This window comes from Phyllostomus hastatus, unplaced genomic scaffold, assembly GCF_019186645.2.
Source record: "Phyllostomus hastatus isolate PE091 unplaced genomic scaffold, TTU_PhHast_1.1 phas_contig_210, whole genome shotgun sequence".
NCBI lineage: Eukaryota > Metazoa > Chordata > Mammalia > Chiroptera > Phyllostomidae > Phyllostomus > Phyllostomus hastatus.
This window is the reverse complement of record NW_025333737.1, coordinates 31,480,469-31,549,891: the sequence shown is the minus strand read 5'-3', so window position 1 is coordinate 31,549,891 and position 69,423 is coordinate 31,480,469. Positions and strand designations below refer to the sequence as shown.

Below are 69,423 nucleotides of genomic sequence, written 5' to 3'. Positions count from 1 at the left end.
TTGTCTTGTTTGATCCTGAAAACAGCGTTGTCAGGAGACATAATTGGCCTTCGTTTTACGGAAGAGTCTGGGGCTCAGAGAGGTGATGTGACTTGGCCAAAGTCACACAGCGAGAAAGAGATTAGCCTGAAACGCAGAGTTCAGTGAACTCCAGAGCGCAGCCGTCCTCCTCGGAAAGGAGTGGTTGATTTTTCTCAGCTGTTTCAGGCCCCGTTTTCAGAGGCCTCTTAAATTGTGGGGGCGGGGGGTGGTCACTGAGTTGAAGGAGAAGAGAAAGAGGTCTCTAAGACAGCTCTGCCCTGCTCCTGGGACGGGGGCAGATGGGCCCTCACCCAAGGTTTGGGGCTCACCGTGCAGACTTGGGACACATCAGAAGCTTTCAGAATGTTCCCTGAAATACCAAAGAGACACCTGCAGGTCCTGGAGGTGACATGAACCCGTAATTCACAGAAACCAGGAACTCGACCCCTGTGTCTGTGGCCTGTTCGTCAATTTGTTGTCACCGCCAGCAGGAACCTCCCCAGCACCTCCCAGAGGCCGTGACCAACCTGAGGTGGGGAATGAAGACAGAGTCCCACGTGGTTCTCTTACGCTCAGGAAAAGCGACTCTCTTCCTGATGCGTTCCTGCGCCTCGGGGACGGGATGAGCCCCACTGCGCAAATCACATTTTCATAGGGTTGCTGGTCGGTTACCTGCTCAGACGCACTAGGGCATCCCTCACCATCGCCAGCAAATGTAACCACCTCCACCGCAGAATGGCTGCCCCCACAGCCAGGTGGGCCTCATCAGGAGAGACGCAAGAAGGGACTGCGAGGACGACCTTTGCTCCTAGTCTGGGGATTGTCTCATCCGGTAATCTCATCTTCTTCTTGTGGGCTTTGGACTCTTAGAGAATAGACATCCACCCATGGGCCCAGGAAACAGAACGAGACACTATCGATATCTCCGCCGATTCCGGGTGGCATACATACTATGGCTTATGACCCTACGTCTTCCAAAAGAAGACCGTAAAACTCAAACTTTAAACAATAGCGGTAACAGTAATAATAACATACAAAGGATGCGTGTAGTCACTGGACTCGGAGTTCACCAGCAAACGGCCCTGTCTAAAGGCAAAGGAGTGGAGGCCGAGAACAGCCACGGTGTGACTCCCTGCCACCCTCCACTCTGGGCAGCCCACGCCCAGTTCACCCCAGTCTACGTGAACACGCCCCCTTTAAACTTCAATGCTTACACATGTATTCGTGATTCGTCAGCACATCCAAACGTTCTTTACCTAAGGCACTGAAGCTGTTGAGTATACTATGAGGGAGACATCCTGGACCAGCCCGGCAGAGACATGCACACACAGGGACGATACGAGGGCCTCGCCCTGGTGGTGACGACAGTGTGGGGCAAGGACCTGGGGTGAGCTGGGTGGCACCCCCAGGACCAGCACACACACACTCCTGCCCACATGCACCCATATTTTCCTGGGTTCAGCACAGCTTTACCCTGAAACCCGCCAGCCCGCCACAGTGGCCCCCGCCCCCCCCCCACCTCCTTGATCACAGAGAGCTTGAGGAGCTGCTGAAGCGGTGTGCAGGCCAGGCCAGTTTCTTGGGGACGGCTTTCGGTTCCTCGTAAACTCCACAGGAGTGACTCCCTGCTGATGGGCAGGGTGGTGTCCACAGGCCCGGCCCTGTTTCAGGCACTGCCCTCTGGCTCCCACACCCAGGTCAGGGCGCTGTTGTAATTCAGGGAGAAGCGACCCCCGGCTCTTTTATTTGTGGTCCAGGGAGGCATCATCTCTAAAGGCGGCGCCCACACAGAGCCTCAGACCTGCTGACCAGCTAGCAGAGAGCACACACACCCGACAGGACAGGCCGGGCTTGAAGGGGCAAGCAGCCCGGAGCTCAGCACAGCACTGGGCTCCTGCACACCATTTGGGGAGGCCTGGGCCCGGGGAGGCCTGGGCCCGGCGAGGCCGCGGGAGCTGCCGTCTCCGCTGCCGCCTGAGCTGGAGCTGGGCGGCTCCGGTCTTGAGAGGGTTAAAAACCCACTCTCACTCCGTGGCTTCGTTCCAAAGGGTCTCCGTTAACACCAGAGGTCTCCTGATATCTCACTCACTTTAATAGATTTTTCCCATTGACGTTTCAGTTTATTGACTATCATTTCCTTTTCTACAGGGGAGCGATTTTCTGGGTCACTGATCCAACCAACTTAAAAGGGGTTGCATCGATTGGGTTTCACCGCGGCGACTTGCACAGGGATGAGCCGGCTCGCTCAGACCTGCTAACAGCCCCTTTGTTTCCCCCTCCCGCCCCCCCCCGCCTCCCCCCACAGCGCTCTGTTGACTTGTGGGAGGGACGAAGTTGGAGCACTTGGATGGTGGGCGTTGTGGGGTGAGGGGGGACTTCTGGTTGCGCTGCCTCCAGCCTCAGGGGAAAGGCCATTGAAACACACGCACGCAGGAGAGTTCACGTCAGCACAGCTGGAGGGAAGATGGAAGCGAATCCAGAAAGTCACCCATTTACTGGGCATTGACTGAGCACCTCCTGTGTGGGACGATCATAGATCATGCCTTAGTAATCTTTACAGCTTGCAAAGCTCTTTTTTTTTTAAAACAAAGATGTTCTTTATTTATTTTTAGAGAGAGGAGAAGGGAAGGAAAAAGAGAGGGAGAGAAACATCAATGTGTGGTTGCCTCTCACATGCCCCCTATTGGGGACCTGGCCCACAACCCAGGCGTGTGCCCTGACTGGGAATCGAACCGGCAACTCTTTGGTTCGCAGGCAGGCGCTCAGCCCACTGACCCACACCAGCCAGGGCTGCAAAACTCTTTTGAACTCATTATCTTACTTGATGCTCACAACTCTGAGTCATAAGTAAGATGATTGTTATCCCTCCTTCAAGGATAAAGGACTGGAGACCACTAACAGGACCTGCCTGAAATCATCTGATCGGCCAGTGGAAAACTCAAACCTTAAACCTTTGGTTATCTGACTCCAGAGTCTCCGTCCCCCTATGGGAAAAGCCCGGATACCAAGAGGTATAAGGCAAAGTTAATATTTGATGTGAGAATAAGATTATTTACGCATGTGCAGTGCATGTCTCACTAACAGACAAAGTGGGGAGCGGGGCAGGAGCAGGACTGGAAAGGCTTCGGGAACCGTCTGATTCAACACCGCCACCGCCACCTCCCCCCCACTTACAGGTGAGAAAAAGTGAGTCCAGGGATGCCAAATCTTGTGCCCAATTCATACAATGAATTCTTCCATCCTTTCATTCATTCACTCATTCACTCATTCATTGTTCTGTGCCAGGTGGCGTGTACGTGTTCTCACTGGAGTGCAGACCTCGGAGCGCAGAGCGACGAGTGCTTGCCGGTCGCCTGCGGGGACACTCGTGCACGTAGAGGGAGCATCTGTCCGGGCTGCCTCCTGCGACCCTTCCCTCTTCTGGGCCACTGATCGAGCCCGTTCCCGTCCCAGCCCGTGACCACAGGCAGAGCAGCCGCCTCTGCCAGGACCCCAAAGCACCAAGATCCCCGACTCGGTCCTGCCCCATGTCGGAACGCCCCTCCACCTCCACCACTCGCCCTCATTTCGTGCTGCTCTAGACGCAGGTAGACGCCGTCCGAATGCCCGGCGCTGCTGCCCGGAGCCCTCCTGAAAGCGAAGTGCCGATTGTGCAAAATAAGAATTGACTTTAATAGCCCTGGCTGGCATAGCTCAGTGGATTGAGCGCGGGCTGCAAACCAAAGCATCGCAGGTTCGATTCCCAGTCAGGGCACATGCCTCGGTTGCAGGCCACAGCCCCCAGCAACCGCACGTTGATGTCTCTCTCTCTCTCTTTCTCTCCCTTCCTTCCCTCTCTAAAAATAAATAAGTAAAATCTTTAAAAAAAAGAATTAACTTTAATAGAGCAGCCTCGAGTTGGGGGTGGGGAGCATGCGTTTTCATGGGTGCGTATTTTCCTGGCGACTTTAGCACCGGAGAGGTAGCGCAGTGAGAGGCTGTGTACGTGCCTGCAGCCGAGGCCCGGGCGGTCAGCCTGTCTGCTCCCCTGCTTGTGGGCTCTTTCGTTCACGCAGGAAGCATCTCGTCCATGGCAAGCATTGCCCCGGGATCCGGTGAGTCATAGACAAACAAGACACAGACTCTACCCAGGAAGGACTTGTGGCCGAATGTGGGAGAAGGACCCATGTGTAAAGAATTACGGCTGCGTGTGGTGAGCATGCAGCCAAGATATTTGCGAGGGAGAGGAGTCAGGAACGCATCTCGTAAAACACAACGTCTGAGCAGAGTCAGGGACGAATAAGGGTTCACCAGGTAGGCCACGGCTGAAGGAGAGCATTGCAGATAGTAGAGAGAAACAGGCAGCAGCATGGTGTGCTGTCGGAACTACAGGAGTCAAGTTCAAGGGAGGGAGGGAGAAGTGGGCAGGGCTGGACCGCGGTGGGAGGGGTCTGCTGCTGAAGGCTGGGAGTGGAGGAGCTCAGTGGGCAGGGCGTCCAAGGGGGTGACATTGGGTGGAAAGACAGGAATACCCTTTCTCAAATTCAGCCAACGAGATCCGCTCTTTTTGACAGAAAGGCCAGGAGGACAAGCCCTTATCCTTTGGGTCCAAGCATGAAACTCCTTCCAGTGGAGAGAAGTTCTCTGGGAGCTCCCACTGAACTCATCCTGTTTCCGCCTCCTTTATCCCTCCTTCTCCCCATCTCTCTCCTGCGGGCTCCTGTGACGCAAAATCTGTGTTTTGCTCCCTGTGAATGAGAGAATGAAATCATCTGATTTAAATAAATTTCTTCTCCCGAGCAGAAAGCTTGGCACATGGCAGAGAGGATTCCTGCAAGCCCTCCAGACACAAATAGAGCGCCTGAGACCCACCCACATGAGCCACGGTTAAAAGGGGTCTGTCGGTTACCAGAACCCATTTTCTCTGCATAAATCTGCAGCAGTCAAGGACTGCTTGTTTTAAAAACATAGACGGGCGGTTCCGGGGGAGCGGCAGGTTGTGCACCAGGCACTCACGCCAGAGGGATGAGTCCCAGCACCTTTACATGTGGTCCACGCTACACTCGTGTGTACATACAGGTCACTGTTAGGTCCCAAATCTCAACTCCAGAGAAAGAGGACAGGCCCTGGCTAGAGAGAGCCGTCCCCATAGTCAGAGGTGGCGGGTTCAATCCCCAGTCAGGGTACATGCAAGAGTCAACCAATAACCCTGGCTGGTGTGGATCAGTGGATTGAGCACTGGCCTGCGAACCAAAGGGTTGCTGGTTCGATTCCTAGTCAGGGCTCATGCCTGGGTTGCAGGCCAGATCACCAGTTAGGGGTGAGTGAGAGGCAGCCACACATTGATGTTTCTCTCTCTCTCTTTTTCTCTCTCCCTTCCCCTCTCTAAAAATAAATAAGTAAAATCTTTTAAAAAAAAAGAATCAACCAATAAATGCATCAATAAGTGGAATAACAAATTGAGGTTTCTCTCTTTCTCTCTCCCTTCCTCTCTCTCTCTCAAATAAATTTAAACTCAAAGGGAGAGAAGAGCTTCTGGGCCCTGTGTAAGGTAGTGCTCACACACTCACGCACACCCCAACATCTCATATCGACACTCACAATCAGACTCCCTTGTGTGTTCATACACACGCTACATTACACACCCTCACAATCACACCCATGCGTACACATACGCATTCACACACTCTCACCACGTAACACAGATGCTCATGTACACGCACTCATACACAGTCACACCCACTCACACATGTTCACACGGCCACTCACACACAGAGGCTCACACATTTCCTGTGCCCCGGAGAAGCAAGACCAGCACCTTCTGTGTGCAGGGGAGGGACAGGGACGGGCCAGCGAACCTTGTCTCGCCCTCACAGCTCTTGCAGTCTTGCTCTTTGCTGCCCAGCAAAGCCATGGGGCTTGGGCAATGTCAGCATTGTTCCCGCAACCAGGCTCCCCGAAAGCTCCTCGTTTTGCCCAAGTGCCTTTGCAGCTACTTTACATGCAGTTCACTGGAGCCGAACATCCACCCAGAAACGTGCTCAGATCGTGAGTGTAGGTCTGATGCCTTTTCCCAAAGATCGCTCTTAGATCAAGAGGCAGAACGCTTCCTGAACCCCAGAGGCCCCGCGTGCCTCCTTCCCGGGGTAGCCACTCTCCTGGCTCCCAGGAGAGCTCAGCACAGGTGAGCTCTGCCTGGTTTGAATGTCACACAAATGCAGCCAGAAGTTCCCTCGGACACCCCATAATAACACCTGCATCGAGAACTTCATACCATCCACACTGCAGGACACAAGAAGACTAGGAAGCAAGAGTGTGCAGGAGCAGAGGGGGGGCCGCTGAAGAGTGAAAACAGGCTTACATCCACGGATGCAAGGGGTTCTCGGATCCACCAGGCGAAACTAGCCACCGGAGTGAAGCCAGACTTCTTGACACAAGATGTGAGCCCCGGGGAAAGGGTACACAAGGTACAACCTGACCCTCCTCATTTGGGGCATTTGTTTTAAGATTATTTATTTATTTATTTTCAGAAAAAAGGGAAGGGAGGGAGAAAGAGAGGGAGAGAAACATCACTGTGTGGTTGCCTCTCACATGCCCCCCACCAGGGACCCAGACCACAACCCAGGAATGTACCCCAACTGGGAATCAAACCCGCGACCCTTCGGTTCAAAGGCCAGCACTCAATCCACTGAGCCACAGCCAGGACTCATTTGGGGCATTTTTAAAGTCGGGTAAAACCGCCACACTGGACACAGATTCAGGAGAGTCCCGGCTCTGCCACTAACTCCCCGCTGGCCCCGGGTGAGCCATCTCGCCTCTCTGAGCCTCTGCGTTCTCACCTGTACAGTGGGCGTGAGAGTAATAACATCGTTCCATTTTCTTGAGCACTTACTATGTGCCAAGCATTGCTCCAACTCACTGAATCCTCTAGCCAGGGGTCAGCAATCTATGGCCCTTGGGCCAGTCCAGACGCCACCCTTGTTTGTGCATACCCTGCAAGCTGTGAGTCACTTTCATAGTTTTAAATGGTTCGGGGCGAAAAAGACTTTTTGTGACATGTAAATTATGACATTCGAATTTCAGTGTTCACAAATAAAGTTTTATTGGGACACAGCCATGCTCACTCATTTACATCACGACTGCTTCCAGAGGAGCTGCAACTAAGACCTGATGGGCCACGAAGCTGAAAATACTTATTATCTGGCTCTTCATGTTAAACGTTTGCCCTGGCTGATGTAGCTCAGTAGACTGAGCAACAGCCAGTGAATCAAAAGGTGGCAGGTTTGATTCCCAGTCAGGGCACACACCTAGGTTGAGGTCCAGGTCTCCAGCTGGGGGCGTGTGAGAGGCAACCAATCAGAGTTTCTCTCCACGTTGATGTTTCTCTCCCTCTCTTTCTCCCTCCCTTCCCCTCTCTCTAAAAGTAAATAAATAAAATCTTAAAAAAAAAAAAAAGTTTGCTGCCCTGGCTGGTGTGACTCGGTGCATTGCATCCCAGCCTACGAATCAGACGGCTGCCGGTTCGATTCTAGTCTAGGGCATAACCCTGTATAACGGGCCAGGTCCGCAGTCAGGAGCACTCGAGAGGCAACCACACATTGATGTTTCTCTCCCTCTCTTTCTCCCTCCTTTCCCCTCTCTAAAATAAATAAATAAAATCTTAAAAAAACACACAAAAGTTTGCTGACCCCCACTCCAAAGTACCCTCCCTGTGGGCACCCTTTTTATCATCCCCACGTAACAGATAAGGAAGCTGAGGCCCAGGGAAGTTAAGAAAGCTGCCAGGGGGCCCAGGAGTAGGAGTCTGGGCTCAGCGTAGCGGGCAACTCCAGTCTCCCCACTGCACTCGAGGCCCCCTCGGGAGGTAGGTCTGCAAACTGCAGACAAACAGCGAGAAGTGGGGTAGGTGCCCCCTGTGCCTCTGGGCAGGCATCAGCCCCCGAGTCTCCTCCACCCACCCCTCAGGTCAAAATACCCCCATACCCCACACAAAGCACATCCAGCCCAAAGGCCTCCTGGTTCGTCAACTAGGGGTTTTCCGCACACTTCTAACTCAGAGGTGGAGGGTGGAGTTGTTGACCAATACTCGGTTTACGGCCTGTTAGCATCATTAGTCTTGGCAGGGCCCTGCTCTCGGCTTTTATTCATTCATTCATTCTCTTTTATCCCCGTCACCTAAGTCCCTGTGATTGCATCTGTCTTTCTGTTTGCTGAGTTCTTGCAGAATGCCACGCGGTATTTCATAGCCATGTGTTTTTTTATTTACATAAATGGTTTTGTGTCTCATCTCCTCGTTTCCTACTGTTCCCCCCGCCCCTCACCAGCACTTTCTTTCTGTGCTCGCCTGTTGACAGATAACGTGCTTACAGTAAAGTGTGTGATTGCGGTGTCTTAAGTGTAAACTCGGTTTTCTTCCCCCCACCTAGATCAAAATCTAACACATTCCCAGCACCCCAGAAGCTTCCCTTGGGCCTCTTCCCAGTCAATAAACTATCCCTTCCCCCTTCCGCTGTTAGAGCACTATGCCAGCTTCTGTCTCCCCCCACCTTTAGTTCAGCTTGGTCTTGAACTTCAGCTAAATGAAATCTTGCAGTGGGTCCTCTTCCACGTCTTGCTTCCCTCACTCCCCGTGTCTGGGAGATCCCTCCTTTTGGGTGCAGTTTACCTTTTTATTTTTTCTTGCTACAAAGCACTCGGTGTTTAAGATCAAGCCATGGTACACCTGAAGCTAATACAAAATAACACTGAATGTAAACTGTAATTGAAATTTTTTAATTAAAAAAATAATAATAATATGAAAAAATATGCAGCCACGTGGCTCTGTGTGCGTCAGATCCACTAGTGCTACGTGGCATGGCCACCCCATTTTTTAACCTTTCCAGTCCCCTAGCAAGGGACGCTTAAGGTGCCTCGGCGATCACCCTTACCCACGTCCCCTTATGTGAACGTTTCCCCCGATGAATCCCTAGGAGCGGAACTGCTGGGGAAAGGGCTGGAGATTCGGAAACGGGCAATTCTACCCAAGCAGAAGGAGCCTGGATGGAGAGGAGCTGTCTGCCCATTCTCTCCATCCGTCCCTGACCCCGCTCTCCCCTCCCCCTCCCCCTCCCCCTCCAGGAAAACCTTTCAGCTCCTCCTCCGTGTCCCCTTGCAAGACCCAGCTGGGCACCTGGCTTCCTGAGCATCTTCGCTGCCTCCGCGGCAGCCCGCTCCATCCTGCTGCATTATAACAAGACGAGAATCAATGAACTGCTAACTCTATTGCAATAAAGGAGCGAGCCCAACCTTATATAATTCTTTTTAATTGTTTTCTCACATTACAAGGGTTTTTTTTTTTTTTTGCTAAACTTATGCCACCATAAGTTATGTCGTTTAATTTCTCAAAGTGCTAATAATTTAATTGCTTCCTTCCTGCGCACAAAGTGCCTGCACCGCCCTCCCTCCCCGGCGCGGAGATTATAAAACGGAGTTGGCAGGAATACCTAAGAGGGGAGTCTTTTTGGCGGCAGGATTTGATGGGAAGCCGCTTTCTCAGAAGTCAGTGTGTGTGGGGCTGGGAACCTGGCGGAGGACTTCAAAGGACCGTGGGAGGAGGGGCCAAGCCCGCCGCCGCAGGGGGGTTATGATAATCACGGGGTGGAGGGAGGGAAGGGCCTGGGATGAGAGGGGCTGGATGAGGTAGGGAGCAGAGAACACGGAGGGCGAGCGTGCGCCTGTCCTGGAAGGCTGTCAGAGGGCTGGGATCCATCCGCAACAGGAGGCCTTTAGATCAGACTGGAAAATTCCTGAGAGTCAGGGCTGAGGTGCTGAGGGGACCCAGGGCGGGGAGGGGAGGGGAGGTGGCAGCTGGTTACGAGAACTAAGTTTATTGGACCCTTCCTGACACTGTGCTCCTCCCCAGTGTCTCCCCCACCTCTCTGAGGTCGGCGCTGTTATCCCTGCTGTTTCACCGACGAGGAAACTGGGGCAAAGAGGTTAACTTGCCCGAGTCCCTGTGGCTGCTTGGTGGCAGAGCAAGAAGAGTTGGTCTCATTTTTTAGAGAGAGGGGATGGGAAGAAGAAAGAGGAAAGAAACATGTGCAAGAGAAACATCAATCGGTTGCCTCTCACACACCCTCAACTGGGGACCTGGCTTGCAACCCAGGCATGTGCCCTGACTGGGAATCAAACCTGCGACCTTCCAGTTCACAGGCCATTGCTCGATCCACTGAGCCACACCAGCGAGAGCCGGAGCACATGCTTTTATCTGCCACTTGGTAACCCTCTGCCATTGGTCCAGGCTGAATGATGGCTTCATGTCTTATGCCTTGTGTGGCAAGAAGGGGGAAGGTATAAATAAGCCTTGGGACAGGACCAGGGATGAGCTACTCTTTCTTTATGCAAATTTTTTTTCCTGACTTAAACCGCAGTTTCCTTGTATGGCCTGGCAGGGGCAGGGGTGCAGGACAGGCTGCTGGACCGCGGGTCACAACAGCAGGGAGGTTGGACAGGAGTCGCCAGACACTACTCTGTCTCAGTGCCCATCACGTGACTCCCCGGGGAACGTCACGCAGCCCACGCACACAGTGCTGGAGACGCAAGGGCCAAGGCAAGCGCGGTGGCCGTTTCTCGTGGTGAAGAATGCGCCCCGCACAGCGTACAGCTCAGTGACGCCTCCAGGCCTGCTCTGAACTGCGCAGGCCGGCCGTGCACCTGGGGCCCGTCTGCCTCAAGGCTCCTCCCCCTTCCCCTTCCTGGGGAAGATGCTGCCGTTCCCAGCCCCTTCCCCGGATCAGAGTCTGACCCAATGGAGGGAGCTGGAGGGGCCTGGCTTCCTCCGGTTCCAGGGGGTCCTGACACTTGTCCTCCTAGTGTTCAGACACTGACCGCTGGGAGCCACCTCTGCGGCTCCGCTCTGTGCGTCGGCCAGTGGATCGCTGGTCTCTGGGATCTCAGCGGGCTGGAGGGAGTGGCCCGGGGGTCTCTGCCTCGGGGGCCTCTTCCCGGGCAGCCTCCTCAAGGCTTCCGCCACTCGGGGGTCCCCTGCCCACTCCCAGAAGACCTGTGCCCCTTCCCATGCCAGCTGGTCCCCGCGGTGCTGAAACAGTCCCCGGGTCTGCAGCAGCTCCGCATCCTGGAAGGCGTTGGCCGAGGCCTGCTTGCAGTCCAGACCCTCCGAGGGGGTCTGCCAAGGGAGCGACTCGCCCACCAGGGGCTGGAGTGCCCATCCTGGGTGCTCGCGCCGAAGGGCAGCACCCGACAGACCTCAGATCGGATGGGACGGAGTACGATGTGCCTACCCCAACCGCCGCCCGGCCTTTCACAAGGGCAAGAGGGAGGGCGCAGCTCTGGGCCTTTGCCATGACGGGTGTTCACCAGGACCAGGTGGCGTTGGCCGACAGGAGCTTGGGAGGAGGTGTCCTGGCTGATCATATGGGGACATCGCCAGCACAGGTCGGACCCCCAGGGCCTGGGGGGCTCAGATGCGGCACTTTGCACAACACGGGCCCTACGTGGATCTGGGGGTACGGGTCCTGGCGGCACCCAGCTCTGAAGCTCGCCCTCCTGCCTGCTCCCAGCGCTGCACGAGCAGGGCCACGCACCTGCCTTCTGTACCTGGTACCTGGTACCTGGTACCTGGCTGCGTGAGGCCGGCCACCAGGGATGAGCTACTCCTGAAGGTTTCAAGCCAGTGCCTTTCCTCCTTCCCTCCCTCCGCCCGAGGTCTAATGCGTCAGAACTGCCCCGCACCCCACCCCACGCCACCCCTGACTCCCCACAACCCAAGCTCTTAAACGTGGTCTCCAAAGAGTCCACGGTCCCCAGACCCACCCTCAGTACCCAAACTCACCACCACCCTGGGACACTGTTTCCTATGGGGCTTCCACACCTTTGCAAATGCGACTTTTTGAACCTGGAAACTTTTTCTCTCCCCCACGGATGAAATCTCACTCGTCCTAACAAGCCCCCTCCGTGAGGGCTTCCTCCCCACTCGTGCTAGCAGAGACCCCCTCTAAAGCCCCCCCAGACACTCAGAGCACACCCCTTCAGGAGGGAGACCTGCTCTATACTGAGATTACTCAGCTGTCTCCCCTCACCGCTTACGAGCTCTGTGGCTTTGGGAAAGTTACTTAACTTCTCTGAACCCCACGTGTGTGTGATGTGCAATGAGTGAGTAATATGTGGTGAGTTTGGAAACATTCGCTGTTATTTTTGGCTGCCATTGACCATGCATTCCTATCTCCTGGCACAGTGCCTAGCGTGGAACTCAATAAATGAATAAAATAACTAATTAATACATTACCTTCCAACTCCTACCCCCACCCCAGCTCTGAACAGAAATGTTGCCATTTGCTCAAGTTTGAGACCCCAGACGGGGCACCACCTACTGGCTGTCTCCGCTGGCCTGGTGTTTTCTCTGGAAGATGGGGCTCCAGGGGTCCCACGCAAATGAACACCTCGGCCCCACCTGCACTCCGCCCCAGCAGGCGGCAGAGGGCATCCTGGACCAGCAGCCACCGGGCTGGAGCCTTGGCCAGAATGCCCCGCCTCCAGGTGGGGAGAACACAAAGCTTTGTCCCCAGAAGTCCCCTTCCTTTCCACTTTCCTTTCTCCGGCTCTGGTTCCCATGTCCATTATCTGGAAGCAGGAGGCCTCGGTGAGGACTCCCCACCTCCTGCCCCTGCTCTCTGGGATGGGGGTGTCTGGGACAGGCTTCAGGTCTCCAGGGTTCGGTCTACTGAGTCCACCAATGCGACGGAAAATACACCGGGCAGGCGATCAGAGCGGTTCCTGCTCCGACTGCCATTCCTGGCTGTGCAACCTGGGGCAGGTCACCTAACCTCTCTGAGCCCCCAGGTTGTCATATGACAGTACAGAGAGATGTGAGACTCAGCCGTGGGACAGCTGCCTGCCCTGGGAGAGGGGAGAGGGGAGAGGGAGTAGGGCAGGGTCAGGGCCGAATGCCTTTCAGGCCTCCAGGGTCTGAGATCCTGAGCGGACCCAGGAAGGGGCAGGGGTGGGGGATCAGAGCCACCACAGTTACCCTGGCTGCGGAAAGGTGACTGACTTGGAGGGCATGAGCAGACCCCTCCCACCAGGGAGACCCCTGGGACACGGTAGCGCGGGGCTCAGGGCTGCCATCTTTCCCCCTTCAGATGCAGTGGCTGGAACTGGGTTTGAGCAAAAAGCACAACTCATTTGCTAGCAGTGTCTGAGAAGATGAAGTAAGCTTTGCCATTCCTGGAGGGGGCCCGGTGGAAGACCCAAAGTCACCAAGGCTGCCCCGCTCCCCCTTAGGGAGAACACGGTCCTATCAGTGCGTTCCTGGAGTCTCCATCCCGGGCAGGAAACAGCAGAGACCAAGTAGGACCCGACACCCTGAACTCCAAGGGGCCCAGCACAGAAGGACCTTTAGGACCAGCCCCTGCTGAGCAGGGCAGGCGGCTCAGAGCCTCTTCGGGCTAGAACTGGGGACACCCCCTCCAGGAGTGGCTCCCCCACCCTCAACCTCGCCCGGGGTTGCCTTGGGTGCCTTAACCTTGAGTACGAAATATGTTGTCAGTTTTATACCGTTACACTGCCACTCCCCCCCACGGCTAGACAGGAAGCCCCTGGCAGGCAGAGGCCTGTTTCGCACCTCCGCGGACAAACCCCTCCCCCAGCACGCACTCAGCTTCTTCCTCCACTCACAAGCATTTGCTGAGCCCTGGCGTGGGTGCCAGCGACCCAGGCTGGATGCCTGAGGCTCATTTTGGGGAGGTGTCTGCTGCTACATCTCTGACTGGGCCCCCAGCTTTGATCACCCAGGTTCCTGAAAGTAGAATTTCCCCCACTCTATCCCGGCAAGGGCAGCGAGTCCAGCCTATTGAGGAGAAGCCGAAAGCCACGTGCTTATAAATTTCCCTCTTTCCCCCTTCCTCCGGTGGGACAGCCCCGTGGAGAATTCACAGGCAGGGTCTGGAGTGTCAGCCGGAGAGAGAGCAAGCCCAGGCTCCACCGGGGAAATCCCAACACCCAGACCAGGCCCAGGCCCTGGGAAATTCGGTCCAGGCTGCTGGTGCATGCAGGCCTGAGCCGGGCTGGGGCCGAGAGAAGCCTCTCTTCCTCTCACGCCGACCCGAACTTGCTCATTCAGCTTCATGGACAGCAGGCACAGACATCAGGCCTGAGCCCACAGAGCCAAGATTCCAAAAAGAAAATTCCAAGGCAAATATCTCAGGTGTTTTTAGGCTCCCCACGACCCCCAGCTGTGACACCCCGGAGCTTTCATGCACCTGACCTGTGTTTCCCTGACTCTCGCCTTTGGTCCCAACACCCTGAGCCTGGGATACTCCCCACAGCCCCGCACCCAAATCCTACCCACTGCCGTGCCAGCTCCACACCACCTCCTCCAAGAAGTCCTCCCCAATCCTCCCAGGAAGGAAGGTCTCTCTCGCCTTTGACGACCCAAGTTCAGGCGGTGATCGGGACTTTGGCTTCTGAAATCAATCAAGCCTGGGTGCATAGGCTGGCTCTGCCAAGGTCCCTCCCCCCGCTGAGCCTGTGCGTTCCCACCGATAATAAGAGGATAACGACAGTACCTCTCTAGCCTCCCACGGCCCTTGGAGAGGATTAGGTGATTTTATACAGGCACAGGGCTCAGAACAGTGCCTGACACCTAGCGCACTTTGTGGGTGACTTCTGTCTTACTCATAGCCTTCTCCTCAGAGCCGAGAATGTCAACCTTCCCCACCAGCGGGTAAGCTCAACCCCAAAAAGGCACTCCACGAACGTGTGTTGAATGAACATGTGAATGAATGAACAAATGAAGAGGGACTGGGGCGGCACCGCAGGGATAAGCTTTCGAAAGACGTGCTGTCGGTGCTGCCCAGGATGGTCTCCTGGGGTTGACTTCAGGGGTGGCCCTTCCCCCCTTGGCCAGCACCGCCCAGGTGCAGGGGCTTCTGGGAGACGCACCAGGTCTTCCGCTCACATCTCTGACTCAGCTGCTCTTCAAGGCAGGTTCCCCGCGTGTCTCCCCGGCTGCCTCCTCCACATGCGGGCAGGAAGGAAGGGGGAGCACGAAGCAGGCTGGTTAAACCCTTTCGTTGTTGGCGTCGGAGGGCAGGCCGGAGCCAGCGCCGGCGGCACGGAGGCTGCGCCCGCCCTGGCATGTGCTGTCCCTTCCCGCCCTGTGGACTGGGGTCCAGAGTCTGTGGCGATGGGCAGGGCTCTCCCCTGAGGATTCACGGACCTCCTCCTGCGTCTCATTCAGAAGTCAGGCTGCAGGGAGGCGAGACCTCAGTGTGTCTGGAGCCCCCTTCTCTCCTCCTACGGGTCTCCCCCCCACCACCACCCCCCAGGGCCCTGGGAGGAAGCAGGCCACTGGAGCCAGAGGCCATGCCACACGGAAGCACACCCCAAAGCCCCTGCCTCTTTGTCACTTAACTCCACCCCACCTCCCAGCCGTCCTGACCGGGGGTGGGACACCTCCAAAGGTCCCTCTCAGCCCCCCGGGGAAGGGTTCCTGCCAGGAAGATGGGTCCTGGGCTGCCTTTGCCACTGACTTGCCCAGACATACCTGGGCCCTGCCTAACCGTCCACATGGACGCTGGCTGCGTGTGCAGCAGGCCCCCCACCTCCGCTCCGGAGCAGGCCCCGGCGGGCGCTCTCTGCGAAGGCCAGGGAGGGCGTCTGCAGGCTCCGTGAGTCACACCGTCGCTCTTGCTGTTGCAGCGCGAAAACAACCATAGACGATGTGTAAACAAAACGCATGACTGTGTGCCAATAAAACTATTTATGAACACTAAAATGTGAATTCCTTAGGTTTTTCATGATATAAAATTTTTTTTTCAATCATTGCAAAAGGTAAGAACCCTTGGTAGCTTGCAGGCCACACAGAAACAGACCCCAGGCCTGACGTGGCCCACAGGCCGTGGTTGCCCGAGCCTCGCTTTGGCAGGGTGTCCAAAGTTTTGGTGTCTCTGGGCCACACTGGAAGAAGATGAGTTGTCTTGGACCACGCATTAAATACATTGCAACATGGAATCACACACCAAAAAAATCTCATCATGTTTTAAGTAAATTTGCGATGCTGTGTTGGGCCGCATTCATAGCCACCCTGAGCGGCGTGTGGCCCGCAGGCCGCCGGCCAGACGCCCCTGCTGCAGAGGCTCCAGCGCCCACCCATCCAGAGAGCACCCCCCGGGCACAGACTCCGTACCAGGGGCTGCACGAAGCAGCTGCCTTCCATTCAGCCTCAGCAGGCAGGCTGCAAGGCCCTGACTGTTGGAGGGCAGGCTGGGTACCACGGAGGCGAGTACAGAAAAGGAGGGAGCCGCCCAGCCTGCCCCCGAAAAACTTCTAATCCAGCGCTGGATGAGGGGCAGGGGAGATCCAGAACAAGTCTGCGGAGGATGCTAATGCAAGGTCAAGGAAGAATGACGGAGAGACACCTTACCTCGTCCGGTGAATAAGGAAGTTCTATGTGACTTGCACTGAGAAAGCTGAGGGAGAGTAGGCAGCTCCCTGGTGGGATAAGTGTATCAAAGAAGATTTGGGGGAAGGAATGGCATTAGCAACAGAATGAAAGGAAAAGGATTTTCGGAACTAAAGCTGCCACCCGTGGTCTCTGTGCCACCCGTGGTCTCTGTGCCACCCGTGAAAGGGAGCCCTCTCTGGCTTTTGCACGAATCACTGAGGACATGTAGCTTCTCCCCACCCCACCCCACCCCCACAATCCCGTGGCCGGAAGACAGGTCCCACGGGAAGGGGATGGAGCCTGACTCGTTGCTGAGCCTCTGGGCCCCGAGAACAAGTTTTCGCACCACGCATGTTTCAGAAAACGCTCGCTGACACTGAGCTGAAGTTGGGGTCAGGACCAAAGCGGACAAAGAAGATTTCCAATGCAAAGCGGGTCACGGAGACGGCGGTCTTCCTCTCTCTGTGCAGCTCCCCAGGCCCCAGAAAGATGTCGCCCACAGAATGCGCCGGCTGTCTTAGGCACAACCTTAGAGTCTCTCAGAGGGGATTCCTCATTCTGGAGAAGTTACTGAGCCTCCTAACTTCTTGGCAATGAGAAGCAATGACTATTGTGACCTGTGTATACACACCAACATGGGATCCACAACCCTTCCGCTCTCGACAGCCTCCTCCTCCTGCCTTTTAACTAGACCCTCCCACTTCCCTGCCAGAGAAGGTGGGGCCCTTGTGCCTAGAAGCTTAGACATCCAACAGCCACTGCAGACTAGACCCTGGGGGCCTCGAAGCCACCTCCCATAAATCCTAATGGGCTTGGCCACCAACACCCAGCATACGACAGAGGCCACTGCCTCCAAGCCGGCACCCCAGAACCATGGCTGAGCAGTTGTGTAGGCTTCCCCAGGATTGTAGCAACTCGCAGAAGAAGGCCAGCGGGATAGTCAGCACGGGCCAAAAAGAGCTCTCCGCCCCCGCCCCCAGGGAACCTGCTTTCTCCTCACCTGGCATCCACGCCTAACCGATCTCCCCGAGAGGAGTTCTCAGGTCACTGGGACTCAGCCCCCCTCCTGCCTTGGGTGCCTTTGGTCCCGAAGCCAGCCCAGCACTGCCCACAAGACCTGACACCGCATCCAAACATCAGCCCCACACACTGAAGGCAGGAGAAGCCAAAACTGGAGGAGGCAGTGAAGTGAGGATGTGCAAGGGGAAGGGGCGGCCACAGAGACCCGCGTGTGTGTGCACACTCATGCACAGAGAGAGGTTTAAAGGAGGGTGTTCCTGGTAACTCAGCATGACAACACGGTATCTCTAGTCCCTTCACTCCTACAAGGTAACCGAAAGCAGGAACCCAGGGAGATCCTACCCGCCCCCCCCCCCCCATTGCACGGATGAGGGAACGGAGGCTCATCCAGGTCACGAAGTTGCTCAGAGGCACAAGCGGGATCTGGGCCTGGGCCTGTCTCTCAAAACCCACGCCAGGTAACCCCAGTCAGACTCGGGCCTCCACCCAAGTAGAGGCACCAATTTTTACGAGACACACTTTGGCAATGGTCATCAGGATGAAAATCCTGCCTGGACACCCTCTCATGTATTCAATGGTTTCTATTGTCTTTATTTTTAATGGTATGGGAGGTGAGGGAGTGAAGACAGCCATCCTAATATATCCAGAACAACTTCCAGAAGTTCCCGTCCAGCTGCATACATTGCTTCCTGACCGACGTGTTCTCCGGTGAAGCGAGGCTCTGTCGGGATGAAGTTCCTTTGGCGCTTGATCTGTTCAAGCCACAGAGCTCTCGGTTCCGCACCATTTGTGTAAGCAAAGGAGAAGGAGCTGATGCATGCGTGTGAGATCTGTAATTGTGGTGTAAACATATATGGTCTGTGGCACCAGCCATGCACACGGCTTTGAATGATCTTGGCTGCCTCTAGGAAGTTCCAATAAAACCAGACATCACGAAACAGCTTCTGAATTTTATACCATGCTCGAGAGGCTCACCTTTCTCAAATCAAGAAACGTTTCCCCAAGAAACGTTTCCCAACATTTACAACCGTGTTTTCAGCAAAAGCAACACAAAGTGTGCATTCCATGGCTTCTGCTCTGCGGACAGAGCTGGGGAAAGAAAGACAAAGGCCTGGCTGCCACCTCGCAGCAAGGCAGAGAAAACTACGGAACCAAATACAGTGTGAAATCTGCCCAGTGAGATCCGCACACAGTAAGAATCCAGCCTGGGAAGCTGCACAAGATCAGAGCGAGGGAACTAAGTAGAAAAGTAACTGGATCCCTGGCTGGCATAGCTCAGTGGATTGAGCGCGGGCTGCGAACCAAAGTGTCGCAGGTTCGATTCCCAGTCAGGGCACATGCCTGTGTTGCAGGCCATGACCCCTAGCAACCGCACATTGATGTTTCTCTCTCTCTCTCTTTCTCCCTCCCTTCCCTCTCTAAAAATAAATACATAAAATATTTTTTAAAAAAAGATACAGACGATATATCTACAATCCTTTAAAAAAAAAGGAAAGAAAAGTAACTGGGTACCAAATGGGGAGGTGGTGGGAGGAGCCCCAGAGGCCAAGCCCCTCCAAACATGGGTTTGCCCCGGCGTTGGGGGGAAGCAGGAGACACTGAAAGAGAGAGGAGCCAATGTATGCCTGGCCTTGAGATGCACCAGTGAGTTTAAGTAGGGAAGATCCAGGCCCTCACGCATCGCTGGAACTTGCGGGGTCCCTTCCCCAGTCTGACACTCGGTTCCTTTGTCTACAGAATGCAGGGTTTGGCCCAGAAAGATCTCCAGGTGCCTCACAGCTCTAATATTCTCCGAGCTGATGGCTGCAGCCTTCTGCAAACGTGCATAAAATAGATTAGTTCCAGCAGTAGTAAAAACAAAACTGAAAATCAGATTTATCATTTTAATTAAATATACTTTACATTCTCAATTTCTAGGGAGCAAAATGCTCCACCACCACCCCCACCCCCCTTCAGTGTTCCCTTTGCGGGAGACATTCATGTCTGATGTGCAATTTAAGAAAATGCCGAACCACCCCCTAAGAAGACACACAATTAACAAGACCCTAACTGGTATTTCTTAACAGGAAAGTGGGACTTGTAGACAGGGGGGTGGTGTGGGGTGGGGGAAGAACATAAAAAGGAAATGTCAGGGAGGAGAAGGTCAGGTGGGGTCAGGACACCAGAGGACCGGGGACCAGGCTGGTAAGAACATGTGCTTTTGTCTCCACTTGGCTCTCAGAAGCAGCTGCCGGGGAGAGGAGTGGAGCCCGGGAAAAGGGAATCTGCAAGTAGTTCGGTCCCGTCTACTCCCCCACCCCTGGGTGACACAAGGCAAATTGCTCTCCGCACTTTAGAGTGCTGGGCTATAAAATGTGACTAAAAATATCTACTTGGAGGAATATGGGGAGAGTATAATCAGATAACATTATCTGCAGAAACTAAGGAAAACCACCAAGTGTAAAGCGTGCGTGCAAACACCGTAATTCGGAAACTACAGCGGGGATCCGGAATGCCTGGTCCTCCTCTGGTCAGGAATTGTGTCCCCTGGGCAAAGTCCTTGCTTTCCGCCACGCTCTTCTCCGCCCAGGAGCTTGGTCTCCGTGGAGTGGAAAGAAAGCAGCATCTTCCCCCGGGAGAAGCATCCGTTTCCTGGGCTCCGGGCTCCATGGCCCCAGACCGTAAATTAACACCCGTGGCTGTAAATTACCCGATAAATCTGGGCTGGGGTCGCCAGCAAGATGGATGAGAATCAACAGGAGAAATAAATCCACAGCCACAGCTCCCCAGAGAAAGCCCTAGAGCCTTGGGGACAGTTGGAGGTTGATTGTGGGGAAGGGACAGACAGGGACAAAAGCGGGGAAAGAGTTTCTGTTTTGCTGGGGACGGGGGAAGGGGGAGCAAACTCAGAAGAAAAAAACAAAACAAAACAGGAATTCCCGCCCCCACCACCCTTTCCTGAAAAAAGAGTCCAGGATGAGTCAAGTTCCCAGGCTTCTGCCAGCCCAGGGTTCCCTGCGCCCGCCCAAGGGAGCTGGGCCATCGCTGGATCGCCCATTATCCGTGATGACAAAAGCAAATATAGACACTCTCAGAGAACTGAGGGAGATTAAGTGGAATAAACGGGCGTTTAATCTGTAAAGAAAGAAATCACCTTCCCTTGGCAGAGCCCCTCCCAGGGGGGGCCGTGGTCCTCATAATTCAAACCCGCACTTAATTAAAACACGGAGCATCCTGGACTCGGCCCAACTGGCACCGATTCCCTTGTCATCCTTCAGTCCACTGACACTTGTCCGTGTGTCACTCGTCAAAAGAAAGGAGAAACTTTCCAAAAGGAAAACAGAAGCTTCTATCCTGCCGCTTTCAGAGAGGCCCTGTCCTTGGGCCGGGGTGCTCCGTCTAGAAGCAGAGGGTCGGAATCCGAACCGATGGGGGAAGAGACAGAACAGGGCGGGGTGGCTCTGCATTTGGGGTGGGTCCTGGAGGCGGCCAACACGAAACGCCGAAGTCGCCAGCACCCTCGAAAAATAAAAGTCACTTTCCTCGGGGGCACCCTTGGTCTCTCTTTGGCCTCCGACTCTATTCCCAGCTTCAAGCTCAACCTTTCCTCCTGCAACAATATTCCAGAAGCAAGGAGGACACGTTCGCTCAGCCTTGTTTAAAAATATTTTAAGCCCCTGGCTGGCGTAGCTCAGTGGATTGAACGTAGGCTGCGAACCAAAGTGTCGCAGGTTCGATTCCCAGTCAGGGCACATGCCTGGGTTGCAGGCCACAACCCCCAGCAACCGCACATTGATGTTTCTCTCTCTCTCTCTCTTCCTCTTTCTCCCTCCCGTCCCTCTCTAAAAATAAATAAATAAAATCTTTTTAAAAAATTAAAAAATATTTCAGCACTCCTCATTGGGTTTCTGACAAGTTCCTGTACAGCCCCCTCAAAGGCGACTCCCCGGGAGGAATCGGAAGATCTGCCCAAGGACTGGCTTGGCCAATCGGTGTCGTTGTGTCCACTGCTCTGCCCCTGAGAATATCACAGCTGCCACCGCTGATGAGGGAGCCACAACCCCGACCTCGAAATCCTGCCTGCTGGCTCCAGCTGTAGCAGGACATGCCTGGGGAGTCAGGCTGGGGGAATCGTCTCCTCCTGGTTCTTGACGATGCCCCACCCCACAACACTAAGGAAAGAGAGGCCCAGTCTCCACCCAAGGCCGAATCTCTCCATTGTTTCTCCTGAGACAGCTCTCCTCTGCCGGGGTGCCCTCTGGAGCCGAGCAGGACCCCTGCTTTCCCGTACCTTCCCTTTCTAGCCCGACAGGCTCCTTGGCCAGCTGCCTAGAGGGAGGGACCCCTTTTCCGTGGAGTCTCCAGGGAGATCTGGGGCGAGGTGGAAGGCGGAGAGGAATAAAGGAGACTGATGTCCCCCCCTCCTCCCAAGCACATTCTCCGAAAGTGGCACCTTTCCACCCATTTTCAAGGCAATGATGTTGACAAAGTCTGTGATCTTGCAGAGCCGTCTGTGACAAAAGACCTAGAGCAGGGGTTCTTCACCGTCCTGCTCTGGGATGACCCCGATGGACCTGCATCCCAGCAGACGCACAGACGCACGCACTGACTGATGCAGGCGGTTGTCTCGGGAAGCCACACATCCGTGGTGCCTGGGTTCAGACCCCCGGCAGTTTGGAGGAGGCGATGTGAAGGTGGGGCTGCGAGACAAGGTCAAAAAGAAGTTCAAGGACCGCACTTTTTTTTCTCGGCGGTCCTGACTCACCGGCTGGGTGGGAAGACCCCCCCGTGTTCCCCCATCCCCACCCCCTGACCCCGCTCTCCGGCTCACTCCCGTGGGAGAAGTCCAGCCTGGCAGACACTAAAGGATTATGGGGGGCGCTACTTAACCCTGTCGTCTCGTCCATCTGGCCTTACCAACCCGCCCCTCCGTTGCCCTCTGAGCCCCACCCCTTAAGCCTTGGGACTCTTAGCTCTTCCAGACATTGAGGAAGCCAGGCCCTCGGAGACGTGTCTGTCCTCCCTCACAGTCAGGCCTGCAGGTCACCCCGCCCCCTGCCGCTGCCTTACCCGAAGGCCCCCAGGGAGAGCCTGCTTCCCTAAGGCTTCTCAGTCTGATCCAAGTGCCTCAGTGAGCTTCCCCTTCCTCCACCTCCCCGAGCTGAGCCCTAGGCTGCCTTGGCGTGAGCATCTGCACTTCTAAAACCCACACTTACACTTTATAATTTAGACTCCTGGGAAACGGGTTAGGGTCCAGCTCCAATATACCAGAGGAAAGGCACATTGACCAATGCAGCCCCCACCTCGGGTGCGATGCGGGTGTCAGGCAGTGTGTTGTGTGTGTCCAGGGGACCCTGTGAGCGTCCTGAATCCCGGCGTGTCCGTGTGTACTCGTGTGTACTCTCTGGCTCAGGCTTGTGCGCCATCTGGCTTGCCCCGAGTTCCCTCAAAATGCACCTGGGAGTCTGTTTGAGGCGTCCTCAGTCTGTGGAGCGGACCCTCGGGGCCGAGGAGTGTTTTGAAGGCCTCGGTTTTCTCTTTTGTAAAATGGGGCTGACCCCTCACAGGACTGCTGCGCAGGCCACGCGAGTGACCATGGGGCCAGTCCCTGCAACAGCGCAAGGCAAGTGAATGGTGGTTCTCGTGACGTGACTCCCGACAGAAGGCTCCAGCCTCTCGTTCCTTCCTTTCCCGACGGCCCAGAGCCCTGGAAGACACTGGGCATTCCCCCTGCAGGCCTCCCTGTTCCGAGTCTGGATGTTGCTGAAGGGAGGTCCGGCGACGACGGCAGCTTTGGTACCTTCTCTCACTCAGCAGCACGCTGAGCCAGAGGAGGAAGAGGAGGTCCCTAAATGGGGAGTGAGGTGGAGCAGTTACCCACCCCCCCCCCCCGTGGGGCCAGGAGCTCTCCATAAAAGGTAAGAACTCAGAACCAGCTGGGAACCCCTAGAGAGTCCCCAACTGGAGCACCTGTTCTGGGACCCACCAGAATTGCCTTCGTTGTCATGAAGCCGGCATCCGAGCTGCCTCCCGGAAGAACCCTCTGTCCTCCTCCCCCACTCCTCTTGGCCCCGAGACACAAGCTCCTCCCTAAACGGGTTCCATTCAGCCCCAAACTGGGATCTGCTCGGGCTTGTCTCCCCTCCCTCGGGCAGGGTTCCTGCTAAGCTCCATTAGTTTTGTCTTTATTGTACTTATTCACCACACAGGTATTTCATGGGACCCTCATAAGCAAGAAGCAGGCTAGGGGAAGGATTACAGAGGCAAATGAGATCTCTGGGCCCTGGAGAACTCTTCTTACTTAGGGGTGACAATATCCTGAGGCAGAATAAGAGATATTCTGCCAGAGACCTAGTGAATTAAAGATATTCACCGGAGATATAGGCAAGAATGTGGTGGGTCCTTAAGGGGCTGATTCAGGCTATTAGGAAGGCTTCCCGGAGAAGAGAGGCAGTAGACATGAGCCTTAAAAAATATTTCAGCAGCAAAAAGAAGGAAATTGAATTTCATTTTCCCAGAATGATCTCGTGGAATGAGCCCGAGAAGGGGCTAGAGGTTGGGTGTTCCGGTCCCTGCTTGGACGCTGACCGGCTGAAAGAACTCGCATGTGTCTTTTCCTTCTCCAAGCAGGCAGGAAGCAAAGTCAGGCTCTCCCCGAAGAAGTGCATAGACCTTAGACCCAGAGGATTGTCTCCAAAAAAAGGCCTGGGGGGACTTCATGTCCTATGTGTCCCCAGGGCTGCAGACTAAGCAGCCCAACTCCCAAGTGCTTGTCTTGGTCACAGCTGCCTGCCTGGCACCCAGCACTGTGTCTGGCACACTAAATGTTTAGTAAATAAAGTGAATAAATGAGGTGGCAGAGACTATGACCAGCTCTTTGGCTAGTACTGAAACCAGTCCCACTCTCAGATGTTGGGGCTTTTGCTGGTTCATATCCTATGTTTGCCCTCGGGATAAGAGGAAAGATGGCTGAGGGGAACTGTCCTTGCAGAGGTCCAGGCTGGGGCCTCGGCTGCAATCAATAGAAAGTGGGTCACAGAACTGCTCTGCAGAGCACAGACCCTTGAGGAAAGGCCTGGCTTCCGTGCCAGCTCACGTGTATCGAGTGCCTACTGTGTATTAGTTGTTGTCACATAGCTTTAATTCATTTAACTGTGGCCTCAAAGGGCCGCACAGGAGAACGCGGGAGGTGGCGAACTGGAAACCCCAGAAGCTGACTGAGTGACCTCAGCCGAGTCACCCCCTCCCCCCCGGCTCTGAGTGTTCATTTTCAATCTCTCCAAAATGGAGACAATACAGCCACTTCGCCAGGTTATGGGAATGAAACGAGCACGTGGAAGAGGAGCGCTTCATAAATGCTAGTTATTATTGTTCCTCTGGGCACGCAAGTTCGCTCGCCTCTGCCCAGGGCGCACACACAGACACGTTTACATTCCCACGTACAAACAGATGCACAGAGACGCGTGCAGACGCCACCCGGAGGGGCTCGCTGGGCCTCAGACCCAAGGCTACTGCCGAGCCCCACAGAGGAGCCATCCAGTCCTCGGCTTCCCTCCTTTTCTCTCAGCTCTTTCTGAATGAACTTCGGCCACGAGTTTATTTTTTTATGAATGAGAGCCCAAGCAGTGAATGAAGCCGGGAAGCAGTCCCTGCGTTCTGATTGGCCCTCGATGCTGGGAAACTCCGCCCCGCGGCTTGGCCAAGCGAGTCTCCGGATTGGCGGGCGTGCCCGGCCCTGGGGTTTCATTCACAAAAGTCAATGAAACAAAGGGAACAGGGTGGGGGGGTCTGGGGAGAGAGAGTCGGAGCCGAGGCAAAGGAAATGCACCAATCAGCGTCCCCTCCGGGCTCACAACTGTCCGCGACGCCCGGAAAACAAGCTGGTGCGCGGGGGACCTGGGGCCGGGGCCGCCTCGCTCCCGCCTAGCCCCGAGGCCCTCGCTGCGGCCCCGGGGCAAGCTCGGGACCCGCCCGCGGCTCCCGCGCAGAAACTGCGGCCTCAGGTGAGGCTGCCGGAGGGGAAGGGAGGGAGAGTGTCCGTGATTCCCCGCCTCGCCGCCAACACACCCCACACTCTCTCACCACCACGTCTGCAGATTCCGGGATGGGTGGTGGGAGGCGCTGGCACACGGAGTTGGAGGGGGCGCGGGAGTTGTGGGCGAGCGAATGGTGCGCGCCTCGCCTGCTCCTCCGCGCGCGCGCGCGCACACACACACACACACACGCACACACATACACACACACATCTTATGTAACCGAGCCTGGGCAGAGCAGGGCTGCAGAAAGCAGCAGAAACAGCGACCCTGACTCCCAGGAGCAGGTGGGACCTACCTTGGCGGGAGGGGAGTGGCGGCGGCACTCAGCTCAGCAAGCGGAAACCCCCCCGCATCGCCTGAGTGAGTCGGAGAAGTTTTGCCGTCGGACCCAGAGCCTGAGGACGGTTCCCTCCCCGTCGCCCTTACCCACCCCCACCCCGCTGCCTCCCTAGGACGGTGTGCGAACGCAGCCCCCCCCCTCCCCCGCCCCCAGGTCTCTGCCCCCGCGCGGGGCCCGGGACTTACGGCCGGAGGGAGCGGCCGGATGGAGCGGAGGATGAAAGGCGGATACTTGGACCAGCAAGTGCCCTACACCTTCTGCAGCGTGAGCGCCGCGCCTGCCTCCACGCCCGCCCCTGCCCTGCACTCCGCCCCACGGCCCCTTCCCCGCGATTCTCGAGGGGTCCAGGGTTGCCCGGCCCCTGAGTCACCCCGGGAACCCAGTCCCACCCCCTTGGCCAGCCGGCCTCAGGGCGACTCTGGGGCATTCTTCCCCTTTCCTGCAGAAATCACCCGGAAATGGGAGCTTGCGCGAAGCGCTGATGGTCCCGCAGGGGAAGCTCATGGACCCCGGTTCCCTGCCGCCCCCCGACTCCGAAGGTAAAGAGCCAGGGAAACTAACCGCGACCCTCCTCACCACAGACGCCCGGAGGACCGATCTTGGAGCCCCCGCCCTTTTGACAAAAAGACTCACCCTCCAAGGGACTCTGATTATTCTAGGCCCCTGCTACCCCAAGGGGGCTCACGGGGCTCACGGGGGCTCCCTCTCTCTCTCACCATCACCTCCACCTCACCTCCAATTCCATTATTCACCCCTCAGATCTCTTCCAGGATCTAAGTCACTTTCAGGAGACGTGGCTCGCGGAAGGTGAGTAGTTTCGTGACCTTTTCTATTACTGCGGGCGGGGGGTGGGGGGGCTGCTCTCTAGCCCGGTATTCCGCCTAGCCCACTTCCTCTCTCGCCGGCCTCAAGAAGCGCTTCGAGGCCCCCTCCCCAAGTCCTCAGCCTTTCTGCTCTCCCCAGAGCCCAGTGTGGACACTTATATAGATATTTATTTTCTCTGCCCCGAGCCAGGCTTGTGTAACTAGGCCTGGGGATGAATCAGACCATTGTGTGGGGTATTTGCTTGTTTGAATGGAACTTGGCCCCAGGCCCATTTTCCTGGTTGAAATTTTCATTTGCAAAATTTGTTGGGCAGCAGCCACCCGGCAGAGGTGTGTGTTGGGGTGTGTTGGGGGAGAAGGGGTGTGAGGAAGAAGAGGATGAGGAGAAAGAGCAATGAATTTGTTGCCTCTCCTCTGGAGTTGCCAAAACATTGATTTTTTTTTACCTAAACCCTTGGTTTCTGTTCTTCCCGGCTACTAGTGCCAAACAATTTTCTGTCTGAGCCAAAGAACAACAAAAGTTTAAATAATTCTTTTTTTGCAGCACTTTGTCAGATGGCTTAGAGCACCCCCCCATCCCCCCAATAGCCTTGATTGTAATTCTGATGGCAACCGATCCTCTCTCCTCCTTTCCTCCTGTATTCCTCCACCCCAGGCACATTCCCCTGCGTGTTTCCCAGGGCGTCAGCTGTGGCTGCAAGCTGGCTGAGGTGGAGTCAGGCGCTGGGCCTTGGCTCAGTGGGGAAGTGTGTTCTGGGGGGTCTCCTGGTTGGAGTCATTGGTGTGTTTTGGTGGGGCCTGAGGGTGTCTCTGGCTGGGCTGCAGGTAGAAGGCTAATGATGTTTTGATGGCCTCTGAGAGGCAAGGGTTAACACCCCCCATCTTAGGGTCCGCTTAACACTCTGAAACCCAAGAAACCGCACCAGGAATGCCTTTTGGAAGGGGTTCTCTTTCTTAGAATCTCCGTGGCCCTCCACCTGGGTATCCTTGGTGATGTTTTTGAAGCTGCAACCCAGCTCCACTGGGACCCCCTACAAAAGCTTGGGGTACAAGGGGAAGACCCCTGATTAGAGCTTCGGAATGAGACTAGATTTGTCTTGAACACTGTGGTGTCCCCCAAAAATCTGTGTTAACAGAATGACTGTTGAGCACAGAGCAAGTGCTTGAGACAGTAAGTGGAATTCAGGGTCCACTGGCTACTCGGGTGCTGGAGGGATCTGGGGGTGCCGAGGGTGTTGTGCACGTCTCCCCGACTCTGCAAGTCCGAGGTGCCCGGCTCCGAATTAAAAGCAGAGCTATGCCCAGCCCGCCCATCCTCCGCCCCACCCCTCCCCCGGAGCCTCCGAGGTTCCAGAGCTGGGCTGGAGCTGAAGAACACGGAGGTGTCAGTTTCCACGGTCTCTCAAAGACTTCCTTCCCAACGCCTGATTCCTGTCTGGCCGCCAGGCTCCTTGCCTGGCAGCTGAGGGTCCCTGCGCTCCCCACAACGGGCAGCTCCCGGAGCTGTGCTTTAGGGGTAGGCTCAGAGGTTGGCATTCTGGCAGCAGCTGGTCCATTTGTGCCTGGGTTGGGAATGGGAACGGGAGGAAAATGTTCTCATCGCCTCTCAACCTTGGAAGCCCCACCCCTTGGCAGTGGGGGGTCCAGAGACCGTACGTGTGTCTATCCGCATGTGTCGGTGTGACAGCAAGTGTGCATTTCATGCTGCTGCCCTGGGAGCATCTGCACATTTAAATCCAGTGGGTGGGGAGGTGGGGGTGGGGACCGCAAGACGGAGCGGGGGTGGGTGCTGGGATCTCCTCGGTTCCCTCTCCTTCCTTCTGAGGGAGCAGCTCAGGTTCCCAGCTGGCGATGGATGGCCAGGCCTGAGGGGGGGATGCTGAGGCCGCTCGCTCCTTCTCGCTCTCTCTGCGGAGACAGATGCAGCTGCCGGGGCCCTGTCCCCCTGTACCATCCCAGCACCACCCCAGCCTCCTCTCCTGCCTCTTCCCACCAGGTCAGTGACCCCTACGGCCCAGGGGGACTTTTGGGGTGGCAGGGAGGGTCTAGCTTCTTTGGAAACTTGCCAGGAATGGGGCGCGTCAGTAGGAATGGGGGCCGGAGTCCAGCTGCCCTCCCTCAGGTTGATTCCCCCCCTCCCCAAAGCCCCAACGTGGAGATAAGAAGCAGATCCTTGTAGAGCGTGTGCGAGGGGGTGGAGGGATTCTGGAAAATTCAGGGTGGGGTGCCCAGGTTGGATGCAGTCAGTGTGATTGTGGGTGCGGAGTCTGGTGTCCAGGCGTCACTGGGGGTGGGGGTGGGGGTGAGTGGGGCTCTGTGGGGGCAGGCGGTTCTGATATCTTCGGGGCTGGGCGTTTTCTGGACAGAGCGAGGGGGATGAATTGAGTCTGGAGGGCACGTCTGGTTCCGGGCGCCAGGGGTCTGCCGAGCTGCCGGAGAAAGGGTCGGGCTGCTGCAGGAAAACTCAGGCGGGGGGCAGGCTGCACCCAGGCTGTGCCCGGCTACGGCAGAAGGCGGGCTGCTTCCGGGCCAGCGCTCCTTTCCTGGCTCGTGGCAAGCCCTCGGGGACAATGACTTGGGTCTCTTCGGTGGAAAGGAACGTGGACTCTGGGCCACGTATGTCCTTTGTGTGAGGCTGGGGTCCGTGGAGTCCCAGAAGCCCTGCGAATAGTCTCAGGGGTCCTTGAGCCCTCCGACACTGTGACGCTGTCGGGGTGCCCCCCACACACACGAGTGTGGGTTATTTAGAAAGAGAACGACCCCTACCTTTTATGAGATTCGCAGAGGGATGGGTCTCCACTCCCCTCTGCTTCCCAGTCCTCCGAGGTCTGCGGTCTCCTCGCCCTTCGGTTTCCCCCTTTGTCTTTGTGTATCCCAAGGAGCCCCCGTGCGTGGAGGGTGTGTGCATGGGGGGTGTCTCACTCGTGTGCGGCTGTGAAGCGAAAGGAATGGGGGTGTGTGCGAATCCGCGTGTATGCACGCCTGTGCCTCAGCGTGTGGTGGGGAGACATGAGGTTAATCCCCTCCCCTAGTCTTTCTTAGCTACAATACCTCCTTCTGCATATTTCTGTCTCCTTCCCTTCAAGAAGGCTCTTGTCCCCTCCATAGATAGAGAGCTGGTTCCTTGCAGTACAGAGACTGCCAGAGTTGGGGCGGGGTAAGGGCTGAAGCTGGAGCAGAAGCCCTGGAGCGTGGCTCCCTGTCTCTCCACTAGGACTCCTTAAGAGGCCCCTTCCCCCTGCGGTGGGACCCTAGGAAAGGGAGAGGGTGATGGGGCCTAGGCGTGGGTGGCTAACCTGGGCCGGGCTTAGCTGCTTGGCTGGCTTAACCTTCCCGTTCGGGAGCCCTGCTTGGGAGGTCCTAAGCCCCTCCTCTTCTGCCGCCCCTCCCCTCCTCGTTAGAGCCACGTTCCCTAAAATTTTCTCTCTCTTTGGGCATGACGCTGGCTTGGCACGTTTCCTATCCTCCATCACCTGCCATGCCCTCAGGCAGACCGACTCGCCCCTAGTGCCGGGATGGAGTCGGGGGAAGACTCTCCCACACGGCCTTGGCTGCCAGAGCTCGACCACATCAACAAATAGCGTGGCGTTCACTCAAGACCAAACATGGGCATTAGAAATTCCCCTGCTCTCCAGGAACGGCAGGCGGTGTCCCTGTTCCTGTTCCCATCTCTGCTAACTGTGTTTCCGTGCGCCTGAGGCCCTCTCCTGCCCGGTTGGGAGAAGCCGGTGGTCTAGGGCAGAGCCCCCCAGGGACTGGGGTTCATGCCCCAGCCGTTTTTGCCTCCTCCACTGATTTCTCCTGGCCCCGGGACGAGGACCTCTTGGCGGGGGTGGAGGGCTGTGGACTGAGGAGAGGGGCTTCTGGTCAGACCTTCAGGCCTGAGGTGGGAGCAAAGGCAAGATGACCCCCAGGGCTCTCTAGGGTCTTGGGAGCTGGCTGGTGACGCCAGCAGGAGGTGCCTCCGGCCCATGACCTCAGTAGAAAGCAGCAGTTAATGAAGCCCCAGAGGGGGCCCATGAGCTCAGCCTCCCCGTGGTCTGCACCCCCGCCTCGGGCTCCTTCTGGCCTAAGCAGCAGGGAGGGAAATGTTGCTCATCCTGCTCCAGTGACCTCCATCGAGGCCCCTGTGGTCCTGCTAGAGAACACGGCATGGTGGAATGAGGGCCTTGCCCTCCTGGGGAGTGTTTTCCCAAACCTGGACCTGGACCCCGCCCCGGACCAGAGGGATGAGATTGGGGGGCGGGGATGGGAATCCCTGTGCCAACAGTGTCCCCAGGTTCTGCATGGGGGCAGCTGGGCAAGGCTGCCTTTGTGTCTAGTGGGGCTCCCGAACGTTCTGTTTTTGCCAAGGGGTCTCACGTCCTGCCCATCCGCTTGGTCGCTTTAGAACTGTGTCGTGCTCGAGTTTCCCACGTTCTTCAGCTGCTGGTGGCTCCCGATTCTTAAACCCCTTCCCCCCAGTCCCTCTGTCGAGAAGTGAACAATCTATAACATCTACTTGGCACCTCTGATACTTAAAGCAGGTTGGTGAAGACTTTTCCTGCCACGGCCTGAAGTATCCCTTGGGAGGGAAGCTTTCCCCAGCAGATGGACAGACGGACAGACGTGCTGGTGGGGGTGGGGGGGCCCTGAGCGTGAAGGAAGAGCTAGCTCATTAGGATCTCTTCAGCTCTTGCTCCCGGGCCCACCTGGCTGGCTCTCACCAGCCTGAGCACAGAGGTCATTGTATGTTTATTCAGAGTCGACAAGTCCTGCTTCGCCTGCTTTGAGGGTCGGTTCTGAGTCAGAGCCTGTGCCTGGGGCACCCGGCAACCAGATGAACCAACGAGACTGATAAAGCCCCCGCCCTCAGCAGACTTAACTTTCTGGTTGAGGAGATGGATCATAAACATATAAACAGAGGTTAATAAGTTCCTGCAGCCATACGTGCTGGGGAAAACATAAAAGAGATGCGAGAAAGCGCTGGGAGGGACCACTTCGGTCTGGTGGGCAGAGAAGGTCTCTGAGGAGGTGACAAAGTGAGCTGAGACATCAGTGGCCAGAAAGAAAAAACACAGGCAGGTGAAGATCTGGGGAAGAGGGATCGAGCTGACCAGCTTCGAAGGACCCGAAAGGAGACCAGAGCTGTAGCGATAAGGTCTCCTTAGCGATAAGGGGCTGGGAGAGGAGAGTCGGAGAGCTAAGCAGCATCTGACCCTGAGGGGGGCCTTGCAGGCCAAGGGGAGGCGTTCGGGGTCCGTGCTTTAGGTCAGGGAGAGTGGCGCTTGGACCTCGGTTGTGAAAAAGGCCCCCCTGACGGCTTCGTGGAGAACAACGGACTGTATATAGGATGTGAGAGTGGAAGGAAGCGTTCCGACCAGAAACTGTGGCTGAAAGGCAAGGACGACACGGTGGAGCCTTTGCCCAGGAGCCAGGCAGCAGGGCTTGCGGCGTGCACCCGTACAGGCTAGGGCCAGGGAGGGTGTTCTCCCGCCGTCTCCTCGGACCCTCCCCTCACCCGCCGTTCCCAGCTCTGGTCATGCAATCCGTCAGCCTGCCCGCTGTCCGGTCTGAGAGCAGTCTCCTTGGACTTGACCGCCTGCCTCACTGTGAGCTCCTCTCCTCCTGGACTGTCAGCGTTTTTCTTGGTACCTCCCCTCTCCTGCTGTGATCTATTCCTGAGAGAGGGGCAAGAGTGGACAGAGACTCTGGGGTCAGGGGAGGCGCTCAGCTGTGCGCCCCCCCTGAAGGAGCTGGCGAGGCCAGCGTCAGGGCCAGAAGTCAACCCGGATATCCAGGTTGGAGGCCGTGGATGAGCTGCTGTTCTATTTTTGTTTTGCTGCCTAAGCCCCAAGCCCGGCCCCACCCGCGCTGGCACCCTGGGAATGCTCCTCAGACTCCCCTGCCCAGGGAGCCCTCCTCCCCCGGCTGCGCATCAGAGGGACAGGACGAGGCTCCTGGCCTCCCTGTGTCCCCAGCCTCTTCCTCTGCCATTGTCATCCTTCCTTTCTCTTGTTCGCTTCTCTCAAACCACCTTCTCTTTTTCTCCATCCCATCTCCTCTCCCAGGATCTAGATTTCTAGATTTCACCCTGGAGGTTGTACAAAATGCAGATTCCTGGGTTTAGCCTAGATTCAGACTCTCCCCCAGGGGATTCGAAATCGACAGAACCACTCTCTGTGACGCCTGCCCATCCCAGGTGTGCCTCTGCTGTCGGCTCTGAGAGCTCTGTGCAGTCGGAGGGGCAGGGCTGCCTTCGCTCCAGAAAAGTGGAGAGAATAAAGACAAAGCATCTGGGAAAAGACTGGAATCTGCCCCAACAGGTTCTGGGAATGTGCAGCCTCCCCTCCGGGGTCTTGACGGAGCCTAGAACCGGAGGGCACTAGGACCTGGCGTGCAGTTGCCTGTGTGTCCAGGGAAGGCTGGTTTCTTTTCCTGGGCCGGTGCTCCTCCGCAGGGCTGCCTCAATTGTATCTCCCAGGGGCTGCCATCGCAGGGCTTCCCATCCCAGACTCACCTTTGACCTCTCTCCACAGCTCAGGTACCAGACAGCGATGAACAGTTTGTTCCGGATTTCCACTCAGAAAACTGTGAGTCTCGGGCCCTGGGCAAAGGGGATGGGTGGGTAGTGGGGAAGGGCAGGAAGTGAGTCATAGGGACAGAGAGTGACGAAAGATCACCTTGTTCTGTCCCAGAGAAAGCGGTGGGTTCCCCCCTGGAGGGCAGGGTACCCCGTTCTTGGGTTTGGACTCAAAGACCAAGGCAGCAAGCGGGAGATGAAGACCTTGGTTCAAACGGGGGCTTCCTCCGTTCTAGCTGGGTGACCTCGGAGCACCCACCTCATCTCTCTGATTCTCCGCGTCCTTATTTCTAAAATAGGGGCTCCGTCCCATCCTAGCATTCTAAGTTACTTTCACGCAGTTTGGGGGCTGTTTTGCCCACTCCATCATCCCCCCAAGGTGTGGCAGTGTCTGCAGACATGCTGGGTCGCCGCAGCTGGAGGGCGGTGCTACTGGCACCAGTGGGGAGTGGCCGGCGATGCTGCCAAACACCCTACAACGCTCAGGATAGCACCCCCCGCCCCAGCAACAACAATGATCTGGCCCACGTGGCAACAGTGCCGCTGTTGAAAAGTCCTGCTTTAATGTCAGATGCTTTGCTCTGTCAACTGCCCTCATCGATGGAGTGAAACAGGGCACAGATCATGGAAAACAGCAGATGTCAGAACGGGTGATTACAGGCATTCGACCCGATCGATGGCAGGGAGACGGAATCTCACCGTCCGCTCGGAGCCAGCTGCTCCGTGCTGCTCTGCCCGGTGGCCGGAGTTTCTGGACCCGGCGGGGGCCGCAGGAAAGGCCCGTGTTCTTCGCAGATAATTAGGAGCATGTGTACAGCGTCAGTCAGCTGACATGCAAGGGGGCTACTAGCCAGCCTGAACCAGAAAGAGAAAGGTTCTTTACAGCCCCAAATAAGAAAACACTTCTTCCCCTTGGAATTTCCAGGGCACTCAGGAAAACAAAGGTGTTTTGGGGGGGCAGGGATTGGGGGTTGCATTACATGTTTAACTCTAGACTGTTTCTTTGGTTAATACTGGGCGCCTGCCTGACGTATAAAACTAGATGTAATGTAAATAGCCAGACTTCTTCCAAGTGTCTGACTATGAATCTCTAAAAATTGAAACCCAGAGAGGGGTGAGGCTGTACCCGTCACCCAGCTGGTCCTCAGAGAGCAGAAGGTGTTAGAAGCTCTTCCTGCCTCCTCTGTGACACGTTCTGGCCCTGCTCTGCCCCCCCCCACCCCCCGCAGTAGCATTTCACAGCCCCACCACCAGGATCAAGAAGGAGCCCCAGAGTCCCCGCGCAGACCCGGCCCTGTCCTGCAGCAGGAAGCCGCCACTCCCCTACCATCATGGCGAGCAGTGCCTTTATTCCAGGTGAGCCCCGGCGCCCCAGGAAGGGCAGGATGGAGGAGGGAAGGAGGCACTCCCAAGCAGAGGCGGCAGTTGGGGATGCAAGGTAGACAACAGAAAGGACTTCCGAGCTCCCGTCAGGGAGCAGTGCAGCTCAGGGTTTCCTCTGGGGGGTTAGGATGGAAACCGCAGCAGAGGAGCGTTCAGGGGGTGTGTGTCATGAAGGCCAGGCCTGGGTTTGTCTCCACTAAAGAAGCCCCTGTCGCACCCAACCCAGTGGCTCTGGGCTGCAGAGAGGCGTTCTCACGACCACACCCAGTTCCAGCTTTTATGAAAGATGACGAAGAGTTCATTTGGGGCCGAGTCTGGCTCGTGCCGTTCCTTTCCCGGCGGCCTCCCCTCTCCTATCACCTTTGTGCCCTCTCTTCTCTGGGGGTGGATGAAGGGTTCAAAGATGCTCGCCCGGCTTCTCTGCCCCCCTCACCCCCGTCTCCTCCTCAACTCCAGTGCCTATGACCCTCCTAGACAAATCGCCATCAAGTCCCCCGCCCCCGGTGCCCCCGGACAGTCGCCCCTGCAGCCCTTTCCCCGGGCAGAACAGCGGACTTTTCTGAGATCCTCTGGCACCTCCCAGCCCCACCCTGGCCATGGGTACCTCGGGGAGCATAGGTAAGGAGAACCCCCGGAACGTGGGCCCACATGTTGGCAGTTTTCTCCCAATCCCAGAGTGTTGCACCTGCCCTAAGAGCCCTGGCGTGGTGGGTGCAGGTGGGGTGGAGGAAGGAATATTGACACCCCCCCGCCACACACACACACACACACACGCTGGATGGAGTCTACTCTGCGGGCTCTGGGAGTGGCAGGCGCGAGGAAGGCTCACTCTCATATTCTCTTCCTTCTCCTTCCGACCTCATCCAGCTCCGTCTTCCAGCAGCCCGTGGACATGTGCCACTCCTTCACATCCTCTCAGGGAGGGGGCCGGGAGCCCCTCCCCGCCCCCTACCAACACCAGCTGTCAGAGCCCTGCCCACCCTACCCCCAGCAGGGCTTCAAGCAGGAATACCTTGACCCCCTGTACGAACAGCTGGCCGTGGGCCAGGGTGGGGTCAACGGGCACAGGTACCCGGGGGCGGGGGTGGTGATCAAACAGGAGCAGCCGGACTTCACCTATGACTCGGGTAAGAGACCCTGCCTGTGGGCGGGGGTGGGGCAGGGTGAGGTTGCTGGGCGGGGTGGCAGGGGATCACCCCCAGGACGTCTTTCAGAAAGTTTGTTTTTTTTTTTACCTTCCTATCCTTTTCCTAGTTCATCAATCTAACCCATTCGCTTTTTCTTCATAGCTGCAACAGAAGGGTCATTTTTCAGTCAGCAAACTTGTATTCAGATCAATGGGATGTAGGTCCTTGCCCTCGAGCAGTCTGGGACTTACTAGGAAAGTGAAGGCATTTCTTTCTGCGTCTGTTTAGCAGGTGTTTGGGGGTTTAATTACCCGCGGAGGCCAAAGTACTGTCCGAGAGCGTGAATGCGTGGAGTTGGGGGGTACAAAGATGAGTAAGATGAGTAGGTTGTCCTCTGTCCCCACAGACGCTTAAAAACACAAAGGGATTTGAAGGAGGAGAAACATGAACTCCAAACCAGCCAGGCTCCTGGTTCCCACTTGGGAATCAGGGTTAACGCGCGGTTTCCGCAACCCGCTGGAGCCTAAAAGTTGATGGATGACCCCGCCCCCCGCTGGGTACCGGAGTCGGGACTGCTGTAGATTCGGGTTCCACCTGGCGTTGACCTGAGCGGGATGCCCTCAGCCGTATTCATAAATAGCTGCAGTTCAAAGCCTCAAGTGCAGAGGGAGGGCCATCCCAGGAAGAGTCCAGAAAACCTGGGCTTGTTACATTGTTACCATCCCCACATTTGAGCTTCTCTGCAAACTTGCATGAGAACACTAAATTCAGCTATTCGAGTAGGCTCAGAATAGCTGGCCAGAGCTTTCGAATTTCCCTTTTTTGTTGTTGTTTTTTTGATGCCCAGTCTTTCAGGGGCAGGGGAATAAACCACAAACCCCCAGGTTACCTACCCGAGTGAGAACCAGAAGGGTGCACCTCTCCTCAACCCCGGGCATAAGCCTGAGAGCCCTGTCTGGCAGTGAGATGCAGGAAAGCGGAGGGAGACGCTCTTGCTGCTGACCTTCAAAGGATGTAGACCGGAGGAGATCATGTTACATGCCCTTGAACTCCTGCCCCTCCCCCTTCAGCTTCCTCTGAATGGAGTCAGGAATTCCATTCACAAAATGGTTGCATGAATGAGCCCACCCTCCCGCCTCCTCCCGGAGGTGTCAGGTTTCACCATCTCATTCATAGGTGGGAGTGGAGGGGGTAGGGCCGAAGGGGCTGGAGCTTGAACGGGTGGCTTCACGCTAGCAACTGCCTCCAGGTGGATTGGGGAGGTTTCAATCCTACGGAACTGGAATGAGATGGAGTGGAATGTTCTCTGCTATAAGACCTGAAAAAAAGCCGGGCCCGTGTGCACTGCCTCTCCCCCAGATACAGATACATGCAGTCTCTTTCCCTCCCCACCCCCTCACCCCCCCCACACCCTCCTTTCCTCCGTTCACCCCTCCCTCACATGCATACTGGGCAGGGAATCTGACCTGCTGACCGGAGATTAGCCCATTCCAAGGGAGTCTTAGACCCGGACACTGGACCCTTTCCCCGGAGGTTCATCTCTGTCCCTCCCGCCTCCCCTTAAACTCACAGGAAACAGCTGCTCCCTGGAATCCTGGGCCTTGTGGAAGGGCTTTACCCAGCCCCAGCTGCTGCCCTCCCTGCCCCCTGGCCCAGCCCCCAAGCTGAGGGGCTTCCAGCCTCACACCCACTCGGGGTGAACTTCCCGTGGGACTGGTGGCAGGCAGGCAGGCAGCCGGGAGCAGGACCAGAAAGCAGGCTGGCAGGAAGTTCTTACTTGTGCATAGGCCTGCCGCCCACATCTCCACCACGGCCTCCTGTGACGCCCCCCTTCTCTCTCTCCCCTCAGATGTCCCTGGGTGTGCCTCGATGTACCTTCCCCCGGAGGGTTTTCCTGGGCCCCCTCCGGGCGACGGGACCGTGGGTAAGGCGGCCCTGTCCTCCCTGCCCAGCCCTCCAAGCTGGGAGAGGGCGTTCTGCCATGGAGGGGAGGGTCTCCTGGCCAGGAGTCCCTCTAGACACTCTGGGGTCTCGTTGGGGAACCCCCAGACCTGAGTGGCCCCCAACTTCCTCCTCCAGGCTATGGCTATGAGAAACCTGGGCGACCATTCCCAGACGATGTCTGTGTCGTCCCTGAGAAATTTGAAGGTCAGAGAAGTGACTGTTCACGAGAGGGTCGAGGGGTCTTGTCCACGCCCTCTGGCTGTGTCACCCGGGAATGGCGTGACATCTCATGAGCAAAGGCCTGGGGAGACCCCTGGGAGGAGGGTTGCCTGGGGGACCCGAAGGCGCAAACCCTGCACCCTCGTTCCCTGTGATCCCCAGGAGACATCAAGCAGGAAGGGGTTGGAGTGTTCCGAGAGGGACCGCCCTACCAGCGCCGGGGTGCCTTGCAGCTGTGGCAGTTTCTGGTGGCCCTGCTGGATGACCCAACAAATGCCCACTTCATTGCCTGGACAGGCCGGGGGATGGAGTTCAAACTCATTGAGCCCGAGGAGGTGGGCCTCTCGGATGTCCCCGCCTCTCCTCCCAACAGCTTTGGGGCCTGGCGATGAGAGCGCCTGGGGACCAGTGGAATGTGTCTTCACCATCGCCGTGGCTTTACCTAACCCGAATTCCTACCAAACCCGGGTCTGTGGGCTGGTGCCTCCTTGCAGGGCCAGCTCAGCAGTTAACCCTAAGAATCTCAAGTGTTCCTTCTGACCTGCCCCCCCTCCATTTTTCCTCCGCTGAGCTAGCATGGCCAACCCCAAACCCTCCTGTTCCCCCACCAGGTCGCCAGGCTCTGGGGTATCCAGAAGAACCGGCCAGCCATGAACTACGACAAACTGAGCCGATCACTCCGATACTATTATGAGAAAGGCATCATGCAGAAGGTCAGGGGCAAAGGGGTCAGGGGCCAGAGGGCGGGGGCAGGTGGAAAGGTGTTGAGGACAGGGGACGGAAGAGCATTCCCAGCGAGTCTGTAGGAGCAGATAATGAAGCAGTCAGAAGGGACAAGAAATTGTGGGCAATCCCAAGGTTTTTCTGTTCCCAAAGGAGTGCTGAACCTTAACTGCGAAGCCCAAAGCATGGGAGGTAGAGATCAGAGGGGAACCGGAGAGGAAAGGGAGGCGGCTGCTCAGAGGAACCAGTATGGGAGAGAGACGTACCCCACACATGTGCCTGGCCCCCTTCCCCAACCCTCCGTGGGCCTGGGCGGGAGGGGAGACTGACCCGGCGGCCCCTCTCTCTCCCCGCAGGTGGCTGGCGAGCGTTACGTGTACAAGTTTGTGTGCGAGCCCGAGGCCCTCTTCTCTCTGGCCTTCCCGGACAATCAGCGTCCCGCTCTCAAGGCCGAGTTTGACAGGCCCGTCAGTGAGGAGGACACAGTTCCGTTGTCCCACTTGGACGAGAGCCCCGCCTACCTCCCAGAGCTGGCTGGCCCTGCCCAGCCCTTTGGCCCCAAGGGTGGCTACTCCTACTAGCCCCCAGCAGCTGCCCCCCTGCCGCCTGGGTGCTGCCCTGTGTACATATAGATGAGTTTGGGGTTGGGGGAACCCTCCACTCTGAAATCCACAGATGTCTTTGGAGCAAATCCCCACTGGCTCTGAGCTGCTCACCCGAGTCCGTGGGAAGGAAAAGTGGAGACGACGCAAGTGCAAAGGTGGAATCTCAGAAACTCCTGGGGGTCTCACCTCTGGCCTTTTCCTAGGCCCAAGCCCCACTCCCTCTCCCCCAACACAGAAAATAAGAGTTTGTTCTGGGGGACAAAAAAGGAATGCCCCCCCCACTTTGTCCTGGTGGAGAGGGTTGCATTGAACTCCCCAGATCTCCCACGGCGGGGAGGCAGAAGCCTGGATCCTGTACTCCACTCCAAGCTGCGGCCCCGGAGGGTCCTGCTTGCTTGCCGGTTCTTGGTGCTGTGTTCCCAGAGGCAGGGGGAGGTGGAGGAAGGACCTGGGGTGGGGGCGGGGTTGCTGGTGGAGCCAAGGAGGGCTGGGTGCCTGCTCTGAGGGCCCTTTGCTCTACCTGTTCCTAGGCCCAGGCCTGGGGATGTCACCTCCACCTCCACCACACCTGCCAGCCCCTAATAAAGGCCCCCGCGTCTCCTGTTCTCCTGTGTGCTCTTTGCTGCCACTGAGAGAAGGCCTGGGGTTGGAAGGAGCTGGGCCTTGGGGCAGGTGATCAGGGTTTGGGGCCTGACCCCAACACTTAGGTTACAAATGGGTTCTTGTGAGAAGACAGTTCACCTGTGACTTTCCCTCTGGAAAACGGACTCATGGGCTCAGGGATCATATGGCCTTTCCCAGTCCCGGAATCACCGTGTGCGAACCCTGGACTAACGCACACCAGGTACTCTGAAGTCTAGCCCAGTGCTTGCTGGTCACCTGCAGCATGGTTCCGGCAGCTGCCCCCCGGTGTGGGTGAGGGGTTGGGGTGGATCCCTGAGCCGGGGGGACTCCGGGGCTTGCTCGGGCAGCGGTTGGCCTGTGGTTTCCGTGACCACAGTTGCTCCCGAGCGCCACACCACCCACATGCACCCTAACTGTGTACCCACCCCGCACTCCTGCCGTGGCTCCGGGTTGCTGTTTCTGCCCAAGCTGAGGAGGAAAGTTTGCAGAGAGTCTGGAGGAGGGGAAAGGCATCCCCAGGCAGGAGGGTGAAGGGAGAGGCTGGAACAAGCCCTGGGTTCTCTGGTCACCAGGAAAATGACACTAGATCTTTGGAGAGAAGGGAAGCAGAAACCTAGACTCTCCTTGCCCAGATCTGGGAGAGACTAGAACCCGGGGCCCAGGCTTCTGGGGGTGAGAGGGAAAGGCAGGGCTGGGAAAGCGGTGACATCTAGAGGTGGGGGTGGCTGTGGCCCCAGCCCCTGTGCACGCAGCTTGCCAGAAGCCAGGCGCTCTCCGGTTAAATCACGGCCACGGCCACGCGAGCCGGGGCCGCCCTCCCCTCACGAATGCCTGCCCCACTTCCCCCCAAAGCTGATGTGAGACCCGACAGCCTCCACAGGAGGCGATGCCTCTCAGCCACTACCCACAAGTAAAAGCAACATTAATTTTTTCCCCCTTTAAACAAAGCATTGGTGTACCCACTTACGATTTAGAGCAAGGAAAAGAACAATGTTAAATACAAGTCTTAAAAAATATCTGTGATTTAATTCCACATGAAAGCCAGGCCATCCGTGAGACGGTGTAAAATCTGGGCGGGAATGGGTCCTGAGTGCCGGCCCACGAGAGCATCACGGAAAAGGTCTCCACGGGCCGAGACGTGCGACCTCTGCCCTCCCACGTTCATGAACAAGCCACTCCTTACAGCTCTTTGTTCAAAGCCTTCGGCTTGGAGGGGCACCGCTCGGAGGAGGCACGCAACAGCCAGCGCAGGGAATTCTCTGGGCTGAAGCAGAGGCAGCCAAAACCAGACCGCGCTCCGGAGCGGACGACGGGGAACCTGGAACCGGGAGGCCTGACCCAGCAGTAGCGCTTAACCGCCCCACGGGGACGGCACCCCCCCCCCACACACACACACACAAACAAGCACAGACTCAGCACATGTGCGGGGCAGGAAACTCCTGAGCTAGGCTCCCGCAGGGGTGCAGTGAACACACTTTAATGGCCAAGAAGATTCCAGCTCCCTGCGTGAGACCCACATCCTCTCCTGGGCTGTCACTCAAGCTCGGGTAATACCGGTTCAAGGAGAAACAAGGGCCCCATTGTGTGGGAGCAGCGGGCGAGCCCGCCCTCCGACCCTGGCTGGAGGCCCCCTTCTGCGCGGGCTAGGCAACGTGGCCGCGTGCCGGCTCCGGACGGACTGCCAGGTCAGACCCCACCGTGCTGCTGCAGCGGAGAAGTAGCCCCAGCTCCCATGGGAGATGCTCAAGGAACACCCACAGAGCCAGGGCCCTTCTCCCCGTGCAGCAAACCCAGAGAGATGACGGGCCCTGTTACACATCCCTTTCTCAACCTGAGTGCAAAGCCAAAAATGCCATCTTTGGGGGCTATGGTCTCACAGATGCCAACGCCATCGGTGCTGGTCACTCAGCAGGGACAGGTAGGCTGCAGAGCCGAGTTTGTTGCTGAACTGGGGAGAGCTGGGCTGGAACTAAGATCGGTGGGCCGGGTGCCCAGCCCCGCTGCCACGCCCGTTTCCCCCACCGGCCCTGCACTGCCTTCTCCCCAGAAGGCTGAACTGGTAGCACACAAACTCCCCACCCCACCCTCAGTGACAGGCCTGAGCTTCCCGAGGAGCACGCTCAGCTCTGACGAGGGGCAGGGGCCTCAGCCAGCAGACTCCTCGGCCTGTGTGCCTCTCCACTCGCTTCTCTGCACTGCCTTCGGGGTGATGTGTCCGCTGCCCAACGACAGCCCACATCCCTTCACTCCCTAGAATGTCGTACAGTCTCAGTGTCTGGCGTGCAATTCTGTGGCGGTTCCAGTTTTTACATCATTTCGGAGCTTCCTAGAGTGGGCATGGGGGAGGCAGTGCAGCCCACTGGCATACAGTGTGCTCAGTTCCCCAGGGACTTCTAAACCAGCCTCACGTCTCCAACAGCTCACCAGCCGTCCCACGACCCGGCCCGGCAGCACCTGTCTGTCCTTCCCGGTCAACAGCCCCCTCAAACACGGTGAAAGGGGCCCTGGGAGGTGGTCACTCCCTAACGGAATGCTGGGGGCCAACCACTTGGTGCGGACCCGGAGCATGGATGCTGGGCAGCACGAGCCGGCGTTATGCTGGTTTTCAGTTTGGGGCGGGGGAGGGGAGGCTTTGACCACAAACGCCCTTTGTTACAGCCCAGTGAGGGCTTCAGGGGAAACAAAACAAAAGCTTTGTCGTTACTCACAAGTTTCAAAAGGAAATAGGATACACTGCACATGATGAGTGTGGTGGGCGGGAGAGACAGGGAGAGCCTTCCGCAGTGGACATGTGGCATCTGGAACGGCTCAGGCGCCCGCGCAGCCCCGAGAGCCTGCGCAGTGGGTGTGGTTGGTCGGGGGAGGACCGCAGCAGGGCTGGCACAGCACAGGTGCTGAGGTTGACTGGGGGTCCAGGCTGCGCATCAGCTCCCAGCCCAGAGGGGCCCCAGGTTCTGGTCCCAGCGGACTCTCCACCATGCGCACCAGCGCCACAGACACTGAACCTCCCCACCCTGAGCCCAGGCCAATTTCCTAACCTTTCAGCTAAAAGAAACCTTCAAGGAAAGTCATTTTTGTTTCCTTAAGAAAATAAATATTTTCAGGAGGTCGGTCGAAAGTGCAGGGGTTGGACAGGAGCAGAGGCGGGGCTGAAACTTCCAACGAGCTCCTGGGCTCCCTCCTCCAGAGAACCGAGCAGGGCAGCAGGGTGCCCACCACGCCCATCGGTCTGTGCGTCCAGGTGTCGGATGCTTGCAACCCCCGTTTCCCGTCCCAGGGCTGCACGAGTTGCCCTCCTTGGAGCTGGTGCAGCGTACCCTGTGTTGGCTGGGAGCCCCAGGTGGCCCTGGTGACTTAGGGTAGTGGGGGCAAAAGGCTCTCCTCAAACCGGGCATAAATCCCTGTTTCTAGTTTACCACGAGGGAAGAAATGCAAATCGAGTAAGGAAAGAGTCCAGTTAATTAGATACGCGGCCACTGGAGAGCCGTGTCCACAGGGTCAGCATCTGCCAAGGGTGAGCCCCCAGCCCTGGGCCGCCGCTGCAGCTCAGGCAAGCAGGGCCTGCCCGTCAGCGCCGCCGGAAAGCCCGCGATATTCTCCAGGCGTTGGGCTCCTCATAGCGATTGTACAAGGGCTCGAGACGCTGCTGCTTCTTCTGCTTGCTCAGCTTAGTCGGGTCGGAGACCTTGAAGAAGGCAGGAGCGAACTCCACAAGCCACCGGGGGTCGATGGTGGTGACCTCGCGCATGTACTCCTTCGTGGTCAGCACCAGCTCATGGTACACCACCCTGCGGGGGACAGAGACAGGCTCAGGCCTCCGGCACAGGCCCACCCCAGGCACCCTGGTCCCCGGTGGGCCACAGCCAGGCTTGCATTTGACCCTCTTACTGCTGCTGCCTGACCCCCAAAGACTGCAGTCTCTCCTCATACAGCCACACTCCAGTACTGGGGAGGCTGCACACCTCTAACCGCCAGAAAGCTGTCAGGATGATGCGCTCTGGACCTGGCTCTGGCTCCTTCCTACTAGTTAAGTGACACAGAGCCAACCACGTCTCGTCCCTGGACCTCAGCTTCCTGCTCTGTGAAACGGGGCGGTGGTTCCTCAGGCTGCCCCCCAGAGCTCCAGGGCCCTGCAGAGGCGCCGGGGAGCCCCCGCGGCTGCCACGAGGGGACAGGGAAAGCCAAGCCCGCAGGGCTCCGCCTCCCCTTCCCTTTGCCACGGCGGCCCAGTGGTTTTAAACCAGTTTTACTTTAGGGCAGGTAAGATTACAACTTTTTTAAAATGCTACTTGAAAAAACTAATTTTTAAACAACCTCACTAAATGATCTCTAAGATCCTTCCCAGCTCTCACTTCCATGATTGTATTTCTCTCAAAAGGGTCTGACTGTGCCGAACCCAGGCTTCTGCTGCCCCGGAAACACAAGCAATGTCGGGACAGGAAGCGCCGGGGGCGGGGGAAGCCGTGAACACCGAGGGCCAGCAGACTCCCAGGTCCTCTCTACAGAGAGCGGCTCCCGGGCCGGGGCCCGCCCGCCTACCATTCCGGCTGCCGGTTGAAGAGCGCGCTGGAAGGGTGGATGTAGACCACCTGCTGGTCGATCAGGGTCCGGTAACCCTCCTGCGGGTCTTTCTTGGCAGCGTTGCGGAAGAAACCGCTGCAGATGGCCTTCTGCACCCGGACCGTGGACTTGCCGCAGGAAACCACATCCAGCTTGTGCCTGCCGGGAAAGGAAATCGAGGGAGGGCCGAGATGTGAGACGACTGTGTGTCCAGAGGCCCCACCTGCCGGAGCGACGGCGCCCCCACGCACAGCCAGCCCCAGGCGCGCTGCAGGTGGCTCTGCCCAGGGACGGGGAACTAATAATGTTCCAGAGACTTGTAAGCAAAGGTTTTTCTTTTTCCAACAATAAATCATCTTCCTCTCAGGAACTTTCTGAAGTGGTTTTCAGCTGCACCCTTGCGTGGGGAGGAATATAACAAAGACGGGAAAGCGGGAGGAAAAGCGTTACACAGGAGTCCACAGCCCCACGGGTACACGCAGAGATGAAGAGACACGACATTCAAGGAAGCGCAACCGAAATGCAGGGCAGACACCAGACGTCACCTGTCCATTATGCCCAGCATCTGCTTGCGGATGTCCTGGGCCCGGCGCAGAGAACGGGCCTGGATGAAGTTCTCGTAGCACCACGGGTTGGAGAACTTGTTGTTCTTCCAGGAGTTGTACACGGCCAGCAGGGTGAGGTGGTCTCCTTCCGTCTGGTGGAATTTGGCCTTCTTCTGGTCGGCGAGGGCTTGTTTGTCCTGCCAAACAGTGGGGGAAGGTCATTTTCCACCCGACAGCTGCTAGTGAACACCCAGCAGTCCCGAGGAGCCCTACGTGGCCCTGTCCAGCACCGGGCAATGGCTGACCTCACCCGGCTCGACCGCAGCCCCACCTGAGCATGGGCCCGAACGCCCTACCTTGGGCCTGTAGAAGACGTTCTGCACAGACAGCATGGACACGATGGTCAGCATCTCCTCACTGCAGCCCAGGTGCACAGACATGATCAGCATTTTGCACAGCATTGGTTCCAGGGGGAATTCTGCCATCTAGCGGGAGAAGGAGAAACTACAGTTTCTTCCTTGTGCAAGACCCAGCTGGACTTGCCCATGTGAGACGCGGGTCAGAGTGGGCAACAGACCCACCACAGGAAGCGTACCCAAGCATGATGGTGTGAGACGCCCCTCTCTATCAGAAGATGTTGTTGTTTCTTTGTTTCCCAAAGAAATCCCAATGAAAGATACATGTGTTACCAAGAACATAACTACTGTTGTGTAGGTTGAAATTCTGCAGACATCTTTTAAAATTAAGATGAAACTAGCCCTGGCCAGGTAGCTCAGCTGGCTAGAGCGTCAACCCAATAGGCCAAGGTTGCGGGTTTGATCGCTGGTCAGGTCACGGAGAAGACTCAACCAATGAATGCAAAAATAAGTGGAACAACAAACGGATTATTTCTCTCTCCCTCCCCCCCGCTCTCTCTCAAATCAATTTTTTAAAAATTAAGGCCAGACTCAATAATACATGCCAAGGTCAAACTGACTGTGGATAAAATGTCTTTTTCTGTAAAGAAGGAGTTTTAAGAGACAGCAGAAAATCCAGGTTAAAACAGGTATCTAGAATTGTACTCAAAACTTATCCATGGCCTCAGAGCTTGACTTTGCACAAAACAAAGCGTGGGAACACTGGCCAGGGGAGCTCCCCAAAGCACCAGAAGCGTGTCCCCTACCCTGCGGCCCAGGCGAGTAAGCAGGCCCTCGTCATCCAGTGCGCCCAGGGTGTACAGCTGCTCCATGGCTGTGATCAAGGTCTCCATCGGTGGGGCGTCCATGAAGTCGAAGGACAGCAGGTCATTGATGCCCATGGCCTGGAACAGAAGGGAAGAAAGCGTGGGATGGGAGGGTCAGCCTCGCCAGCGTTAACCCGGAGAGAGACTGCCTGTTGCTTTCCTTCCTGTTTCTTTAACTGCAGTCGGGAAGTCACCGGCAAGGCAAGCAGCAACCTCCAGGGCTGGGCCACGCAAAACTCAGACTAGTAGAAAGAGCGTATTTTCTCAGGAAACTTTAAAAAACACTCCCTCAAAATGATAGTACATTCAGTTCGACAACAAAAAGACAACAATTAGCCCCAGCCAGGGGGCTCAGCTGGTTGGAGCATCATTCACCACAAGGTTGCAGGTTTGATTCCCAGTCAGGGCGCATATGGGAGACAACTGATACAAGTTTCTCTTCCTCCCTCCCTCCCTCCCTCTCTCTCTCTCTCTCTCTCTCCTTTCCCCTCTCCCTAAAATCAGTAAACAAATAAAATCAATAAACGTATCCTCAGGTGAGGGTTTAAAAAAAGACAACTTAAAAATTGGCAAAGGACATCAATACACATACAAAGATATAAAAATAGCCAAGAAGCACATGAAGAGATACTCGACGCAACTAGTAATCAGGGAAATGCAAATGAAAACCACAAATGAGACACCACTCCACACCACTAGGATGGTTATTTAAAAAGACGTGTTGTCAAGGATTCAGAGAAATGGGAATCCTCATATATTGCTGGTGGGAATGTAAAATACTGCAGCCAACATGGAAAACAATTCGGTGATACCTCTGTAAGTTAAACACAGAATCACCACTATTATCCAGCAATCCCACTTCCGGGCGTACACACCCAAAAGAACTGCAAGCAGGGTCTCAAGCAGACACTTGTACACTAGTGCTCGCAGTGGCATTATTCACAATGGACAAAAGGTAAAAACCACCCAAATATCCATCAATGGATGAATGGGTAGACAAAATATGGTATGCACATACAACAGAGCATTACTCACTTTTAAAAAATAATGAAATTCTAACACGATGCTACAACATGACGAACCCTGAAAACATCATGCTAAGTTAAACAAGCCAGATATAAAAGGACAAACGTTGTCTGACCCCACTCATATGAGGCAAATTCACAGAGACAGAAAGCAAAATGATGACTACCAGGGGCTAGAGGGAGGGAGAAGGGGACCGTTTAGTTTCATGGGTACAGACTCTGTGTTCAGGATGATGGACAAGTTCTGGAAATGCAGAACGGTGACGGCTGCACAGCACAGAATGACCTTACCACCACCAAACTAACATTTCAAAAAGGCAGTCATGGCAATGTGTTGTGCATTTTACCATAATGTAAAAAAGTAAGACGATGCACCAGCTTGCCCTATCCCTAGCACGCATGATTTCTACGGTGCATCTAGGAAGTGCCACCCACGTACCATGTTCAGCGGCAGGGATACGAGCATCACAAAGATACGGTCCCTGCTCTCAGAGCATTCATAATGGTGAGACACTCAGAAACAAAACCACGACAATGCAGGGGAATCTGCATGCCTGGTACGAAGTAAGCAATCAATACATTTGTTAGCTAATTTGATGAAAAAAAGAAAAAGAAACAAATGAATGTTGCATTATCCAAGTGTATACACAGGATGATGCGGTAGGACCTAAGCTTTCTGTGTCTCTCCCATAAACTGCTCGTGACCGTAAACACAGCAGGTGTCCAATAAACGCTCATTGTGTGAGTAATAACTGTAAGGAATGAGCGCAATCAGTAAGCCCTGTGCCAAGTGTCTTCACCTGCGCTATCTCATCTATCTCCGCAACAGATAACCAACAACAGCCCTCCGGAGAGAACACAGAACAGAGGGCCGAGCAGGTGAGTCTGCCAAGGACACGCAGCTGAGAGCACTGCCCTCACTCCAGAGAGGGGAGCGAGTTCCCTTCTGGAGCTCTGCTCTGGCCTCCCTCCCAGGGAATGAATAATGAATTACAGCAGAGCAGGCTGCACCAGCAACGTGCCCGGGCTCCAGGGGCGCATCAGTGGCGGGGCGGGGAGGGAGGGGGGTGTGCCATCATCTGGAAAATTACTCCTGCGGCTCCCCCTGCCAAAGGAGAATGAAGGTCCTCGCTGGGGACTGAGAGAGGAAGAGCAGTGATTCAGAATGAAAACCAGGACCCCAGAGGGCCAGTCTGAAACCTCTGCTGACACCGTTTGTGGGCTGGGAGTGTTGCTTCCGTTCTAAAAGAACAGAACCGGATCTGACAGCCAAAGGGATGAAGGAAGTGTGTCCGCAGTTTGGCACTGATTCGATTTTTCTAGCATCCTTTCAGAAAACGCTCCTAACGAAATCTTTCACGATCACACACTCTGCCGGTTACTGCGGTAAGGAAGGAAACATGTGCGCTCGCAGCAGACATGCGACTCGGCCCCAGACCGCAGCCGTCTGCACTTCACGCCGAGGGCCGGGTTCTACGGGGCCACTCAAGCACTGAGCAAGGGTCATACACAATACTGAGGTTCATTCACTCAGGCCACTCAGGCCCGGGACTGGACTGCCCCGCCCACCCATCCCAGGAAGACAGCGGTCTCTACCTTGAGCGAGAGCACCGTGCTCGCCAGGTTGGTTCTCTGGATCTCGGGCACGTTGGTGGTCAGCATCTCGTCTCGGTAGGCACGTTCTGTGTACAGCCGGTAACACTTCCCCGGGCCCGTTCTCCCGGCTCTGCCGGCTCGCTGCTTCGCCTGAGCCTACGGGGGTGCACATAAAAGGAGCGTGTCTGTTAACCACCGTCTAACGGCCTTACCCAGGAAATCCGTTAGAAGAGGGGCACTTAACTGCGGGCAAAACCCGAAATAGGGTTTATTTCACTTCCTTCAGGACCATTTCCAAGACTACCAAGGTTATTACCATTCCCTCTCCAACACTCAACATTCCAGGAGAGTTTGTTCAAGTGAAACAAATGCAGAAGGAAAACAAAGAAATATCATGAAGATCACAGAAATACGCCCTCAAAATAAGAGTGGCATGATGTGAAAGACAAAGCATAAAACAAGATGACAAAATGCTATTCCTACGGTTACAGCCAAACATTTACGGGAACGAAATAAAACAGTCATCATCGTGTGCCAGTGATGACTGCAGCCGTTTTAAAAATCAGGTTTGAGGCGCTCAGCACCAGAAGGAAATGTTCACTCGCATAGGTGAAAAAGCAAGTTATAAGACAATATAATATTGATTTTGTAAAAAAATCATTATGATATAGCCCTGGCTGGTGTGGCTCAGTGGATTTAGTGTGGGCCTGCAAACCAAAGGGTCGTCGGTTCAATTCCCAATCAGGGCACAAGCCTGGGTGGCAGGCCAGGTTCCCTGTAGGGGGCACTTGAGAGGCAACCACACATCGATGTTTCTCTCCCTCTCTTTCTCCCTCCCTTTCCCCTCTCTCTGAAAATAAATAAAAATTTTTTAAAATAACTTTTAAAAATAAATAACTAAATCAAATTTTAAAAATTATATTTGTAGCTTAGCCATAGGTTGCTAGGAAACGCTGAATAGCAAACTGAAGAGAGCCATTTTTTGACAACACCATCTGTCTTACAAACAGTATTAGGATTTACATTCTTCTGCCAGCTCCAAACAAAGGACGTAGTGTGAAAGGTCACTACCGCACAAAGGCGGGCAGCAATCACACACGGTGGCAGACGCCACAGCATCCCACAGACGTCTCTCCAAATCAGAAAGGGCGAGAGGGGCTAATTCCCCCATCCCCGTGAGTGGCCCGCACCACCCGAGAAGTGGTGCAGAGCACACACACTGGGGCCGGCCTGCCCGGATTCAAACCCTGACTCCACAGCTGTGTACCCTTAGCCCCTCCGTGCCTCAGTCTCACCTGGGCAATGAGGACGATCATAAAATCTACCATACAGGAGCAACACGACCTGCAGACGAGAGGGGCGCAGCTGGATCACGCTAACCAGGTGCAGCCCTGGGGCAGGAAACAGGACTTCTGAACTCAAGGAGTGCACGTAAGTGAACGTACCTAGGACAGTGCCTATAATAAGTGCGTTAGCACTTAGGCACCCAGCAAATGTCAGCTACTATTACTTACATTTCAAAATGAAAATAGCCTAATTTTTTTTTACTTCATTTTTGGAGAGAGGGGAAGGAAAGGAGAAAGAGAGGGAGAGAAACACTAATGTGTGGTTGCCTCTTGCACGCCCCCTACTGGGAACCTGGCCTGCAACCCAGGCATGTGCCGACTGGGAATCAGACCAGCAACCTTTTGGTTCCCAGGCCTGCACGCAATTCACTGAGCTACACCAGCCAGGGTGTGATGGTTTTTATAAATTATGAAAGTAATCCATGCCTCTTATAATACTTTGAGTACTATAAATAATACTAAACAATATATAAAAGTATAAAGAAAACAAATGCACTTCAGCCATCCGCACAGTAACCAGCAGCACCACCAAGAAATAACACCAACTGGCGTTCTGACCACATGCTTCCCAGTCTCAGGCGGGTGCACGTGCCCTGTGCACAAGTGCACACCACCCACTTTTAAACAAGAAGCAGGTCACACTGTGCCTGCTATTCTGTAACTCCAAAAAATATATCACGGTTTGTGTCATTAAATATAGATACACACCGCCATGTTAACGCCACACTACACTGCATGGCAAGGATATACCATGTTTTATTAAACTACTTCCCTTTCGAGGGAATTTTTCCAGGTTTCTTCTAATATAAACAGTGCTTCAGTGGACATTCTTTTACATCACCTTTAGATATGTATTCAACCATTTCTAACTTTCAGATGTATTGGAACTGTTAGGTTAAGGAGATCATCTTTTAGATTTTTGATACATTGTGGCCAAACTGCCCTCAAAAAAGGATAATCAGGTTATTCATTTGTAAATATAATTTAGGCAGAAAATTATTCCATAACTACCAAAGAACCGCATTATTGTCTCATGAATTGTGACTACCTCAAATATCCCTGGCTAAGTACAGTGCTTAAAAAATATGTTCTTACTGCCCTGGCTGATATGGTTCAGTGGACTGAGTATTCAGCCTGTGAACCAAAGGGTCGCAAGTTCGATTCCAAGTCAGAGCACATGGCTGGGTTGGGTTCCAGGTCCCCTGTATGGGGTGCTCAAGGGGCAACCACACATTGATGTTTCCCTCTCTTTCTCCCTCCCTTCTCCTCTCTCTAAAAATAAATAAATAAATACAATCTTTTTTTTTTAATGTTCTTACTATCTATGTTAGATAATCTATGGTGCCAGGATTCAAACTCTTTTTCAAGTTCAAATTTCATGGGGTTTTTTAATGTTGAAACACTATTCTAAAGATTAAAAAATAATAATAATCTTCCTTATCTCATGAAAGCACCCAGTACCTTAAAAGTTCACCTCTGAAAACAACAAAGTTCAAAACACAAAACCGTAAAGGTTTTCCGAAAGGCCCAGACCAGGACTCCCAGGAAAGCTGGGAGCAGAAACTGCCGCACCTGAGAAATGGGGGTCACCACGAGCTGGTCGATCCCTGTCTTGGAATTGTACACTTTCTGCTTCACGAAGCCAGGGTCCACCACGTAGTAGATGCCATCGATAGTCAGCGACGTCTCTGCAATGTTGGTGGCAATCACAACCTGCAGGTGCGAGGGACACAGCTGGACTGAGCCAACCAGGTTCAGCCCTGAGGTGGGAAACGGGACTTCTGAACTGGAACACCTTCCCAAAGGAGCGTGCAGTTAGTTATCTCCTCCTTCAGAGGACGAGACAGCACTCAATCTCGGTTTGGCTTCGAATGGGCAGAAGGGGAGGTGCCTTCCTCTTAAGGGTCAGCTTGAGGGGGGCGGGATGGGAAGGGATCGCACCTAAGAGGAGAAAGTGGAATAGAAAAAAGCAAAGGCCAATCAAAGCCAATTTCATTTGGTGCAAATGGCTACATACCTCATTTTCTAGATCCAATGTTGATTACTACAATTTTAATTTTCTAGCACCCTGGGAAAGCAGGGACTTCCTGGCATCACATGTGCCAGTGCAAAATGAGATTTTTCTTCCCCCACGGGGACATCTGGACTACAAAATGGGCTGTTTGTGTGTGTGGAACAAGAGGGAGTTGTTTTTTTTTCCCTAATCATAAAAGGAACCACGAGGCAGCAGAGGAATTTCACGGTTTGTGTGTGTGCGGCAGTATGTGCGATCTAGAAGATTATTGGTCTCAGCTTGGCACTGCCACTGCTCTTCCACCCAGAGGTTCAGCTAATAAAACACAATTGCTCGGAAAAAGCATTGCTAGGAGACGCCAGAACATCTCGCATCGTGCCAGCACCTTCCCGGCCCGGGGGGGCTTCCACCTGCCGCAGAGCGACAGAAGCCCTCTCAAAAAGAAGTCAATCAGAAACAGAACAGAGAGGAATCACCATCTTCCTCCCCCAGACCTGCTCCTCCTCCGTGTCTCCCTCCTCAGCACCGTCTCGCATCCGGCTGCCCGAGCCAGACACCTGGGAGTCACGCCTGCCTTCCCTCCTGCCCTCCTCCCCTGCACCTGCAGACATCCGCTGCGCCCGTCCACTCTAACTCTGCAGTGTTACTCAGACCCATCTGTCTTCCGTGCCCGGGGAAAGGAAAACACAGGTACACACACACTTGTAAATAGTGTCCACAGCGGCATTATTCATAACAGCCAAAACGTGGAAACAACCCAAACGTCCGTCAGCTGATGAATGGAGAGACAAAATGTGGTACACCCACATTCTGCAATAGAACAGTATTTGACAGCAAAAAGAAATGAAGTACTTATACGTGCTACAACATGGATGAACCTGGGAAACATGCTATGTCAGAGAAGTTAGTTACCAGGGATCCCATGTATATGATCCCACTTATGTGAAACGTTCAGAAGAGGCAAATCGAGAGACAGAAAGTTGACTGGTGGTTTCCAGAGGCTGAGCAGAGGGGTGAATGGGGAGCGATGGCCGAAGGGTACAGGGTTTCTTTCGGGGTGATGAAATTGTTCTGAAGTTGTAGTGATTAATGGTTAATCATTAATTAATAATAATAATGGTAATCAATGATGGCACAAGTCCGTGAATACACTAAATCGTATACTTTAAAGGAGTAAATTGTGTGGTATGTAAATTATATCTCAGTAAAGCTGTAACTTAAAAAAACCCCACCTGTCTCCTTTCCCATCGCCTGCCATATCCACGCCGCCAGTTCCAGCTCCTGGAGCCGCACAGGTCCCTGAAACGGCCCCCGCCTCTCACCTCTCGGCCATCGCAGGCTATTCTGTCCACTCAGAACACGCGCGCCCCTGCCCTGCTGGCTTACACGAACACCACACGTCCTTCAGGACTAGCTTGGATCCTCACTCGCTCTGAGAGGACTGGGTTGGGGGCTTGCCCTCTGGGTAGCCAGCGCACCACCGCGCACTTGCACACTGCACATCACACGCCTGTCCGCTGGGGATGCCTCGAGGCAGAGGGAGGCCGGTCCTCAGACTGCCGCCCTGGAGTCTACTCCAAAGCCTGGATGACGCTCAAAAACATCTGTCGCCTCAAGGAAGGGAGGAGAGGAGCAGCGGTCACATACGAAACCCTCACTCCTCAACACAGTGGCCGGACCAGTCTCCAGAACATAATAAACAAGACTCACGCACGCCTAAGCCATCCCCGTTAGGGCCAGCTGCACGCACTGCATGGTCTCAAAACACAGGGGGCTTCAGTTCTGCCCAGGGTACCTTTCTGCTGCCGGGTGGGGCCGGGTCGAAGATCCGGGTCTGCATCTCGCTGGGAAGAGCAGAATACACCGGGAGGATAATCAGCTCGGGAACATCAGGCCCCAGGGACTTCATTCTCTCATACAGGATCTCGCAGGCTGTGTCGATCTCTTCCTGGCCAGTCAGGAAGACGAGGATGTCGCCTGAGAAGAGAACAGGGGCGTCGATGTACTTCGTGGGTGTGTGTGGGTGTGTGTGTGTGTTCTATCCAAAGGCCATAGTGACATTAACAGGCTCCAAATGACAGAAAGTACACTCAGATGCCGACCTCTAATGAACCCAGAGGTTTTCATCTGTCATGTCTATTCCATTCATTTATCACTCGTGTCTATGTTTAAATAGGTGCATTTAAACCCTGCACACCATTATGTGCATTTTCACCACCATCGTTTCACGCGTGCAAGCCTGACACACTATTTAAAGGCACGTTTAAGAAGCCGAGTGAAAAGGATACCCACACTGGGACTTGGACCTAGGAGGAGACCACGCTCTCGCCCCCTACCTGGCGGCTCTGTTAAATGGATCTGCATGACCGTGATCAAGCTGGCGTCCAGATAATCCGTCTCGGGCTCCTTCGTGTACAGTATTTCCACGGGGTATGTTCGACCGGGGATGGTGAAGATGGGAGCTTCATAGAAGTACTGGGAAAACTTCACTGCGTCCAAGGTGGCTGAGGTGACGATCAGCTTCATGTCCTGCCGCTTCTGAACCGTCTGAGGGAGGAACGCGGCGGCTTGCTAACAAGGACCACCCAAGGGGGCACAGGCCCACGCCCCGGAACCCAGCTCCCAAGGGCGCGGAGGGCCACCGGAGCACCCAGTCACCTTCTTCAGCAACCCGAAGAGCACGTCGGTGTGGATCGTCCTCTCGTGCGCCTCGTCCAGCATGATGATCGCGTACTGCGTGAGGTCGGGGTCGATCAGGCACTCTCGCAGCAGCATGCCGTCCGTCATGTACTTGATGACGGTCTCGGGGCTGGTGCAGTCCTCAAACCGGATGGTGTAGCCCACCTGAGGCGGAACAGAAGGCGGAACCTCGGACACAAACCCCTCACCTGCGCAGTCACCAGACAAGACTTCAGCCCAGTCAGACCGTGACCCGTAACCTTAACAGACAAGGATTTAACCAAGATGTACAGTGATTTCCTCACGGTGACGTCAGCTGTGGACTGGATCCCAAACAGATCAGGGGTGACAACGAGAACCCTCTCCCCCTCAGGGGAGAAACAGGTCCCATTATCAGCATGTTGCAGACAGAAGCCTGTCCTTGACCTTTTCTTCAGGCACTTAGAGAGCAGCTCCGCTTCCCACTCACCTCCTGGCCTAGGCAACAACCAAACTCCTCTGACACTCTCTTGGCCACTGACATGGCCGCCACTCTGCGGGGCTGGGTGCACCCGATCTTGCCCCGGGACGTGTAGCCCGCCTCCGCCAGGTACTGGGTGATCTGCGTGGTCTTCCCGGAGCCCGTCTCTCCGATGACAATCAGGATCTGGTTGTCATGGACGGCCTGAGGGCAACAGAGTACGGACATGGTGATTCAAACCTGCCGCGCGCTACTCTGGATGAAGTCATTAACGCTTATGTCCTGACACTACAGGGGAAAAAGGGGACACGACAGTCCGCAAGTGGTAAGATTACCACCAGGGTTTAAATTACTTTTGATCTTGCACTGAAAAAAATAGCAATGATTTTCCTATGGGCAATGCTCTTTATTTTAATTGCACATATAACTTAAATTTAAAATGTTAAACTTTATGGTTCTCTGTTTTCAACTGACTCAGACTTATTTTTTTTAATTCATTGGTTTTCTTGAATTCCTAAAAACAAGAGGATGCTAAAAGCATAAATTACCACCCAGACCTCCCTAATATACACATACAATTTTCTAAGTACTACATGCACATAGTTAAAAGAATAAATAAAATACATATACAGGACTAAATAAAAAGGGATACACAGGATTTCTTTTTACTGTCAGTCCCAAATCTCCAGCACCTTCCCCGCAACTGTCATCTCATTTTTACACAGTTTGTAACAGCAAAGGGCTGCCCTTGGCCCCCATGTCCACTAGTACAGGGGACAGCACGACACTGTCCACCCAGAACTGCTCTAGGGCCCCCCAGTTCAAGCAGGTTTATTTCCTCATAGGAATAATGTACACTAATATACATTTTTTAAAAAGTACTTGGAAACGTTCTGGTTTCTTTCCCCTATCCCCTTTGGAAAAACCACTTTAAATGTACACATACCTGTCCAGCGGATTCCAATTAAAATATGTTACCTTCTCTTCTCTAGGAAATCCATGACCCCCCCACCACACGGGGCTTCTTACCTGGACCAACTGCTCCTTCAGTTTGTAGATGGGCAGGCTCTCTCTCTGCTCAATGATTGACATCTGGGTCTTCTTTCCATAGGAAGCTTTGTTGCCCCCAAAGGCATGCTTCTTCCACTCGGGAATGTCATTGGGCATCATCCCAATGCCCCTCATGTTGGCCGCGATCTGCCTGCCTTCCGCTGCAGAGCAACAAGCAACTTGGTATCGCCCTCAGGCTACCCTGCCGTCCCCTCCTCCACATCCAACCAATCGGATTTCTCCAGCACACTCCTCCTTGTTAGCTCGGGGTTCAAGCTACCATCCTCTCCCCTCTGAACTAATATGATAAAAGCCTCCTAATTCTCTCACGTGCCACCTCCAACCCATTCTACAGTGCACCCTCAAAATCCTTGGGAAATGCAACTCTGGTCATGCCACACCCCTGCTTAGAACTTTGCAACGTTCCCCAGTGAACTTCGGAATTGAGCCCTAATTCCTAATACCACCTACAAAGTCCTCCCACCCCTCAGCCCCCCACCCCTCTCTCTCTGTACTGCAGCCACACAGGTGGTCTCTCCCCGCTCCCGGCCCCAGCCCAGACTCCTCCTCAGCCCAGATGAGAACACGCTCCCCAACCCCTGCCCCGGCCCCTCTAACAGACCAAGTCCTGTGTCTCCGGTTCTCGGCTTTCCCGGGGACCTGGCCCACCGCAGCCACATTCCCTGTGTTTCCTCATACGGCACTGCTCATGACTTAGTAATTTGGTAATTATTTGACAAATATAATCATCTCCTCTAAACTGTAAGTCTCATAAATGCAAGGATGGTGTCTAATTCACAGCTGTATCCCCAGTGGCCTAACATAAACTAATAAAATGCTTGTTATGACTATAACTGCCAGGAGTTAATATTTACTGTACAAAGAATTCTATGAAAAGGGAAGTTTCAAAGCTGTATGACTTTTAAGTTACTTAGGAGAAAAACTCAGCCTGTCTAATCATTTGACCAGGGTTACTAAAACATTTTTTACTTTAAACATGTTTTAAAAATAGCCCTGGAGGGTGTGGATCAGTGGATTGAGGGCCGGCCTGCAAACCGAAATGTCGTTGATTTGATTTTTTCTAAGTCCCCATGCCCCCAGGGTCCTACCATCAGGCAGAGGATCGACCCAATGTTTGTTGAGTCCCATGGGAATAGAGTCCATCTCGGCCTCCCGCTGGGCCTGCTTGAGCTCCCGTCTTTCTTTGGCCAGGGCGCTCTGCATCATGGCCGCCTGGGAGAGGGAGCCGTCTGGGTTCTAGGGCACAGAGGGCAGGGCAGCAGGGTCAGAACGGAGCTCAGAACACGGTAAAAGTCCAGGAATAAAATGCGGACGCTACACCATCTGAATCTAAAGAATGAGACCCATCTACAAAAAAGTTCATACTGACCTACCAGACTACATGAAAGAAAGAAATTGTAGCGAATTCAGAGAACATGAATGAAGACAATGATAAATCACTAAAGGAATCGAGGTGGTTGGCTTAAAGAGGAGAACCCCAAGAGAGACAGGACGTATAGGGAAGGGGTAAAACCCTTCTGCGTGGACTGAGAACTAAAGAAGACCAGAGGAACGATTCAGCAGGACAGATCTCAGTTCCGCCTGAGGAACCAATGGTCGGATCCACCTGAAGATGGAACGAGTCTCCCTGAGGGCTGGTGAACTCCCTGCTGCCAGCCATGGCAGGCAGGAGACCACGTGGAGGAACACTGCAGAGGGACACGTGGGTGAATGTGAGAACTGAATGGGTGGCTGGGCTGGGGCACCTTTAAGGTACCCCTTTTCCGAACCTAAAATCCCATCATCTCTCCCAGCTCCGCCCCCCACAACACCCAGTGCCACGGCTCTCTCAGGGGCCGGCAACAACTGGTCATGTGACCCCTGCCCAACCGCCCCTGAACACGCAGGGTGATGGTTCAAGCCCTGAGGCTGGGGCGAAAGCCATGATGGGGGATCGAGCACTCATTTATCACTGCTTCCTCCCAAAAAACACTAAAATGAGAGCAAAATAATTAAAAAGCCAAAAACAACAAAGTCAGTGTCTCCTGAAAACAAAAACATTCCAGGCCCTGATCAACAGTCAACGCTGCCTCCTGGGGCCTGAATCCCACTCACACTGGTCCAATAGCCTGCTCTGGAAGACAGAACCGTCACACGAAGAAAACAGTTCCCGTGACAACTCCAGGCTAGAGCCCCGGCGTGTCTCACCTTAACGATTTTGATAGGGCTCATGTCCATGCTTTGCTTGGTGTGCCCCCTCAGGAACGGGGGCTCTTCCTCGACCAGCTCGATCTCAAGGTCCTCATCTAAAAGTCCCCAAAAAAGAGTTAGCCAAAAACAAAAGAAAGGGACCGATTACTTTCATCAGAATAGTTAATCTCCACAAGCACCAGCAATCTTTGTCGACGTTGGCTCCCAAGGTCAAAAGCACAGCAATGCACATGAAACCATAACCCAGGCGTCTGTCCCCCCCACCCTCCAGCCCAAGAACTAATCAGAGCTACTTTCAAAACAAGGCAAGCCTGTGGAAAACGCCGTTCTCACACTCCACATGGCACGAAGGCACTTGCCATCCGACCTCACTATGGAGTTTACTCCTGCCCTGGCCAGGTAGGCTCAGCTGGTTAGAGTGTCGCCCCGACACGCCAAGCTTGCAGGTTCAGTCCCGGGTCAGGGCACACACAGGAATCAACCAATGAATGTGTAAGTAAACGGAACAACACCTCAGTGTTTCTGTCTCTCTCCCTCTCTCTCTCCAAAATCAATCAGTAATAACAATAACAGAGTTTACACTTAACCCACAATACAGCGGCAAAGAAAAAATTAAGTTGGACAGTGGGATTATGCCAACTGCTGGCAAGAACGTGGAGCAACAGGAAGCCACTCACACAGTAGAAAAGTAAATTGGCACAAAGGCTTTAGAGAACATTTTGGACTGCCTGGTACAGCTGAATGCCCACATTTCCTGCCACCCAGCGATTCTTCTACACACTGAGGAAAAGGAGAAAGTCCTGCACATGTGCCGTAAGAGACAAATAGAGGAACTCTGTAATAGTATTATTCATAAAGGTAAACAAAAAAACCAGACACAGCCCAGATACCCATCAAAAATAGATTAATAATGGTAAATTTATATAGAGTCACACTCTACAGCAATGAAAACAAAAGAAATACAACTATAAAACCAACACGGATAAATATCAAAAAAATGATAACGAGTCAAGAAAATCAAGTTCAAAAACAGACTACTGTGTAGGGACAAACACGTAGAGGGTGAACCACCAAAGCAAAGTGAGGCGGTGACTAACACGGCACTCAGGACGATGCCGACACAGAGGGGCAAGGAGAGGGACCGAATCCGGGGCCCGGAGGGGCTGCAGGCGCTGGGGAGCTCCACTTCCCGGCGGGTGTGCGGACGCTCCTTCAGGTGTTCGTTATATAAATTATACGTGTTCCGTTACAGAATTCGTTTCACAATTTTTAAAAATTGGTAATGGACCGAGTTAAAAGTTGTTTCTAGGTCGGGGGGTGGGTGGAGATGAAAGAGGGTATGGCGGGGGATAAATGGTAATGGAAACAATACAAAAAAATAAATAAATTTAAAAAATAAAAAAATAGAAGCTGTTTCCAGGGCAACTAAGAGGTAATCAAGGTGGATCCGGGACTTTCAGAACAATTACTAAGAGACAGGAGATCAAATTTAGTCCCCAAAATATAACTTTTTATATCCTGAAAACGTATAAGCAACCAGCAAAACTATACACAAATGTTTGCCACAAAAGTGAGCTTCTTTGTTTCCATCACGGAAACCACCCTTGTCCTCTGAGAGATGAGAGGTGAGGCCCAAGGAGTGAGTGACGCAGAACCACTGGACTGAACCACAAACAGAGCACCTCATCCAATGGCCCAACTTGCCAACGGTCTTCCCGACCCATCAGCCCGCCCACGCCCAAGGGCCGGTCACCTACCTTCTTCGTCGTCCACCTTCGGAAGGATGCCGGTCTCCTCATCGAAGTCTGGGAACTCTTCTTTGGAAAGCACATTGGCCGCAATCATCTAGTCAAAGGACAGAGAGCATTGTTTGTGACTTGCTAGAAACAAAACACTTGTTCAGTAGGAGAGTCAACACAGAGGTTCCGTGTAGGAAGCAAGGTTTTTTCCTCCTGTGGCGGAGTGCTGCAGAGCCCCAACATCAAAACCCCCACCCCTGGGGGCAGGACAACGCGCTGCCCGTGGCTCGAGTTCCCCTTCCCCAGGAGGGGTTATCCGCTAACTCCGCTCCTTCCCCTGGTTCCACAGCATTCTGCGCATGCCTCACTATGTACTATGTGAGCTTTAACAACTGTTTGTTTCAATTTGTCTCCACCAGAGGCAGGGACCGTGATACTTCGGTCTTTGTAGCCCTAGTACCTACACAGTACACTGTGATTCGGAGGTTTACTGATGCGTGATGAAAACAGGAACAAAAATTTACATAGCGTGACCATATGCAGGCACTAACCTAAGAGCTTTACTTCTGTCAACTCATTTAATCCCCACAAGGCTGATTTTGCAGGCAAGCGCACCGAGGCTCAAAGATGTGCAGTAACGTAGCTCAGAACCACACAGCTAGTAAGGGCCCGGGATTCACCCAGCCATCGGGCCCCAGGGCCCACTGTCTCAGCCACCGTGCCGCGCGCTGCGTGGCTCTGTGGCCAGGAGAGCAAGGGGCCCACCTGTTTGATCTCCCACTTCTCCGGGTCGGAGATGCGGGTGAGGCGCTTGCGCTCCAGGGAGTCGTCCTCCACTTCGGGGGCGCTGACGAGGGAGAGGTGAGTGGGTCTGTCCGGATTCCTCATTGAGGTCTCCTCATTGGTCTCCCCAACGAGGTTTCGTCGTCGATTTGGGTTTAGATCTTCTCCGGTCTCTTGGTCCACATCCTAGGGCACAGAAACAGCGAAGCCAGCTCACCTGCTGTCTCTATATAGTTTCCCAGGCCATCGGATGCGGTACCAGGCTGCACACCTCACCTACCTTCATGCTCAGGCTGGTCTTGGTCCCAGTGAAGGACAACACTTTGACCTTGACTCTCTGGCCTTTGCTCACCACGTCGGCCACATTGGCCACACGGCCCTCCCGCCGGAGCTCCGAGATGTGCACCAGGCCTTCCCAGCGTTTCCTGGGGGAGGGCAGACACGTTTGGGGCACGCCCAGAACACCTTTCCCCCAACCGACCTCCACCCTGGTCGGGCCTGAACAAACGGGAATGGTCTTAACTAAAAAAGAAGAGTATCAAGGAGGTGGCCAAACAATAGAGAAGCATTATATTATCACCACCCCCCTTCCCAAAGACATGGGGGTGGGGGGAGGTATGGGATGGCCACAAATTCCCATCTGTCTCAAAAGAGCAGATGTCCTGAAGGTAGAGGAAAGAATACATGGCTCTATGATACTTCATATGTGAAGTCAGTTTCTAATAACCTGATATGGCCAATGTGATTAAAGCGTCATTAACCACAGTAACGTTCTGGAGCGTGGAAATCCCCGGTGATAAGGGGTGCCCGTCACCGGTGGGGAGAACAGCCCCGGCCATTACCTCAGACCCTCCAGCTGCACAAAGCATCCGAACTGCATGATGCTGGTGACTTTGCCGTTGTAAATGTCCCCGATGGCGGGCTCTTCCGGGGGAGGGCGGTCCACATGCTTGTCCCGCCATCTGTCCAGGGTCCTCTCTCCATACTTGTCTCGGTCCTTCCGGTCTTTGAGGGGACTCTGGCTTCTGCTCCTGGACCGATACCTAGACTTCCCTTTGTTCCTCTCCCGGGTCCTGGAACGTGACCGAGAGCGGGACCGGTGCCGCCGCTTGTGGTCTCTATCACGGTCTCGATCTCGGTCACGGTCACGGTCACGGTCACGCTCTCGGTCACGCTCTCGGTCTCGACTGCGACTCCGCTTCTTCCTCTTTGTCTTGTCCCTAATAAATCAAGAAACGCCTGTTTAAAAAAGAAACCCACCGAATTTCATCTTTGCGTCCCCAAGCACCCAGCACAGTGCCGTGAGTATGGTTAAGTGCCTTCTAAGACTTAACACTGATTCAGAGTTTCAGTAACTAGGACATCCTGCAGGTCAATAAAGAATGAGGCCATATAGCCCTGGCTGGTGTAGCTCAGTGGATTGAGCGCGGGCTGCCAACCAAAGTGTCACAGGTTCTATTCCCAGTCAGGGTACATGCCTGGGTTGCAGGCCATGACCCCCAGCAACCGCACATTGATGTTTCTCTCTCTATCTCCTTCCCTTCCCTCTCTAACAATAAATAAAATCTTAAAAAAAAAAAAAAAAAGAATGAGGCCATGAACATATTTAGCCTCACTGAGCCCAAACTTCTACCTTCTGAACATCTTAGCGTTTGCTGCATAAATACTCTTGACAGGGAGCAAAAAAGAGATCCAACAATATGGTAATGGCCAGTCCGGATTCTGTGAACTAGTCTGAAATTGTGCTTGGCTGGCCCACAAAGTTCAACTATGGGAGTACGCCAAACCCCCAAAGGACAGGATGGCGAGGACGAACCGGTGCTCGGCATCCCGCGGCTTCTCCGGGCCGGCTGCACTGGGCATCAGGGCCTCCAGCGCCTTCAGGACGTTCACGGCGACTTTCACGTCGTCCTCGTCCAGCATGGTCTGCAGGGGCGGGAGGCAGCCAAGTCAGGAGAACGGGGCAAAAACATCACTCAAGAGTCTGTGCTTCGGGGGCATCTGGGATCTCACTTCCCCGCACTGTCCTCAGATTGCTTCAAATGCACGCTCATAAAAATAAAAAAAAAAGAGTCTGTACTTCAGGCGCCACAAATCTGACAGCCCCACATCGCTGCCCACTTGTGTGAAGGAAGCAGAAGGGGGTGGAGATTCCCAACACCGCCTGAGACAGAGGCAGAGGGATGCACAAAGGCTCCTGGAAGTCATTTCTACATCCGGCAGATCCCCTCTGTCCTTCATGCAAGGTGAAGGAAGGAAATCAGACGTCACCCCTTCTGTGAAAGCGTGCAGGTGATGATTATAAACAGAATATAGGCGCTAAAATTTTTTAAAAAACAACTCTCCCGCTGTGGCCAGTGTGTCTCAGTTGGTTGGGCCTCCCCTCCCGCAAAGCGCAAGGTCAGTGGTTCAATTCCCAGTCAGGGCACGTGCCCGAGTTGCAGGTTCATTTCCCAGTCTGGGTGCATGCAAGAGGCAACTTGATCAATATTTCTCTCCCTCTCCTTCTCCCCTCCATCACCTCTCTAAAACCAAGTACAATATTTAAAAAAAAAAAAAAAACAACTTTCTCCACACTTCCTTCTCCCTTTTCCCCTGCTTAATTGTTTTCATAGTTCTTATTGGTATCAGCTACATTCTATACTTACTTATTTGTTTATTGACTGTCTCTTCTCTACTAGAGCTTCTGTGTTTATTGCCTATCTCCGCCTCAGTACTAGAACGTAATAATCTCCAAGAGGGCAGAAACTCTAATCTATTTTCTTCAGTGCTGTATTCCTGGTACTTAGAACAGTGCTTGGCTCATAGCAGATACCCAATTAGTACTTGCTAAAATGGAATTTAAAAACCAAAGCATTTCCAAAATCGGACTTCCAACAAGAAATGGAGCAAAAATATCTAACTTCGCACATTGGGTATCTGTTCCAGAATCTTAACTTATTTCACACCTATTTCATGTCCCCAGTCACTGCTTCCCACAAATTCTAACCTCGTTTCCCCCAAACATCACTCCCTGAACCCTCCGACACTGCCCTACACGTATGCACTCAGAGTGACCACACACTTTCGCCTTGAGAAATATGTTACAATAAAGGTAAACCTAAAATTAATAACTAATAAAAGAAAAAAACTAGTAACTAATGAGACTGAGAGAAGGGCGAGGGGAACGTGCAGTTGTAACAGACACTCCCAAAGGGGCATCGTACCCGAACAGAGGGGTTGTCTGGCTGGCAGAGGACGGGGAAGAGTTCCTTCAACTTTTCTTTCTCAGTTTTGGGTTTAACAACCGGATCTTGTTTCATTCAAGAGCATGAAGGAATGAGAAAAAAATATATATATTTAACATTCTTAGCGACTAGCAAATGAACTTTGACATTATATTTGCATCAAACTAAAACCAGAGCATGGAACTTTTCTACACACTACTCATTTTCTCGTACGTACTACTATAAACATACTTTAACTCTCTAAAAAAGCACTGATTACAAAATCCTCAACAACCTATGCAAGCACAGGTAGGTGCACCGATATTCATTTGGCTGATTACATCTTATAATTCTATTTTAAGTTTGACACTTAAAAAAACATTTTTTTGCAAAATTTACTCAAACATTTACTTGTTCAGCAGCTGCTACAAGGGAAACAAACACAACATTCTTAATGGTTAACAAAAGAACTTCGACACTAGATTTACGTCAAACTACAAACAGCACGCTGGCGATCTAAACCATTCAGGAGGCTAAGCTCAGGTGGAAACTCGGCTCACCTTTGCTAGTAGAAGGCTTTGCTGGAGGCCGCATGGTTTGTATGAGACGCAGCAAGTTACTAATAAGGGAATCCTTCAAAAAGAAACAGAACAAAAATGGTCAGCCCCTAGTTCAGTACTTAAAAACAAGAAGAAAAGGGATATCCTTTAGAGAAGGGAAGTTATTCCTGCCTGCTCCCTTTCCCTGGAAGGGTGTCACGGGAAATCCAGCGACACCACCGTTTGGAGGCACGAAAACATTACACACTCGACAGTCAAACCCCTGTACGTCTGAAACTGACACAGAGCAACACTGAATGTAAACTGTAATTGAAAAATACAGAAATAAAAAACATCGCAAACTTAATGTTGCATTTGATTGGTATGCACAAATTATTTCCTTTCTCTACCAAAACCCTAATTAAATCCTATCAAAAGTAAAATTCAGCAGTGACATTACAACAGAATGGGGGTCTCCCGAGAGACGTACCGTGAATTCTGCACCATTTTTCACGAGGGAAGCCTTAAATGTATCAAAGGTGGTGTTTTTCTCGGCAAGACTGATCACAAATTCAGCTGCAAATGAGAAAAGGGATTAAGACAAGAAGAATGGAGACCTGAGCAAAAAAAAAAAAAATCAGTTCCAAGCATGTTATAAACAAAACTAATTAGGCTATCCAAAGTCATAAAAGCCAAAGACCACCATCCAGTACAGGTGAAGAAGAGAATTTAGACTACCAAGACAGATTATTCACATATGTCCTAGTTAATTTTTTTAAAAGCTCCAATTGGCTTTATCGAACGATTCATCAATCAGGCAACATCCCATCTGGTAAATAAAAAGTTACTCTTGTTCTAGTTAGTTTTTACAAATGAAGAGCTGTAACTACTGAATGGTTCACCAGACCTTTGAGTGAATTTAAGGGCTGAAGACCTTACTGTCCCAAGTCATGGTAATCTCTTCTCATGAAACTACTAGCTCACTAGCCAAAGGCAACAATATCCAAAAGCCTAAGCCCATGCAACGTACGTACACACACGCGCGCGCGTGTGCGTGCGGACACACATGCAGGATGCTTTCTACAGTTTCTGGAGAGCTAGACCCTACTCCTGAGGGCTAGGCACCTGCTGGATGGTACAATCTCCAAGTTGGTGGAAGACAAACTTGACCCCAAAATTTTTCTCTGCAAACCTGCCTAGTTCTTGAAACTTCTAATATTAGAGCTATTTACTAATGAAGAGATTTTCAGGAGAGATGTGAATTTTATGATAGGCTGAGATACGATTCAAAGTGTAAGTTTCACCCTGGCTGGTGTGGCTCAGTGGATTGAATGCCAGCCTGAGAACCAAAGGGTCAACAGTTCGATTCCAATCAGGGCACATGCCTGGGTTGTGGGCCAGGTTGCCAGTATGGGGCGCGTGAGAGGCAACCACAGGTTGATGTTTCCCTCTTTCTCCCTTCCGCTCTCTCTAAAGATAAATAAAATCTTAAAAAAAAAAAAGCTGTAAGTCTCACAAGAAGATCTGAATGATTTCATTTAGACTAAACCCTAACAAATAACAACATGAATAACAAACATAAATTAGTCCGATCATACTATTTCCATGCTGGAATTCGCCTTTACCTTTTTGATGACAATAAGTGAAGGCCAAATGCCATCAGGCTACATGGACATAAGTTAGTAACAACAGTGCCAACAGTCAAGACCTTTTGACCATGTGCTACATGGCAGGTACTATAGGCTCAGTGCTTCACACGGATTATCCCACGATCTGCACGGCATCCCTCACAGGCAGGCACTGTCGGGGCGCAGGGCAGGCCGCCCCAAGGTACCCCACAATGGTATACTGATTACTTTGCATTAAAGTTACTCAACAAGCAGCTGCTGCAAGAAAAATGTCTACTATCATCATCGCCACCATTATGCGGCTGCTGTGATTGTTAACTCTGTTTAATTATCTAGAGTTACAGAAGCTGGAAAACAAAAGCAGGCAGCGATGGCCGCTCTTTCAGCGACAGCTAGGCCTGGAGGGCTCTCAGGCGGAGGCCACCGCCGCAGGTTCCCTCGGCCCAAGTCTCTGTGACAGAGACAGACTCATTCGGACAAACACAGTCAGCCCCTCCACCCCACTTCTCCTTCCGCTTGCCTCGAAGCCCACCCCGAGAGCGCAGGAACTTCCTCCCCGAGCTCACCCAGATCCTTGTCGTTGATCCCCAAGTGGTTATCCAGCTCGGTGCAAACCTTCGACACTAGAGAAAGATACTCGAGTTTGGCGAGTTCTTCCGCCGGGCCTATCTCCGTCCCGGCTACGGCCCCTGCCATGGCCACAGCTACCGCCATGGCTACGGCTTCCCCCCTCCTCCGTACTGACGGCTTTCGGGGCTACTACTGCCTTGCCCCCATTTTCATTTCCGGGTCGGCGCACATTCCTTTTGTTTACGGTAAATTGAAAACACCAGGAAGTTCTAGGGAGCAAACCGGATAAACAATAGAGATCGGAACGGAAGTGCTTGAGGAAGGGACGGCCGAGTGGGTTACGCTGTCCACCAGCTGGCGCCCTCTACAGGCCAGCGTGTTTATGGCGGCCTCTCGCGCCCGGAAACGTCCACTCAGCGCGCTCCCTCCCTCCGTCGGCAGAGGGCGACCGTGGCCTGCACAAAGGGTGCCAGGGAGCGGTCGGGACCCGCCCGCGCCTGCGCTTTTGAACTCTTGAAAAAGGAACCCCTAATTCAAGGGGAAAAAGCAAAAGTTGCTTTACAATACAAATCCCTATATTCCCAAGGATTTGCCTCTTCGTGACTCAGGACTATCCCAAGCGACTTTATAACAAACCAGCAGGCAACGGAGTCTAGTTCTGTGATTCACTCATTTCACAGGCGGGGAAACTGACACCCACTATCTAGCCGAGTGATCTTGGTCAAATTAATCTCTCGGGCCTTAGTTTCCTTTTCCAAAAACTGGGATAAAATCGCTCTGACTGGGTTTAAGTGATGACCAAATGAGAGTTATGCGAGGAGCCTGACACAGTTACTGTCATTCCCAAGACGGAGACAATGGTCACTGTCAAGTTTGTCGACCACAGGTCCCTTCAGTTCAAGTCCCCAGAACGCCACCTGGTTTCTCTTGTAAAAACCACTCCTCGACCCCTGACGTTCCTCCTGCCAATGAACCCTTTTGCTTTTAGCTTCAGGCCACATTGTGCTGCTGCGCTCTCGGACACTTGTTCATCCAGCATTTCCCCATGCACTAAACGTCAGCAGAAGGAGAAAACCCTGGAGCAGCAGTTTTCACGGCCTCCAAGACCTCCACGTTTCTAGGTTCCTGAGGGGTCAGTACTGTACCCTCTGACCTCTTCCTACGCCTCCCCTTTCTCTTCCTCCTGTTTCCAATGAATAGGATGGAAAATCCTGCACGTGATTCCACGCTCAACGTGCCAGTTTGGAGTTAGGATATTGGAGCCTTATTCCATTTGACTTCCTTTCTTTGTGCTTCTTTACTTTGAGAAAATTATATTAATATCCTGCTTTCCTCTAATATGTAACTGGAAGGGGAAAAAAATGCTGGCATTTGTTTTATTTTAAAAGCTCTGTGGCGCCCTGGCTGGTGTGGCTCAGTGGATGGAGTGCTGGCTTGTAAACTGAAAGCTGGTCAGTTTGATTCCCAGTCAGGGCACATGCCTGGGTTGTGGGCCAGATCCCTGGTTGGAGACAAGAGGCAACCAACTGATGTTTCTCTGGCATCTCAATGTTTCTCTCCCTCTCTTTCTCCCTCCCTTCCCTTCTCTCTAAAAATAATTAAAAATAAAATCTTTTTAAAATTTTATTTAAAATATTTTTTGAATAAAAGATATTTTATTTAAAATAATTCTCCTTATTTTTATTTAATTTGAGACAGAGGGGAAAGGAGGGAAAAAGAGAAGGAGAGAAACATCAATGTGTGGTTGCCTCTCCTGTGCCCCCCACTGGGGACCTGGCCCTCAACCCAGGCCTGTGCCCTGAATGCGAATTGAACTGTTGACTCTTTGGTTAGCAGGCTGGCACTCAATCCACTGGGCCACACCAGCCAGGAAACATAAAATCTTTTTTTAAAGGTTTTGTTTGTTTGTTTTATAGAGAGGGGAAAGGAGGGAGAAAGAGGAGAGAAACATTAATGTGTGGTTGCTTCTCACGTGCCTACTGGGGACCTGGCCTGCAACCCAGGCATGTGCCCTGACTGGGAATCGAACTGGTGACCCTTTGATTTGCAGGTTGGCACTCAATCCACTAAGCCACACCAGCCAGGAAAAATAAAATCTTTTTAAGAATAAAAAAATAAAAGCTCTGTGGGAAGAAGAAAAAAAGGCTATAGAACCCTAACATGTAGTAAGTAAGATTAACAGTATAAGACTGTAAGAATTTTGAATTATTATTCAAAAATTATTGAATATGTATCTCCGTGGTAAATATTAACAGAGCATTTATTAAATGTTATTTGCATATGCCATTAACTGCATGTTTTCCAAAGTGAATTTGTAACACCATGGAATTTCTTTGGAAGCCAAAGGAAAACAAATAAATACATAGGTACTGATCACTGGACAGCCTAAACACAGGCGCACATAGAATCCTACCAGGATGCTG

General features: G+C 53.9%; 2 protein-coding genes across 7 annotated transcripts; one reads left to right on the top strand and one right to left on the bottom strand.

The window, feature by feature from the left end:
* The first annotated feature begins 25,255 nt into the window (after nt 1-25,255).
* On the top strand, nt 25,256-39,806 carry ETV4 (ETS variant transcription factor 4). 5 transcript variants are annotated; one of them, XM_045836608.1, is made up of 13 exons: nt 25,256-25,443; nt 25,970-26,080; nt 26,262-26,355; nt 26,576-26,623; nt 33,159-33,212; nt 34,435-34,558; nt 35,042-35,203; nt 35,453-35,712; nt 37,562-37,636; nt 37,792-37,860; nt 38,038-38,210; nt 38,487-38,588; nt 38,955-39,806. In XM_045836608.1, the coding sequence occupies exons 2-13, from the start codon at nt 26,021-26,023 to the stop codon at nt 39,177-39,179; spliced, it is 1,446 nt and encodes a 481-aa protein (XP_045692564.1). In that variant the 5' UTR covers nt 25,256-25,443; nt 25,970-26,020; the 3' UTR covers nt 39,180-39,806. The 5 variants fall into 5 exon arrangements, with proteins under 5 accessions (XP_045692564.1, XP_045692565.1, XP_045692562.1 ...); XM_045836609.1 differs by having other exon boundaries at nt 34,432-34,558; nt 35,060-35,203; XM_045836606.1 differs by having other exon boundaries at nt 34,432-34,558.
* Nucleotides 39,807-40,833: 1,027 nt separating this feature from the next.
* DHX8 (DEAH-box helicase 8) lies at nt 40,834-67,260 on the bottom strand. 2 transcript variants are annotated; one of them, XM_045836360.1, is made up of 23 exons: nt 66,997-67,260; nt 65,293-65,378; nt 64,824-64,896; nt 64,264-64,349; nt 62,874-62,983; nt 61,900-62,277; nt 61,338-61,482; nt 61,040-61,243; nt 60,293-60,380; nt 58,533-58,630; nt 57,434-57,581; nt 56,304-56,485; nt 55,284-55,478; nt 54,794-54,979; nt 54,472-54,682; nt 53,931-54,112; nt 51,694-51,834; nt 48,776-48,931; nt 46,095-46,232; nt 45,289-45,417; nt 44,933-45,129; nt 44,367-44,546; nt 40,834-43,615 (listed from the first exon to the last, which is right to left on the bottom strand). In XM_045836360.1, exons 1-23 carry the CDS (start codon nt 67,142-67,144, stop codon nt 43,396-43,398), a joined length of 3,681 nt encoding a protein of 1,226 aa, XP_045692316.1. In that variant the 5' UTR covers nt 67,145-67,260; the 3' UTR covers nt 40,834-43,395. The 2 variants fall into 2 exon arrangements, with proteins under 2 accessions (XP_045692316.1, XP_045692317.1); XM_045836361.1 differs by having other exon boundaries at nt 40,834-41,091.
* Nucleotides 67,261-69,423: the final 2,163 nt, after the last annotated feature.

Excerpts from the sequence above, each read along its gene's own strand:
- ETV4 (XM_045836606.1), top strand. The coding sequence starts at position 26,021 with ATGGAGCGGAGGATGAAAGGCGGATACTTGGACCAGCAAGTGCCCTAC. Across the intron at positions 35,204-35,452 it reads GGGTACCTCGGGGAGCATAG|CTCCGTCTTCCAGCAGCCCG; the intron begins GTAAGGAGAACC and ends GACCTCATCCAG. Across the intron at positions 38,211-38,486 it reads AACTCATTGAGCCCGAGGAG|GTCGCCAGGCTCTGGGGTAT; the intron begins GTGGGCCTCTCG and ends TTCCCCCACCAG.
- DHX8 (XM_045836360.1), bottom strand. The coding sequence starts at position 67,144 with ATGGCGGTAGCTGTGGCCATGGCAGGGGCCGTAGCCGGGACGGAGATA. Across the intron at positions 60,381-61,039 it reads AGAAGTGGGAGATCAAACAG|ATGATTGCGGCCAATGTGCT; the intron begins GTGGGCCCCTTG and ends TCCTTTGACTAG. Across the intron at positions 58,631-60,292 it reads GAAGGTGGACGACGAAGAAG|ATGAGGACCTTGAGATCGAG; the intron begins GTAGGTGACCGG and ends GGGGACTTTTAG.